The 72,089-nt window shown below is 39.6% G+C and overlaps 1 protein-coding gene across 4 annotated transcripts; it reads right to left on the bottom strand.

The window, feature by feature from the left end:
- Positions 1–40,769: 40,769 nt before the first annotated feature.
- On the bottom strand, positions 40,770–67,072 carry CNR1 (cannabinoid receptor 1). 4 transcript variants are annotated; one of them, XM_017506813.2, is made up of 2 exons: positions 65,355–65,558; positions 40,770–46,196 (listed from the first exon to the last, which is right to left on the bottom strand). In XM_017506813.2, exon 2 carries the CDS (start codon positions 46,131–46,133, stop codon positions 44,715–44,717), a length of 1,419 nt encoding a protein of 472 aa, XP_017362302.1. In that variant the 5' UTR covers positions 46,134–46,196; positions 65,355–65,558; the 3' UTR covers positions 40,770–44,714. The 4 variants fall into 4 exon arrangements, with proteins under 4 accessions (XP_017362302.1, XP_017362303.1, XP_037586719.1 ...); XM_017506814.2 differs by lacking the exon at positions 65,355–65,558 and adding an exon at positions 66,731–67,072 and having other exon boundaries at positions 43,681–46,196; XM_037730791.1 differs by lacking the exon at positions 65,355–65,558 and adding an exon at positions 63,820–65,331 and having other exon boundaries at positions 43,681–46,196.
- Between the last annotated feature and the right edge of the window lie 5,017 nt (positions 67,073–72,089).

Genomic DNA, 72,089 nt, shown 5'->3' with positions numbered 1-72,089 from the left:
TAGTTAGCATTTCATCTAACCTTTTTTCAAGGTTCTTAGCTTTCTTGCATTGGGTTAGAACATGCCCCTTTAGCTCAGAGTAGTTTCTTATTACCCACCTTTTGAAGCCTGCTTCTGTTAATTTGTCAAACTCATTCTCCATCCAGTTTTGTTCCCTTGCTGGTGAGGAGCTGTGATCCCTTAAAGGAGAAGAGGCATTCTGCTTTTTGAAGTTTTCAGCCTTTTTGCATTGGTTTCTTCCCATCTTTGCAGATTTATCTAGCTTTGTTCTTTGAGGTCAGTGACCTTTGGATGGGGTCTCTGAGTGGACATCCTTTTCATTGATGTTGAAATTACTTCTTTCTGTTTGTTAGTTTTCCTTCTAACAGTCAGGCACCTCTGCTGCAGGTCTGTTGGAGTTTGCTGGAGGTCCATTCCAGATACTACTTGCCTGGGAATCCCGAGTGGAGGCTGCAGAACAACAAAGACTGCTGTCTGTTCCTTCCTCTGGTAGCTTTGTCACAGAAGGGTACCCACCTGATGCCAGCCAGAGCTCTCCTGTATGAGGTGTCTGTCGGCCCCTACTTAGAGGTGTTTCCCAGTCAGGATACACATGGGTCAGTGAGCTGCTTGAGGAGGCAGTCTGTCCCTTATCAGAGCTTGAACGCTGTGTTGGAAAATCAGCGCCAGGCAGGGATATTTAGGTCTGCTGAAGCTGTACCCACTACCACCCCTTTTGCCAGGTGCTCTGTCTCAGGAAGGTGGAGGCTTTATTTATAAGTCCCTGATGGGTTGTTGCCTTTTTTCAGAGATGCCCTGTCCAGTGAGGACATCTAGTGAGACAGACTGCCTGCAGTTGCTGAGCTGTGTTGAGCTCTGCCCAGTTCAAACTTCCCAGCAGCTTTGCTTATACTGTGGGGTTGAAACCACCTACTTGAGCCTCAGCAATGGTGGATGCACCTTCCCTCACTGAACTCTAATGTCCCAGGTCAAGCTCAGACTGCTGTGCTGGCTGTGAGAATTTCAAGCCAGTGGGTCTTAGCTTGCTGGTCTCCATAGGGGTGGGACCCACCCAGCCAGACCACTTGGCTCCCTGGCTTCAGCCCCCTGTCAAGGGAAGTGAATGATTCTCTCTCTCTGGTGTTTCAGGCACCACTGGGGTATGAAAAAAAAAAAAACTGCTGTGGATAGCTCAGTTGCTACCGAAATGGCTGCCCAGTTTTGTGCTGGAAACCTACAAAACCTGGTGGTTGTGTAGGTACTGGAGGGAAATGCCTAGTCTCTGGGTTGTGAAGACCATGGGAAAAGTGCAGTTTCTGGGCCAGAGTGCTGGGAACAGTCCCTAATGGCTTCCCTTGGCTAGCAGAGGGAGTTCCCTGGTCCCTTGTACTTACTGGGGGAGACAATGCCTTACCCTGCTTCAGCTCGCTGTTCTTGGACTGCACCCATTATCCAACCCCTCCCAATGAGATGAACCAGGTACCTCAAATAGAAATGTCGAAATCACCCATCTTCTGCATCACTCTCACTGGGAGCTGCACACCAGAACTGTTCTTATTCGGCCGTCTTTCCCAGCTATCCCGGTCTTAATTTTGTATCTAACATTACAATCCTTGGTTTTTAATCAGAATATTTAGACCATTTACATCTAATGTAATTATTTTATGATGGGGTTTGAATCTATCATCATAGTATTTATGTTTTATTTGCCTCGTAAGTTTTTAAATATCCTGTCTTTTCTTGGATTAAGTAAACTATTTTATGATTTATATTTTCTCCTTTATTGCCTATTATCCATAACTTGTTTCAAAATTTTAGTTGTCACCATAGGCTTTACAATATATGTATTTAACTTACTGTAATCTATATTCAAATAATAAAATATCGCTTAGCATATAGTGTAAGAGCCTTATAACTATATACTTTCAGTTCTCCTCCCATCCTTTGTGCTTTTGTTGTCATATTTTACTTCTATATATTTTATAAACTTTACAACACATTGTTATCCTTTGTACTTTAAACAATCAAGAGCTGCATTTTTGGGGGGATGGAGGGGCAGGGTGTGGACAGAGTTTCACTCTTGTTACACAGGCTTGAATGCAATGGTGTGATCACAGCTCACTGCAACCTCTGACTGTTGGGTTCAAGTGACTCTCCTGTCTCAGCCTCCCAACTAGCTGGGATTACAGGCACCCACCACCATGTCTGGCTAAATTTTGTATTTTTAGTAGAGTTGGGGTTAGCCATGTTGGCCAGGCTGGTCTCAAACTCCTGACCTCAGGTGATCTGCCTGCCTTGGCCTCCCAAAGTGCTGGGATTATAGGCATGAGCCACTGCGCCTGGTCTCTGTGAGCTGCATATATTTTTTAAAAGTCTCATATTTACCCATTTATTTACCATTCCTTTGTATAGATTCACATTTTTAACTTGTGTCATTTTCCTTCTGACTAAAGAACTTCCTTTATCATTTTTTTGTAATACATATTTAGCTCCAATGAAATCTCTCAGATTTCGTCTGAAAAAGTCTTTATTTTACTTTCATTTTTGAAAGATACATTCAGTGGATTTATAATTGTCAGTTGATGGGTTTTGTTGTTGTTGTTGTTGTTTGTTTGTTTCAATACTTTAAAGATGTTGCTACATTTTCTTTTAATTTAAGTAGCTTCTGACAAGGCATCTATTGTTTTTCTTAACTTTGTTCCTCTGTACAGAATGTGTCTTTTTTATGGCTCTGGGTTTAAGTCTTTCTCTTTAATACTAATTTGATTATGATGCACCTTAGTGTGGTTTTCCATATGTTTCTTCTTGAGATTTATTGGCTTTTCAATCTTATGTTTACTGTGTTTAAGACATTTGAAAGATTTTCAGCCATTATTGCTTCAAATATTTTTTCTCTCCCTGTATCTGGCTCTTGCCTTTTTTGCAACTCCAATTGCATGTATATTTTACTTACTGATTTTACCTTATAGGTCATTGATACATTGTTCATGTTTTTAAAAATTTGTTTTTTTTTTCTGTGTGCTTTATGTTGGATAGTTTCCATTGTTATAGATATAATATTTATATATATGTACATATATGTCACTGATCTACTCTTTAGCAGTGTCTAATCTGTAGCATTTATCAAGTGTATTTTTTAAATTTCTAAGACTATATTTTCCATTTCTACAATTTCCATTTTTTTAAAAATCTTCCGTTTCTCCACTCATCAAATTTATTATTTGTGTAAAAACCTACTGTAAACCGAAGCTAAAATTCTAAGCACCCCCTCAACCATCTGAGTGGAGTTCCTCCTCAGCCAGGGAACTCTTGAAATTTAACTGAAAGACTGGTTTGGACGATGATGGGAAGTGGAGGTCAGACATGCCTCATTATACCTCTCTGGCATTAACATCAACACAGACCTTACATCTGATAAGAAACATTTACAGTCTAGTTTCTGCGGAGCCTGCAACCCAAAGGCTTCTGCACAATAAGAACTTTGGTCTCCATAATCCTTTATCGTAACCCAGACATTTTCCTTCTATTGATCCCAGGTCTTTAGATAAACTCAACTGTCAACCAGGAAATGTTTAAATCTACCTATAACCTGAAAGACCACACATCTTTGAGTCATTCCGCCTTTCTGGAGCAAACCAATGTATTTCTTAATTGTATTTGCTTGAAGTCTAATGTCTCCCTTAAATGTAAAAAACCAAAAAAGTTTTTCCTATTATCAGTCAGAGTCACATGAAAACCTTTTTAAGGTTTGAAGATAATTATAGTGGATCAACAGCTTTCTTGTCCTGAGGCTAAAAGATTATCCTCTCCTTATGTCCCTTTTCCTGAGCTCTTCTTCATCAGTTTTTTCTAGATACTCCTCTGGGGATCCCTTCAGGTTACTGGCAGTAAACTTAAAGTAAAGCCTGGATATTGAACTCAATGCTACATGTCTGTTCTGATATCCAAGCAGAGTAGGATTGTCTTCCTCCATATTCCAGATTCTAGTTAACATATAAATGTAATGTGGGATTTCATTACTTTTTGTTTGTTTTTGTTTGTTTTCCTCTTTTTTTGTTCCTTTTGTTTATTATTCTTTTTAAAGCTATCTTGTCATATCATGAATCACATCACAATTAAAATAAGCCAAAACCTTTTGCCCTTTCTCACACATGTAGTAATTTAGTAATTTCTCTTATATCTTATACTTATGTCTTTGAAGTTTGTTTATTCCTATTGAATTTCATTCTCTTCAGTAGATACCATAATTTCTGTTTCTGTAAAGACCGTAGCACTCTAGCTAAGGTTGGTTCCTATTATTTTTGAGCCTTCGGACAACAAAGACACTGACAGCTCAGCAAATTGGCATGTTCTTTTAGTATCTATTAACCCTTAATATTGCAGATTGTGCTTTCTCTCTCTCTCTCTTTTTAATACATCTACAGTGTCTGTGACTGTAGCAGACATACATTACGTGTTCAATAAATGTTAGTTGTTTGTATACAAGCCCCAAAAGTTGAGTCATTTGAGATAGGGCCTTAAATTCTTCCCTTCTTTGTGTCTGTTTGCTTATTTTGGGCTGCAATAGCTTCATCTTGTTACCCGTGGAGGGTGTCCAGGTTCTTAGTGTTTTGAACAAAGGATTGGAAAAAACAAAGCAAGTGTTTTAAACTAAGAATTGTACAAACAAAGCAAGGAAAGAATGAAGCAACAAAGGCAGAGATTTATTGAAAATGAAGGCACACTCCACAGGGTGAGAATGGGCCAGAGGAAGTGGCTCAAGGGTCTGGTTGCAGAATTTTCTGGGAATATATCTTCCAGAGGTTTCACATTGGTTACTTGGTGTATTTCCTATGTAAATGAAGAGGATTAAGTGAGATTACAAAGTTATTTACTTGCTGTACACCATATCCAAAAGAAGAGGATGTTTCCTGTCATACCTGAAGTAGAGTTACAAAGTTATTTACTTAGTCATAGAAAGTTGGGTTTTTTTTTTCCTTTTTAGTTTTAGGAAGTCATTAGGTTCTCTGCCCCCAGCCCCTATTCTCCTGCCTCAGTATCAATGTTAATTTTGCCCTTTCCCATTGGATTGGCATATCTCCTTTACAGAGAATATGGAAGCAAAATAGGAGTTGAGACATTTTATTTTCTTTCTGTTACTCATGCCACTAATCCACATCAGTGAAACAACGTCTTACTTCATTTTCTTGCTCCAAGTACAACTTTAAAATTTTTTGGTTGTCATGAACAATATCTGGAAGACTCAACTTGTTCCTGTATTTAGTCTTATTTGCACTTATGGTCGGTTAAAGATGGCTATAAATTCTTTGTCAATCTACTCACCAAGAAGTGGGCTCTTGTTCTCAAAGTCTTTAAACTGGGCTAGACTTGTAACTTCTTGGACCATTGGGATAGGGCCACCAAGGAGGTGATAGACTACAAACTGGAGACAGGTTGGGTCTCTGAAAATCTTATGGAGCAGATTCATATACCCTCCAATCTTCAGACTTTCAGTTTAGGGTGAGACTAACTTCAATTTTAAATTGAAGTGGGTTAAAACCACTGTCATACAGTTTTGAGTACCTGTTTCATGTAGCTAAACTTAATACTACCGAATAAAACTCTGTTCATTAATCTTAGATCCATAGTAGCAATGTCTTAAGTGAATTTCTTTTTTAAATGTTATTGTTGTTCTTTTATGTTTGTTATTTATGGGATGCACAGTTAACTTAAACCATAATCCAGCAGGTTTTTAAAATACAACACAAGTCTGAAACACAAGACTTAAGGTATACTGGAAGAGTTCTCAGGGTTGCTAATTTTCTTATCAGAGAATTGTTATTTTTATGTCTTATTTTCTTTTAATCTTTCTCTGGAAACCATCAAATCTTATGTAGATCCCTAGACCTAGTAATATAAGAATGCAGTGCTACATTTTTCTCAATTATTTCTTATGTGTCAGCCTTCTCTAACAATACAATAAATACTATGAAGAAAGAGAAGATATACTTTCTGTATTATTCATGGTATTGGAAACCATGAGAGGCACACAATAACACTGAATTATGTTCAAATGTCTGATACAGAGTCATTGAAAATAGTGTCATTAATTTGGCTTATGTATTTTCCTTTAAATATCTCTTTATAATGCATAATGACTTTTGTTTATGACCTATGCATCGTTTTTAAGAATCCTTTTCAAAAAGATTGGTCATTTTCCATTTGAATATTTATCTGTGATACATGTATCATTTTTCCTCTATGATTGTGAACATTGTAAATGGCTACATACATACAAGTCATAATAATATGTTGAATAAAAATCATATTGCTTTGAGAAGAATTACATTTATCTAAGAATTTTTTTAAATCTCATAAAAGTCATACACTTTTAAAGCTCTAAGCAACATTAATAATGTAATCTAACCTCTGGGTATTACAGACAATGAAATGAAAACTCAATATTTTTTCCTCCAGCCAAATAAAATATATGGTAATGAATATGTGGAAATCAGGCTGGGCACATTGGCTAATGCCTGTAATCTCAGCACTTTGGGAGGCCAAGGCAGGCAGATCATTTCAGGTCAGGAGTAAACCAGCCTGACCAACATGGTGAAAACCTGTCTCTACTAAAAATACAAAAATTAGCCAGGTGTGGTGGTGGGCTCCTGTAATCCCATATACTTAGGAGGCTGAGGGAGGAGAATCACTTGAGCCTGGGAGGCAGAGGTTGCAGTGAGCAGAGACCACACCACTGCACTCCAGCCTGGGAGACAGAGTGGGACTCTATCTAGAAACAAAACAAAATAATATGTGGAAATCACATCCCAACCAAAATTATGCATCATTTAAAAAACATTTATTTATGTAATTCTGACTTCTTTAAAATCTCAATAGAATGAAAAAAGAGAGTTTGAAAAATAAAATGATAAATGCTTTGTGTTGTTTCTGGGAAACACTAAATAATCAGATCCTGCCTTGTGATTAATATGTTAAAATGTACTGCAGTAATGTTCGTGTTATGGCAAAAATAAGCTTAACTCATTTTTCTGGTTATTATTCATTATTTTTTTAAATAGCCTCATGTCAACCATTGGTGGTGTGCTAGAAGGTATTGTAGAAGGATATATAGTCACTGTGTTTGAGGTCAGTTAAAATAAAATTGTTCTATAGATTTAAGACTAATAGATGTAAATGATAACAGTCAGTAGAAATATAAAAAGTAAAGAAGTTTAATGTCTGACACTTTCCCTTTTACATTAAAATGTTTTCTTTCATGAGAGAATATTAGAATTACTAGATTGCAGTTTGGAAACTCATTCAAACAAGAGATTGCAATTGGGGGCTGCAAGGATAAAAATTAGGTTACTCTTTTCCCCTCTCTCTCTTTGAGGCCACAAGGAATTTTAATTCAATTTCTCTCTGTGCCTCTGCTTTATTTCTACCATCCTGCTTCCCCACCCACATCTCTAGGGCCTTTCTCTGCTCCAATTGCATAAACTTTGTCCCAGCTGCTCCAAAACAGTGTTATCCTGACCCTTGTGTTAGTAATGTTGATAATAATTATAATTGATATTTACTAAACTTTTATTATGGCATCGAGGTAAGCACTATGTATTATCTTATTTAATCATGACACCTCCCCTGCTAAGTAAGTACTATTATTATCTTCACTTTGCAAATGAGGTAACTGAGGCTGAGAGATGTTTGATAACTTATGCAACATCACACAGCTGATAAACAGTAGTGTCAGAACTCAAATCCAAAGTCTGTTTGATTGCAAAGTCCATACTATACTGCTTCAAATTGCCACAGAAAAATGCATAAAATAGTGGGCTGCAAGTGAGTTCTGCCAGGATTGAAGAACAAGAGGCTAGTGACAAAAATGTTGGGGGTAGGATGGGATGTGTGGTTAAAAACTGTGGTCCAGCTGGGCAGTGGCTCACGCCTGTAATCCTAACACTCTGGAAGGCCAAAGTGGGCATATCACCTGAGGTCAGGAGTTCAAGATCAGCCTGAACAACATGGCAAAATCCTGCCTCTACTAAAAATACAAATATTAGCCGGGCGTGGTGGCACACTTCTTGGGAGGCTAAGGCAGGAGAATCAGTTGAGTCAGGGAGATACAAGTTGCAGTGAACCGAGATTGTGCCACTGCACCCCAGCCTGGGTGACAGAGTGGTACTCTGTTTCAAAATAAAACCCCCAAAATGAACAAACAAACAGAAAACTGTGGTCCAAGACTAGGTACTGCAATAAAGACAAAACTTAATTCTAAACTCCCTGGCAATGAAGTGAAAAAGGAATCATATTTTTTTTCCCCAAATTGTGTCTTTTATTGCCTTTGTTGTTGTTGTTTTTTTATTATACTTTAAGTTCTGGAGTACATGTGCAGAACGTGCAGGTTTGTTACATAGGTATACAAGTGCCGTGGTGGTTTGCTGCATCCATCACTCCATCATCTACATTAGGTATTTCTCCTAATGCTATCCCACCCCTATACCCCCACCCCTTGCTATCCCTCCCCAACACCCCACCTTCCAACAGGACCCAGTGTGTGATATTCCCCTCCCATTCATAAGTGGGTGTTGAACAATGGAATCATTTTTTTTTCTTTGAAGAGCAGCTCTGTTTATTTAGTTGAAAAAAAAGCATAATAAAATTTCATTTATTCAAACTTTCTATGTGAGCATGTACCACGCCTACTATTTTTGAGAGGCAGTGGGAATATAAATAATAAGACCAAGTGTCCTGCTTTCCAAGAACTTATAGATTAAGTGAAAGATAGTTCTGTAAACAGACAATATGGATATAGTGTGATAAGGCAAGCGTTGGTGTTTTGGGCATGTGAAAGAGGAGGCCATAGGCCATCCTATAGCAGTCAGAGAAGGTTTCAAGAAGAGGTGATTCCTGAGTTGAATTATAAATGATCAACTAAATGTTCTAGGCAAAGCATGAAGGGAAGGGCATTCCAAGCAGAAAAGCTTGGGTGGAAAGGCCTGGATTTAAGCATGTGGCTTATTCTAGAGCATGGCAAAAGCAAGATGTAAGATGAGAATGAGGAAGTCAGCAGGAAGCAGATTATAAAGAACTTTTCATGTAATCTGAAAAGCTTAAACTTCACCTGAAAACATGGGAGGAGCCATTGGAAAGTCACAAGGGAATGACATAATCAGGTCTTTGCCTTAGAAAGCTGATTTTGGAAATGGATTAAAAAGAGAAGTCTTGCAGGGACCATAAAAATCCAGTTAGAAGTCTTGCAGGGATCTAGGTAAGAAATAATGAGCTCAAATTCAGGAGATAGAAGGTTTAGAGAAAGGGGTGGATGTGAGAGACACCAAAGAGGCAAAACTTAGACACCAGATTGGTTGTGGGGGTGACAGTGTGGAAAGCGTTGACGGTTCCCAGGTAGTTGAGATGCCATTCACTGAATTAATCAAAAGGGGCAACAGATCCTGATGGAAGTGGGATCTTTAACACTGATTAACAGTGATCTCCCTTTGTACATGTCAGGCATGCAGTGCCTGTGGCACAACCACATAGAGGTGTGCCATAGGCTCAGGAGCCAGGCCTGAGGGAACATATGCATTTAAGGGGCACCAATATATAGGTGGTAGCTGAAGCCATGTGAGTGACTCCTGGTGAATCCAAACTGTCCTTTGTATAAGGAGTACTGAAAGACATGATAGATAATCTTGCCAAAAGTGGCTTTACGGGTGATTTAAACTGTTGGTCACAATTATATTCTTAAATTCACCTTTAATAAAAGATGGCAGTAGAACATTAAATCGTAGCTGTGTAAAGATGTTTCTCCAGGAGCAAAACTAATATAATTTACATATGCAGTTTTCTAGAGATATCTAAAAAGTATTTTAAAATACCTGACTTCCCATTAGAATCATTGCAAATGCTTCTGAAAAATTCCAAGCTGTGCTAATTCAGTTAGTCTAGAGAGGGTCCCATATATGTGTGTGTGTGTATATATTCGTGTGTGTGTCTGTGTGTATGTGTGTGTGTGTCTGTGTGTATGCCTGCGTGTGTGTGTGTGTATTCTTCAAGTAATTCCATTATGCAGCTAGGAATAAAGGATTGGCATGTCCCTAGACAATTCCTCCTGAATATCAGTTGTCTCAGCTGGGTTTTGAACAAGAGCTCTAAAGCAAACAATTCATGACTAGGTGAGTGAGTCATACACTTCAGATTCCAAGCATTTCGCTAGCAAAGGTGATATTTTTATATGAAAACTAAATAGCCTGCCATGAGTTTTTGCTTAACCAGATGGAAAATATCCTTCTTGTACATAAAAGTTCTGGAGTGCAGAGAAAAGGACCAAAACATCTTTTAAGAAGTAGCTTTAAACTTATTCAAATGCTCATATGGCAGAATTGATTCTTCAGGGTTGTGCCACATAAGACGAACGAGAGGTGACTTTGACAGAGATATTTGAAGGCAAATTCTCATATACACTATTTATAGATTAACTGTGAAATGGATTAAAACTCATTACATGTATTAAACACTAAAATTATTCTGATTTTAATTTAGCCTTTGATGATTCAGAAGACACATTAGGATCAGAATGTCATAAGGTTGGTATTAGGAACATTATTATATTGAAATTTTGTGGCAGTGCTGGTTAAAAATATCTCTTAACCAAGTTTGCTGCATGAAATACCAATGAGAGTTTTGCTCCTGGCCATAAGGAACTAGCTTACAGCAGATCAATTCTTCCACCAAGAACAAGTAGAAAAGCTGGATAAAACACACACACACACACGCACACACACACACACGCACACACACACAGACACTGAAGGTCACCAGAAAGTTACTAAGGTAGTCAGGACTCATGGTTACAGATTATGAAGAAAAGGGAATCTCAAGGTGAATTCAATGTTCTACATTTTTTTCTTCTTGAGAAATTTGCTGATTCATAAATGGTATTAGTGAAGGGAATGAAAATACAAGTAGAAAGGAGCTGTTAAGGCTGGGCGTAGTAGCTCACGCCTGTAATCTCAGCACTTTGAGAGGCCGAGGCGGGTGGATCACTTGAGGTCAGGAGTTTGAGACCAACCTGGCCAACACGGTGAAACCCCATCTCTACAAAAAAAAACACAAAAATTAGCCGGGCGTGGTGGCACATGCCTGGAGTCCCAGCTACTCAGGAGTCTGAGGCATGGGAATTGCTTGAACGGGAGGAGGAGTTTGCAGTGAACTGAGATCATGCCATTGCATTCCAGCCTGGGTGACAGAGTGAGATTCTGTCTAAAAAAAAAAAAATGTAGCTGTTAAGGACCAGAGAATATGAGTAGAGCTTTTAGCAGTTTAACAAGACTAAGAATATAACAATTAGAGTTCAAGGCTAGCTGGGTAAAGAAGCCCTAGAAAACACCCAGACTTTCACTGACCCTGAAGGAGTATGACCTATGAGTATGGTCAAATTGGAAATATACCAGACCTTATGAATTAGCTCAGTCCCTGATTGGATTTAGGTGATTGTCTCCTCTCCAATTGCCTGCCAGATGCTAAAGAAAATCCTTTTCAGATGTAGATATCATCGAGATTTGCAGCCTCGATACAAAATAAATACAAAGAAAACTACATTTAGGTACATCATAATCAGATTGCTGAAAACCAAGGACAGAGAACATCTTAAAAACATCTTAGACCCCATTTTATGAATAATAAAAAAAGACACATTACCTTGAAAAGTACAACCATGATACTTACCACTGACTTTCAATAGGAGAGATAAAATCCAGAAGATAATGGAAAAATATTGGTAATGTGCTGAAAGAAAATAACTATCAATCAGAATTCCTTAAGCTATAGGTGAGTACAGTGGAAGAAAGAATGACATCATAAGTGTTGCTGGGCCAATTGGATGCCTACCATGAAAAGAGTAAATTTTGACCCCTCCCTGCATACCATATATAAAATATCACTTCCAGGTTGGGTTACAGATCTAAATGTCAAAGGGAAATATTTTCATGACTTTAAGTAGGCATATCTTTCTTAAGCAGAAGACAGAATGCACTGTGAACAATTGATTTACTGCATAAATTAAAATTAAGAACTTCTGTTCATCAAAGTACCATTAAGAGAGTGAGAGGATAAGCCATGAAGTAGGTAAAGATATTTGCAATTAGTATGGATGAAAGGAACTCATATTCTGAAAATATAAAAAATTCTGTTGGATCAATAGGAATAGCCCGAAAGAAAAATGAGTAACTATACTTGATTGCAATTTTACAATTATGGATATCCAATGGCCTGTCCTCCTATGAAAACACTGGTCATCATCAGGAAAATACAAAATAAAGACACAATAATATATCAACAACCACTCACCAGAATATTTTTTAAAAAATTTTAAAGGGAGTAATATCAACGTTTAACAAAATTATGGAGCAATGGAACCTTTTACCCAGTTGGCGAAAATGTAGACTATTTGGTAGTATAGGTGACATTGTTGGTGCCTTGCTTGTATCTTCTCAGCATTCACCACTTTCATGCACTCTAGCCCAACAGTTTCCAATAGAGAAAACATGCATAACTTTGAAGACTTCCTTTAGGTGCCAGAACTAACTTGTCCCACACATGGGGCAGACCAAAAAGAGGTGGGGAGTTAATATACCCTAGGAGATGGCCTGATGGGTGTTAGCAGGTAAATATCCTAGCCCCTCACCCCTCAGCTGGGACAACACTGACGTATGTTCTGTATTGCCTTCCAGAGTTTCCTAGTGGGGTTGAGTGTCAGTTGCCTGCAGCAGGAATCTGTCTGATAATGATAGAGTGATTTCATACTTACTTCTGCCAGGAGTCCAAGGAGTTTCATCAATTTCTCATGATAATTTTTGGCTTAATATTTCTGTGCCATAGAGATGGTATTAGTTCAGGACCTATATCCACATGTGGTGCAGACCTGGAGACGTTAATTTCTCGTAGACAACTTGCCTCCCTCCTCAGCTAAAGCCCTGGACAAACAGTTTGTTTGTTTCTGATGGACAAAGTTTTTTAAACTCCATTTTATGAACAAGGCTTCACGCTCAAGATTTCACTCAAGAAATTCATTTACAACCTCACACAAGCCCAAGCTCATGTCTTTTGTTCTCAGCCCCTTACCTTTCAGAGCCCACATCTGACCTGAAAACTCATTTGGGCAGTGGTATCATCTCCTGATTACTGCTGAGTCTTAAACTTCTTTCTTTGTTTTTGCCCCAGGGGATTTTCCTTTTTTTTTTTTTTTTTTTTTTTTTTTTTTTTTTTTTTTTTTTTTTTTTTTTTTTTTTTTTTTTTTTTTTTTTTTTTTTTTTGAGCTCAGCTACTATAGTAGCTGCTGTCAGCCCTTGTCTTTGCAGTACTAGCTCTACCTGCTGAAGGCTACCTATAACCCTCACCTCTGGCTTTTGACCTGAGAGCTGTGTGTTGGTTGTGGAGCACATCATCCTGCAGGCAAACTAGAAATACTGAAGAATATACCCTCTCACCTTCCCAGTGCGTTTCCCAGACAACGACTGATGGGGATTTGGTAGAGGAATACCTTAGTTTCTTCACCTCTCCGCTGCAATAACTGAGGCACGTTCTATTCAGTTCCAGTTACTGACAGTGGTAACTTGTTAGATAACACATTGTTTAAGGGCTTTCTTTCATTTTCTGTGTCTCCATTTCCACTTCCAGTGCCTCCTGGAATCACTGCCTGAACAAACTATTGACATTCAAATCTTTGTCTTGAAAGCATAGACAGTATCAACTACAGCAAATCATATGAATAACCTGTGACCCAGAAATTCCTCTCCTGAGTACATTTACAATGGAAATACATACAAATGTATGCTAAATAACATAAAAAATATCTATAGGAGTATGTTCATAATGCTCCAAGCTAGAAACAACTCAAATGTCCATCAAACATAAAATGATAAATAGATGGTGGTATAGTTACATAATGGAATACTACACCTCAAAATGGATGAATAAACTGAACAGAACAACATAATAACAAACATAACAACATAATGCGGTTGAATCTTGCAATCATGTTGAGCAAAAGAAGTCAGACTCAAAAGCACACATTTGGATTCCTTGTATTGCAGTGGTGCTGTATCGTTATTGGGGCAATAAAATGCAACCCAGAGGATAAACTACTTAATAAGTGAAAAATGAAAGAACCCATAATAGGAAAAAATAAGAAAGAGTATTAGCTCTTTCTTCCAAATTATTGGGTTTTCTTCTGCTTAAACATGACCTGAATTGTTAAGTGATCATGTTTGTGAATATATTTATTGTTTTACAATACTAGCCTTAAAAATCCTTGATATTCACTTGTTTACTGATGTGCTTTATAATGCTAATATCTTCGTGGCCTTTTTTCTCAGTATCTGATTAATACAAGCATACAATGACATCCATGATATGTATGTGACTCTCATTTTAATTGATGCAATTAAAAAAGTATGGCACAGATTTTTCAAGTTTAACAAACAGAAATTAATAAATTGATGGTTCACAGTTTAAGTCATCAACATATCAAAAAGCAACCAGGGCAATTGCAGGTAACTTTTGGTTGAAATAATTGGTTTGCTGCTCCAAATTGAACCCTTTGGGGTAAACAATTTCTTCAGTAACCATATTAGCATATTTTAATACCTGTTGAATTTAGAGACTCACTGATATGCTTAGTAAATGGAATTGCTGTTTACAGTTATTAGCATATTCAATCTTCATCCTAGCTACAAGACACTGAAAGCATTATTAAAATCCCTTTGCAGTAACAGAATCTCTGTGAATGTCTAAGCTCATTTTATTATGGAGCAAGCTGGAAAACATACTCCCTTCTTTTGAAGAGAACATTTTCTCTTTCGGTGTGGGCTCCTAGGTAGGCTACTTGAGAGGTAGCTCACTGTGGGCTCTGGAATCACATTGCATGGGTTTGAATTCTGGGTCAATTACTAAGTAGTTGAGTAACCTTGGGGTAGTTAAGCTCTCTATGCCTCAGTTTCCTTGTCTGTAAAATCAGCATAATGCCAGTACAAGTTATAGTGAGGAAGGAAGTTATTGGCTCAAGGCAACACAAATACCAAGCTGATAGAGCAGAATTTGAATCTAGAGCTTCTGCTCCACAGCTCCTTTCCATTCCCTGCCTTGCCTTTTCTGCTAGATGGCACCTTATTGTCAGAATATCCTTTATCATATATCTATAGACTGCCTTCATTTGTTTTTTCTACATCTCTAGACTCAAATCTGCCAAAGAGTCTTCTAGCCTATCTCAGCCATATTTGTGAGTAGAATAAATACTTAAATGGCCCTACAGTTGCAACACCAATAAACTCCCCTCTAATGAAAATTCTAGTATATCTTGATATGGCCACATAGATAGTGTTTACTAGAGAGGGCACCTAGCTTAGTCACATCTCAAGAACTGGATCCTCTCCTTAATGTCAGATCAAGACTAGCTTTGTACTCCTGGGGGTGCAGGAGAAAGACAAGTCTTCCTTTATTTCCTAAGGCAGTGTCTTAGGACTTTAACAAGTGTAAATAAATACAATGCTCTTTGAACTGTGCCTGGCACTAATTAGGCACTTTCATTTATTCAACTAATAATTTATTAAGTACCTGCTATGTGCCAGGGTCTATCTAGGCATTTGAATACATCAGTAAATAAAACAAAGATTTCTGCCCTAATGGAGTTTATTTATCTTCTAGTTAAGCAGACAAACAATAAACATAGTATAAAAATGGCCAGGGTGGGCCTGAGAAGTGGTGGCTTCTGGCAGTGGTGGCAGATGTTGACTGAGTTTCTCATCCTAGAAGAATTTCTATATTGGTGTGAGTAGTCCAGTTGCCAGGGTCAGGCAGCAGCCCTATGCCTGGCAATAATTCATCGAGGAAGATCCTCTAGACACCTCCACACTTCACCAAGACACTCCCCTAAGTTACATGGGGGGAAGGATGAGAAGTCCACTTAAATGGTAAAGAAGAGATAGGAGGTAAAGGAAAAAAAAGAAAGTTCCTTGTTTCTCCTTTCCTGTGTATTCTAAATCCCTTCCCTATCTTTCCAAAATGTATTTCTAGCATAACTAGGGTATACATGCGTGTATGCCACCTGGTACGTGTTTGTGTGCCTGTGTATCTGTGTGAATTTGAAGCAGTGCCCACTGTTGGAGCTATGATGTATAGAGTCAGTTATAAATGAAATATATTAGCAATGGTTCAGCAAATTACAGGAATAAGTTAGCCAATGAGTTTGCAGCAGTCTCCAGAGGGCATAGAAAAATTTAATTGCCTCTCCTTGCCTGTGCCTGGCTTTTGGAGAATGATATCAGCTGCTTTTTGAATAAGAAGCATGCCTCACTTCATGATTCTCCAGGTAACTGGCCAGTTTCCACTACTGAATTGATTTTGTTCCAAGTTTTCTATGCATGTTAAATAGTTTGTGGTGACTAATTGTCTCCCAAGGTCTTTAAGGCTCACAATCAAGATAGATTCTTCAATGCAAGTCAATGTGACGCTATTCCCTGTCTTGCCATGGCTCATGATTACATTATCCTTTTGTGTCTTAGAAGCCACACATCTGGTAACTGTCTTCCTCTTTAGCCCTCCCTGCCTGCATCTGCCCTCCTTCAGGAGATTTTAGAAAGATTGCCAAATGCACATGAATGGAAGCACCAAAACACTTCTTTTGTCTGAGCCATTTGCGAATAATTTAACAACTACAAATTATTTAAAACCTATTTATCCAGAGTTCTTGGAACCTCCAATCATACATTAGTACTTGCTGCTATGTCAATCTTTGGACCTGTTTTTCCACTCCTCTGGGAACTTCACTGATGCTTTTCTATTATCATCTACATCAAATTCATGTTTACCCAACCTAAATTGTGTGGACATTATCTTTCTTTCCTCTGGTTTTCATGATTCAACCAGCAGAATTCCACTGAAGACAGCTTTCCTTCATTGCAGTTCTTTCCCCTTTTACTTGACTGCTCCCTTTTCTCCACAATAATTATTGAGCACCTACTATGTGCCAGATGTTCTTCCTTCCAAACCTCAGGCAACTCTTCAAGCATCATTAATCTTTTGATATCATTGAGGAAACTGAAGCATAAAGGATGCAAGTTATCGGCTCAAGGCAACACAAATATCAAGCTGAAAGAGCAGAATTTGAATCTAGAGCTTCTGCTCCACAGCTCCTTTCCATTCCCTGCCTTGCTTTTCTGCCAGAAGTCACCTTATTCTCAGAATATCCTTTATCATATATCCATAGACTGCCTTCATTTGTTTTTTCTTGATTTCTAGACTCAAATCTGCCAGAGTCTTCTAGCCTATCTCAGCCATATTTGTGAGTAGAATAAATACTTAAATGGCCCTACAGTTACAACACGAATAAACTCCCCTCTAATGAAAATTCTAGTATATCTTGATGTGGCCACATAGATAGTGTTTACTAGAGAGGGCACCTAGCTTAGTCACACCTCAAGAACTGGATCCTCTCCTTTATGTCAGGTTGAGACTAGCTTTACACTCCCTGGGGTGCAGGAAGGAGAAAGACAAGTCTTCCTTTATTTCCTAAGGCAGTGTCTTAGGACTTTAATTGTGCTGAAGGACAAGAGTGAAAGGAAGAAGGGGCATTAATACCAGTGGGAGGTTTTGACACCAATGTTTTTAGATGAAGGAAGCCCAGAGAACCAGAAATCTAATTTTCTGTATTCTACGGGTAGACCAAGTTCAACTTTTTTTTTTGAAATGGAGTCTCATTCTGTCGCCTAGGCTAGAGTGCAGTGGTGCAATCTCAGCTCACTACAGCCTCCGCCTCCCAGGTTCAAGCAATTTTCCTGCCTCAGTCTCCCAAGTAGCTGGGACTACAGGCGCATGCCACCACGCCCAGTTAATTTTTGTATTTTTAATAGAGATGGGATTTCACCATGTTGGCCAGGATAGTCTTGATCTCCTGACCTCATGATCCAGCCACCTTGGCCTCCCAAAGTGCTGGGATTACAGGTGTGAGCCACCATGCCTGGCCTGACAACACACAACTTTTATTTTCAAAGTTTTAGTGGGAGCAGGTCTCTTTGTGTGGTATATGTATATAGGGGTGTGTATATGTATATGTGTGTGTGAGAGAGAGAATGAATTAATGGATGTGTGTCTGTAGTAGAGGTTCTGTTTCCCAGAGAGTGTAGTTTGTGCAAGTCCAGTAAAAACTGGCCAGATCTGCAGTACCTGTCTTAACTTGCTCAGGCTGCTGTGACAAAAATGCCAAAGACTGGTTGGCTTAAACAACAGGAAATTATTTCTCACAGTTCTGGAGGCTGGGAAGTCTAAAATCAGGGGTCCAGAATGGTCAAGTTCTGCTGAAGGTCCTCTTTCTGGATTATAGATGGCCATCTTCTCATTGTATGCTCACGTGGTGGAAAGAGAGAGCAAGCAGGTTCTCTAGTGTCTCTTATTACAACAGCACTAATCCCATCATAAGGGCTCCACCTTTATGACCTAACTACCTCCCAAATGCTCTGTCTCTAAATATCATTACAGTGGGTATTAGGGTTTCAACATATCAACTTGGGGGAACACAAACATTCAGTCCACTATTTCTCTACACATGCTCTTTCCATATTCTGTTGATGCGGAGGATTGAAACCTTCATTTTCAAAGCCCCTTTTCTTCCTTTATGCTCTGGCTGACCACCTCCTACTTGAGTGATCCACCACCCTTTCTCTCCTAGCTCCATTTTCTTCCCAGGTTCAAGGAATTCTCCTGCCTCAGCCTCCCCAGTAGCTGGGACTACAGGCTGAACACCACGCCCAGCTAATTTTTGTATTTTTAGTAGAGATGGGATTTCACCATGTTGGCCAGGATAGTCTTGATCTCCTGTCCAAGAGATCATGTACAAATCCTCCCTATCTTGAAAATGTCTTTATAGATTGAGTTTTAGTCCTAACTGTGCATACAGGCCTTCAGGAAAGTCCCAACCCCCCTGAAGAAGGAACTTGTGCTTAACAGTTTCTAGGGTCTTTTGTTGCTGATTGCCTGAAAGTTAGGTAAGCTAAAGCTTCAGTAAGGGGCTTTTGTTTTTCTTCTCTAGATCAGATCTCAACAGGAAGCCAACCCGCCTGTCTCAGTGGGGTTATCAATAAAGACATTTGTGACTCTTCTTGTATTTTTTGCTTTTTAAACACTCTTGTATATTTTTCTCTCTATATTTCAGAAAATTATAGAATGATGAAACCTCAGAGTAGAAGAGATCTAGGGAGTAACCAGTTGTACAGCCCATAACCATCTTTTAGTTTTCTTTCCATCACTCTTTATTCATTGTTACCTGACTTCCCAATCTCAACTTCATTTTTTGTAGCTTCCTTCTTTACATTTTCAATTTGAGCATTAGATTGCAGTAGGGATACATTTATGTTTCTTGTTTTGACCCTTTCTTAATGCCTAGAGAACACCCCAAGGCTGGCCCACAAGGAGGTGCCCATCCTTGGGGAGTGGCCACCTGTGAGTGGTCAGCCTGCTCACTCAGCTGCCTGTTGTGGATAAAAGCCCCATCAGTGTCAACTGCTGTGCTCAGAGCCCTGCCAATGTTAATCCAAAATGAAACCATCCTTGATCACTGCAACCATTTTTCCTTATGCAAAACAGCAAGGGCTCAGGCCAGCCGAAAAGGAGCCCTTTCACCCAAATGCAAAGGAAAAGGGTTTTGGTGACAACCATGTGAGTCAATAATTTTATGTTGCCTTGTAATCCTGCAGCTACCGGCATACAATTGTTTGGGTTTTTAAAAGTCCTGATTAATGGTTCCTTATTTTGACTGCTGACAACTGCTGGACTCTGTGCTCTACAAATGCCTTGAGTTTACTTCCACCTACGTTCAACTTTATGCTTTCATTTATTGTTTCCCTTTTTCCCCCATGAAACCAATAGGCCAAATCTCCTCTCATGTTGTCCTTAGGCCTAGTTTACAAAGAAGGAAAGTTCTTTCCCTATAGCTCGTACTACACACACACACACACACACACACACACACACATGCACACACACACACACACACACACAGAGGGGGGAGAGAGAGCGAGAGCGAGAGCAAGAAAGCAAGAGAGAAAGAGCAAGAGAGCATGCACACTGGAGAGTGAAAGAGCACAATTCCAAAATCAGACCTTTCTTCAAAGGCAAAATTATCTTTGTGTCTACTTGCTCCTGGAAACCCTACCATCTGCCTACAACTTTTTTCTGCACCCCACTCATCCTGATTCTCTTTATTATTAGAGAGATACTTAAAACCCTTCCAGGGGGACTCCAGATTCTTTTCAGTGTCTTTCAAAGCATAGATTCTAGGAGTCTACAGTAGTTTCCCTTTCTGGCCTCCCCAAGTGACCAGCACCCCAGTGACACTAACCAGATTTCCTGTCCTCCAGGGGCATTTATCAGAATCCCTGTCAGTTTCATTTAGATGCTGACCAGGAGGTAACACTGTAAAGAATAGCTGTTAACCAGTTCTCTCTGACCCCCATTGGCCCCAACTGACCCCAGAACACAGTCCATAGAGATGCATTGTACAGAACTAGCATGTACATTTGTCATTCTCTCAGGGGAGACTTTCCTTTGAGCCAGGAAACAATTATCTTTATCACCTTTTTAAATGTACATGGTGGCTTTCCCATACACACATTCCTGTGTAGCATGTGTATTATTTTCATTTGCTATTGTTTTAACCACAATCAGAACTCTACAATATACAGTTGTAGAGCACTCTGCATCCAGGAGTCTCACTGCATTTTATAAACAGTAACTAATTGAGAGGAACTGCTGTGCACTTATTTAATAAAACAGTTGTATCCTCTGTTTTAACAAAATGTTCAGTTCTTAACTGTTTATTGTCAATGTAATTTCCTTCACATAATACAAATTAATGAGGAGAGAAAAAAGCAAATTTGTTTTTCATTAGTTACTAATTTAAGGATTTCCAAGCTGATTAATCAGAGTCTTTCCAGCCCCTCCTTCCCACATCCCCTGCTTCTATACACTCAACGGATCAAACATTTTTCTTGCTAATAATTTCATTTGCAGTTAAATTATTTGTTTTGATTCCTTAACCTATACTGATTTTATATTGTCTACAAAGCTGCAATTTTTATGATTCTCTTTTTTCTCGTTCCCTCTCTCACATGCATGTGATACCGAACATACACAGCCTTTCTTGCCCATTTCTCTAGCAACTCCTCTTTTTCATCTAATCTCTCAAAATTATGCTTGCCTTTTTTTTTTCTTTCTACCCTGGACTTTTACTCAATGTCCTCAAGGGAGATACCTTTCAATTTGGAGTTATCTCCAAATACACACACAGAGAGAGATGATAGCTTTCTGCTGCTAGGAAGATTATTAACTGCTCATACAACTTTATCACATGATTTTTTTTGTGTTCTGACAGTTGCTTGTAAAATTGATATTTTACCTCAAGTTCTTCAACAGAGTTTCTATCATCATCATGTGTATTCTCCCTTATTGGGTTCAAAGGCAAAACCCAATTATTAATGGTGAAATAAAAGACTTTTCAGCAGAGACAAGCCTTCTCTTTGCACAGGAACTTCCCAGCAAGACCTTCTTCATGGACCTGCAACCTGTGCAGTCTCACAGGGCCTGTGCTTAGAAGGGCCCCAAGCTTGATGTAATGCTCTGTTGTTGTGATCTTGAAATCCTTAACAATTTTTTAAAACAGGAATCCCTGCATTTTCATTTTGCACAAGACCTCACAATTTGTGTAGTCAGTCCTGCTTCTTTGGTGGTGTTTGCTACTTCCTTCCAAACTAAATACAGCACTGTAGGTCCTGGAACCCCATGTAGTCAAAGGGGTTGGACTAGCTCCTTGGTGTGTATTATCAAGGTGGAGAATGCAATAGGCTTCTCTCATTAGCAGAAACTTTCCACCACCCTGTTCATCTTCACTGAATCTCCTTTGAGTCTCTTAGGTCATCTGGTGACCTCCACTTCAACATACTTTTCTCCCCAATCTTAGACCTCTGTTTTTCTTCTCTCAGCATTCTTCATCTGAACTTTGTCTATCCCTCTTCCATTTCAAGTAACTTATGCTCAGGTGACTTGGGGGTGGCACAACCCAATAATCTAATGGTAGAGACACTAAAACTAATATCTAAGAATGTTTGGCCCTGAAAACTGAGCTCAAATGTTCAACACAGCCTGTAAAGGAATCTTCTGACAGTGACTAAAATGATGCCTAGAAGAAACAACCACAAAGAGGTGAGCTGAGGGAGAAATAAGAAAGCAGCTCTTTAAAAGAAAGGGATTCAATGATAGACAATCAACAGAGATACAAATTGACTGGGCATGGTGGTTAACACCTGTAATTCAAGCACTTTGGAAAACCAAGGCAGGTGGATCACTTTAGCTCAGGAGTTCGAGACCAGCCTGGGCAATGTGGCAAAACCCTGTCTCTAAAAAAAAAAAAAAAATTAGCAGTGCTTGTGGTGTATGCCTGTAGTTCCAGCTACTCAGCAGGCTGAGGTGGGAAGACAGCTTGAGCCCTGGCAGTCAAGGTTGAAGTGAGCTAAGATTGTGTCACTATACTCCAGTCTGGGTAATAGAGCAAGACCTTGTCTCATAAAAAGAAAATAATTAGGTCTAAGAAAAAGGCACAAATTCATTGCTTATGAAGATATATGCAAATAAGTATGCAAAATGAAGTGAAAGGAAAGAGGAAAGGTCTCCCAATGAGTATAAAACTAATTGAACGTCAGCTGTCATCTCTGCTACTTAAGAGTCCATTGTAAAGGAAAGCTGAGACTATAATGGAAAACAAATGTGACAAGAACAGATCCACATCTTCCTCTTTTAAACATACACATACACTACAACAGCAATGACAATATTATTTACCTGGCTTATTCTGTTGGTCAAGGGTCTTTATTGCTTTTCTTAGGTCCTATTATATGTTAATGTATCTAGTACTTGATGTGTATTTTCAGAATACTAGATTCATTCATGACCTTTCTTTTTAGCACCTCTGTGTTCCGTGTTGATGATGACATTCAATGCAGATGCAGTAAGATTTGAAGAGTAACAGCTTGGAGCAGACTGCTTGGCTTCAAATGCCCATTTTGTTGTTTCCAGCTCTGTAACCTTGGATGCATATCGGAACTTCTCTATGCCCCAGTTGCTCTATCTATAGAAAGGTTGTTGTGAGGATTAAACGTTAATCTGCTCAAAACACTAGCGTGCCTGGCACATCCTAAATACTCAATAAATGTCAGCTATTATATTGTTGTTGACTTCCCTGTCTGCCTTGTGAGAAAGCGGAGCTGGTGTGGTGTGGGTGAGGGACTGCTTTCTGGGGCTGGAGCCACATTTTCTGCTCAAGGCAAGGGCTGTGATTTTCCCAGGGCTCTGCAGCATCCTCATCTCCCATGGCAGGAACAAGGCTTGACCAGAACATACAGCTCAGGGCCCCCTTCCCAACGTCTCTCACCTTCAAGGCAAAGGTGATCTATTCCATGCTTATTTTCTGAACAGATTTGTCAGAAAGAATGTTTCTCACCATTTACATCCAGAGAAGACTACAGAAATATAACTGTACAGTGTGCATAATGTTATTTCCAGGTGTTGATAAAGCTGGTGCAGTGGTAAATGAGATAGTTAGATGAGGATGATATACCCAATGCATAAGTAAAAAGAAAACATATTACACTTGGGAAAAACCTCTCTGGGAAGTCAGTAAGATCAAATGGTGGAAATTCTAATGTAACTGATGAGACTACAGCACCTAAAGAAAGGTAGTCACCTTTCTCTCCACGTCTCTGCAGCCCCTACAAAGCAATCAAATCAAACCAATCATACAATAAAATATTTAGAACATATTATATTTTAGTTTAACCTGCTAACACAATGATAGACCTTGGCATTTTCCATTGCTTATAGTTTCTTTGTGAGAGGAATTCACCCCATTAGGTGACAGCTGTCGCTGTCCTTGGTACTAAAAACATTCAATCTCTCTTCTTTTTTTTCAAATGCAAACTAGGAACATTTGTGACTTGCTTTCATAGTGTCTAAAGCACTTGGGTTTTTAATTGATTATTTTTTAGAACAGCCATGCTTGCCATTGGAGAATTCATTGAATTTTCAAACAAAGCCCAATGCCACAGAAACCCTGCAGAGTCACAGAAAAAAAGCAATATGATATCACAATGAAAGCATTTGGTTTCAGGAGCAGCCATGCTAACATTCATCAACATCCTTCACTGGCCCCAGTAGATGCACTGAAGTGGACTCCTGCTGGATGAGATTGTCATGGTCTGTGACCTTCCACGTCCCTCCCCACACATGTTTCAGGTTCTCAGACTGCACTTACTGACCAAAGTCAGAGAGCCCCCAAAGAAGCCAAATTATGAGAAGGATAGGATAGGCCTGGATAGAAGCCAAAAGGAAAGAAAAACAACCTTTATGTTCCAAACTGGAGTCTTTAACAGCTTCCATCTAACGGGGCTATGTGAGAACATCAGGAAGATTATGACAGCGCAGTAGAATCCTCTAAGCCACCTCTGCTCCCTGAACACTGTGCATTGTCAACAGTTGAATTGCCAATTGCTTAATCTAAGCTTTTTGAGTGCTTTTTACTGGTCAAAAAATAATAACAGGTTAAAAGAATGGTTTCCAATCCTTACATTTACTCACATCACAGCTGGGTGACCCTTTCGTTCTTTTGGGTGCAGCAGCCCATGAGGATAAAGGGACAATAGAGATATGACAGGCTAGTAGTATATTTAACCAAATACACTGTGACACTAATGGGACACATCACAGACATGGTAATATTAAACTATTTGCATTAACTCTCCCTTGTTGCTGGCAATCATGCTGTGACAAGTGTCATATTCAATAAGAAGATAACCTTAAACATTCCATTTTGACCCAAACATCTTTTACTACTAACAAAAAAATCCCATAAAACAAGTGCTTCTACATAAATTTCTCTTGCATACACTGACCTCAGGTAAGGAGATGGCAAAGGATGCCTAATTAGCAAGATGTTTTGAAGCTAATACTCAGGAGTGCTTACACCTCTGATTTTTGCTTATAAATATTTTCATTTTTCCCTGATTGTAATGAAATCTGAAGATAGTCAGACTTTTGACTGGCTTTAGTGTTTGTGTTTGTTTTTTTAGCACAGGGTGCAGGAGTAGAATTTCCCTGTATCTAGTGTGAAGATAAAACCTTTGGTGAAGAAATTGTATATACCTTCACAATATCCATTCTGTCAGTATTTCATTGGTGTTAAAGGATTTAAAGGGTTTGCTCTCCCTTCATATAAGGAAGACTGAGGATGGGGCCCATTGGTGTCCAGATAACAGAATGCTTCTTCTTTTTTTTTTTTTTTTTTTTTTTTTGAGACGGAGTTTCGCTCTTGTTACCCAGGCTGGAGTGCAATGGTGCGATCTCGGCTCACCGCAACCTCCATCTCCTGGGTTCAGGCAATTCTCTTGCCTCAGCCTCCCGAGTAGCTGGGACTACAGGCGAGCGCCACCATGCCCAGCTAATTTTTGTATTTTTAGTAGAGACGCGGTTTCACCATGTTGACCAGGATGGTCTCGATCTCTTGATCTTGTGATCCACCCGCCTCGGCCTCCCATAGTGCTGGGATTACAGGCTTGAGCCACCGCGCCCGGCAACAGAATGCTTCTTATTCTCACTTGAGGGTTTCAAGGTCTTGAAAAATGTCTAGAACCTGTGCCCAAATGGATTATAGTCAGAATTAAGGAAAGCAGTTGGAGACAATTCGTTAAATTTTTTTAAAAGCCTAAATTTTTAAAAAGCCAATATGCAAAACCAAACATTTCAAGAACCAAAGGGATTCAATAAGAGAAAAGATTTCAAGCAGTAGAAAAAATGTGAGTAGTGAATTCTCTTACTTGGGATTCTGATTCTCACTCTTGCTCTGTTCGGATGCCCGTGGACCCTGGACTGGATATGTTGAGGGGCCCGTTCCATGTGGACAGCATGACTTCTTTCCATACATGGGCTTTGTTATTTTTAGGTGCACCCAGACATCTCAGAGCATGCTGCATTTGGACATGGTTTTACCCCATGGAAAACTTAGAGTATAAAAATACACATCAGTAAAGAACAGATGCTCAATTTCTATAATGGGCATAGAATTCTTTAGTAGACATTTAATCTTTTACCTATTGCTGTGGTCTGAATGTCTCCTCCACTGGTTTTACACTATTCAATGACTTGACATCCTCAGTGGAAACAATTCTGAAAGCACTAAGAAGTGGTTTTTTTCCTCTCCCACATCCAGAGCAATCAGGATCTCTAGGGGAAAATAAGCCTGCAGAAGATGAGTTCACAAATTAAAAAATTACAAACCGCACAAGGAAATGAATCACCATGAAGGAGAATCAAGACATAAAAACAAGTGAAAATTAGCTACCCAAATCTGAACATAATAAATTTGAGACTATGTAGATTTTGAAAAAAACTAAATAGAACCTCTGGAAATAAAAACAATAGAGATGAACATTTAAAATGCTAAAAGGGATAAGTTTTAGTGTGATAAGAGGTTACATATCAGAAAGTGGCATGTTTTTATTTTGTATAATAATAATAAATATTATGAGAATAAGGGAATCACATGCAATATTTATTAATGCCCACTAAGAAGATCTGTATTAAGTTCTGAAGATATAAAACTCAGTTAAGACCTACCCAGTCCCTGACTTTGTGGAGCAAGGTCTAGAGCAGACCAACAATAGTGCAATAAAAAGCAATAAAATGTGATAGATGAATAGGGCACAGTGCGGATGTAGACAAGGATGTGATCAAGCCTATCTAATGGGGTTGGGCAGAGGGCAGTCAGAGAAAGCTGTATAGAGTTTAAGATTGAACCTGCCTTTGCAAAAATTGTAACTGAGAAAATTAGGACATTGAAAGAGATCTGACATAACAAACTCTATCTTGCTTCTAACCTCCAAGCTGTCTTTGTTCATTCCTTGGCATAGGCCGAACTAACTTTGCGGGGAGCTAAGTTTATAGTTAAACTTTGAAATAAAGATGATAACGGCCCTTTTCTAAAACAAGCCCCCTTCTTGCCTGGGGACTAGACTGCCTTTGCAAGACTAACAAATTAGCCATGAGATTAGAAATTATGGTTTAGGAGTCATGCAGCCTAAAACCACAAAGTTCTGAATCTCCCCAATTGCTTCTGTGGATAATGTTCTTATTGTAAAGCCTAAGATTGATGCTCAAGATATTTTTCAGATCCTGCACTTCATGGATCAGCTGGTGCCACCCAGATTGATAAACTGGCTCATCTAGTCCTGCGGCCCTCACCCAGGAACTGACTCAGCGCAAGAGGACAGCTTCAACTCCCTATGATTTGATCTCTGACCCAACCAATCATCACTCCCCTATTCCTGACCTGCTACCCACGAAATTATCCTTAAAAACGTCAATGCCTAAATTTGAAGAGACTGATTTGAGTAATGATAAAACTTCGGACTCCCTTACAGCTGGCTCTGGGTGAATTAAACTCTTTCTTTGTCTTGAGAAATTGGCTGTGTCTAGGCAGTGGGCAAGAAGAACCTGTTAGGTCATTACAAAATGCTTGAGTCTTGAAAGATGAGTACATGTTTTCTAGACCAAAAATGAGGGGAAAGTCATTAAAAATAAAAGACACATGGTGAAGGACCGTGGTATGGCTGGGCCACTGGAGGTAAGTGTGAAGGAAAGAGTTGAGAAGTAAGCAGGAGCAGGTCATGGACAGCATATAGTAATTTTTACTAGGTTGTATAAAGAAAGCACAGTAGTACAGAACTTAAGAACCTGGAGGCAGGCTGCCTGGGTTAAATCTTGGATCTGTAACTTACCAGTAATGGGACCTGTCTCAAGTTATTTCATTTCCCTGGATCTCAGTGTCTTCAATTGTAAAATAGGGAACAATACTACAAAATCTTCAGAAGGCTGTTTTGATATTAAATGAGACTATGCCTGGCAAAACTTGCCAATTTCTAGCACTTAATCATTATTAGCTCTTGTTATTATAACTGCTATTCTTATTAAGAAAAAGATGATTTTGAGAGAGATGGAAGCTGACAGCTAAGTAATAAATATCAGCATTTATTCATTTAACAAATAAATATTTGAGACACCATAGAAGGAACTGGGGCTATTGTAGTGAACAAGATAGACTCAATTCCTGACCTCAAGAAACTTACATTCTGAAGAAGACAAATATTAAACGACTAATTATCATCTAATTATAATTGTGATAGATGTTACCTAAAATGGTAGAGAAGTACATTGTCTTGATCAGCAGCACTTAGGAATTTTGTTATAAACATTATAATTTTCAATTCCTATCCCAGAGCTACTGAACTGAAAACTCTGGGTTTGTGGATTCGCAATCTGTGCTTTAACAAATACTCAAGATGATTCTAATGCAGGAGAACATTTAAGAAGCACTCTGCAAAGCTTTTATTGTTCAGTTTAATGGAAAGAGCTCTTCATTGTAGTTGAAAATACCCTAACAGCACCTGAAATGGAACTACTGAGAATTACTTAGCTCCAGGTATTCTTACTGTGCCTTCAGATTTTCATGGGTTTTTCCGAGGACTAATTTAAGTTTAAAAAGACTTTGTTTCTTAAACTGACTCTTGATAAAATCTTAAGAAAGAAAGCAATAGCCAACAACTCCAAGATGGAGTTGTTCTGATTCAAATGCCACTGACAATACTACCAGTGGCTTTTCTCTTTGAGTCTCCTTCACAGTAATACTCAATTTTTATATTAAATGTGTCTTGAAAAAACATTCATGAAAATCCATTGCAAGGGATGCCAAATGATTCACCTGCCCAGGGCTGCCACAGGTCCAGTTGAGGCCAAAGCAAATGACAGCTCTGTGTCACAGCTTGTTGAGAGATAGCCTGTTGCGGTGTTCTTCACTCTTCCAAGACTGCCCATCTCAAACGAGAGGAAGGCTGCTGACCTCGCTAAGTTTAACAACTTTTACAGGTAAAGGCAGCAGCTTTGAGGATGAAGCTAGTCTAGAGGTAAATTTCATTCCCAAAGCTTTTCTCTAAGAAAGAAGTTGTTGTTTGGAAGAAGTTTTCCTACAGACATCTTTTTATTCATGGTTCTTAGATAACCAGATCAACCCACACACTGCCTGCAGAATAGTATTAATAGTGCTTTTAACTAGACATAATCACTATCTATAAAGAAAAAGGAGGAATGCATTTGGATGCAAAGAATACATCTCTTGGCCAGGCATGGTGGCTCATGCCTGTAATCCCGGCACTTTGGGTGGCTAAGGTGGGTGGATCATTTGAGGTCAGGAGTTGGAGACCAGCCTGGCCAACATGGTGAAACCCCATCTCTACTAAAAATACTAAAATTAGCCAGGTGTGGTGGCACATGCATGTAGTCCCAGCTACTCGGGAGGCTGCACCCAAGAAGTGGAGGTTGCTGTGAGCCGAGATCATGCCATTGCGCTCCAGCCCGGGTGTCACAGGAAGACTCCATCTCAAAAACAAAAAACAAACATAAAAAAAGAGTACATCTCTTTCTCTTAATGGCAGGGTTAACAGAAGCAGCATTTGGTGACACAGCATTGTACTGGGGGAAGGATGAAAGAAAAAGGAAGATGGATTCCTTTAATAAGGGTATAGTGCCCTTTTATACTTCTTTATGTGTGTAGTGAGAGAAAATGCTTGATATCAAATATAAGAAGGCATTTTGATTTGTGGGTGGACGTGGAGGGTTGGGTTGGATTCCTGATTATTTTAAGGCCCAGGGGTGGGCTGAGTGTTTGGTAGCATTTGAATGTGGTCCTAAAGCACATTCCCAATTGGAGGCATCCACCTTTATTTAAAGAACAAGGAAGTGATTGACAAATGAAAATCTTTTGTATGTGTGTCCAAAATATTGGAACCAGTATGAGATGCCAAATATAATGTAAATTCAGAAGCATTCCTGGAGATTTTTTAGAACCAAACCACAGTGAAAGTGCTCCTGATGAATCTTTGCCATGATGGGGAAAAATTCAGTTGGTCCAGTCCCCCAACCTTTGTATCTGCCCAAGGCAGATCACATGTGCAGGCAACTAGGTTGCCACAGAGCCCAGGAATCCCTGATGATACAGGTTGAAGTTATCAAAGTGGAAGGCACCTCCCTCAACATTTTTTACTCTAGAAAACAGGTGATTTGGAGAAAAGATGTTCATGATAATAAGGAAAGTTGAGAAGGATTAGTTTTTATCCTTCAAATGGTTGACTTACATTGTCATTTGTGTGTATTTCTTATGAACTCTCAAAGCTATACTGTAAGATAGGTATAAACAGAGAAAACTGGAGGTAGAGAGGAGCTCAATAACTTGCTCAAGGTCATGAAGTGGTGAAACTCTTTTTGTTTTGTGTTGGTTTTTTTGTTGTTGTTGTTTGTTTGTTTGTTTGTTTTGAGACGGAGTTTCACTTATGTTACCCAGGCTGGAGTGCAATGGCACGATCTCGGCTCACTGCAACCTCTGCCTTCTGGGTTCAGGCAATTCTCCTGCCTCAGCCTCCTGAGTAGCTGGGATTACAGGCACGCACCACCATGCCCAGCTAATTTTTTGTATTTTTAGTAGAGACGGGGTTTCACCATGTTGACCAGGATGGTCTCGATCTCTTGACCTCGTGATCCACCCGCCTCGGCCTCCCAAAGTGCTGGGATTACAGGCTTGAGCCACCGCGCCCGGCCTTTGTGTTGGTTTTGAGATGGAGTCTCACTCTGTCACCAGGCTGGAGTGTAGTGGCGCGATCTCAGCTAACGGCAACCTCCACCTCCTGGGTTTAAGTGATTCTCCTGCCGCAGACTCCATGGCACCACCATGCCCAGCTAATTTTTGTATTTTAGTAGATGAGATTCCACCATGTTGGCCAGGATGGTCTCGATCTCGACCTCGTGATCCGCCCGCCTCGCCCTCCCAAAGTGCTGGGATTAGAGTGTGAGCCACCGTGCCAGGTGAAACTGGATTTTGTACCCAGGCACTGAGACTCCAGAGCTTATGCTCTTAATTAGCCAAACCCCTGTCATCTTAACTGCCTCTTAGTCTCTTCTCTCTGGATTTGTGAACAAAAGAATGCAGTAGTTTTTTTGTAGCCTAACCTACCACAGGTGGGGGAGCCTTTGCACTTAACCTCACTTATTCTGCAAATTCAGATACCATGCAGAGAGACTGAGGAAATTTTCACTGCATTGATTTAATTTGGATATTTTCCATTGTTATTTCCCTCTCCATTGGTCTCCAGTCACTTTCCAAACCCATCATCACTGTGTTGCTTATGGAGGATATTACAGTGGCTAAAATGTTTTAATTCCCAGATTTGCTATGTATTTGTGCATGACATTAAATCTAAGGAATTCTCAGGTGATTCTAGTATGTACATTTGTAAATGGCAGTGTCTAGGCTGTAAAGGCAGGTAACGGCTATTGCCTGATGGGTTTTTACAAAGCAATTTGTTTGTAAATGACTTTTGGCTTCTTGGATCAAAGAATTACATCAATTAAATCAGAAATGAAAGGTTCTGACATGATAACAGTTATTACTAGGAAACATGCCTACAATAATGACCACGGAGATCAGAGAACAAATATACTCAATTGAGTGAAACGAATAAATTATTGGAAAACACTTTTCAAGTAGAACAAAATGACATGTATATGAAAAACAACATTATTATTAAATTTAAAAGAATATAGAACTTCTCCCATTGCAGCCCATCAAAATCACTTTTAATTATTTTTTGTTTGGAAAAATGACTTACTATAATATTTTATTTAGAAACTGAAATTCCTGGCTGGGCTTGGTGGTTCATGCCTGTAATCCCAGCACTTTGAGAGGCTGAAGCGGATGGATTACTTAAGTCCAGGAGTTCGAGACCAGTCTGGGAAACATGGCAAAACTCTGTCTCTCGTGTGATATGGAAAGAATATTTTCTATGCATATTGTGACTTTGTTTTTTTTTTAAAGTTAGAGAAGAACTTTAAATTGGGAAGAACTGTCCTGATGAAAGCAGGTAGACGCTCTGATTAATAGTACAAGATCAGCTCATATCAATTTAGGAAGTATTTGGAAGACTGTCCAGCACATGGTGAGTGAAGTCAAAGGGCTTGTTAAAAAATGCATGTAATTTGAAGCTATTTTTTCAAAGAATTACACTAAGGTATAAATGACTGATACATTAAATGTACCATGAGGGTGTTAGCTGACTAATAAAGGATCTTGTTAATCTGAATTAATTTCCAATTGCATAAATCCCAACTTCCCTTCTCCTAGCAACAACCCATTCTCCTCACTGTGTGATCAACGCTTGCAGCCTGTGCATCTTATGCCTTGCAAACTAGTCCTATGAGGCATAAAATGCACAGATCAATGCTGTATTACAGTAGAAAGCATCCTGCCGCCTACACTTCTCTATCCTAACACTCTTACAAGTGATGTCATATCTCATAGGATTTAGTAAAAATAATCATTATTGGAGCAAGAAGTGAAAGCTGGCAAGAACCATAATTGATATTTAAAATTGGGGAATTACACGTATAAATCAATAAATAGATTCTGGTTGATTAATGCCAAATATCACCAAAGAATAGAGTAAAACAATCTGGTCTTTGCACAGTGCTTTAGCCTGTCTAGAAGTCAGGGACAATGTAGCAATAAACAATTTTACCAAAATATCATAACACAGTATCTGAGAGTTGAAAATCATTGTACAATCCTATTAACTTGATTAGTCAAATGTATAAGTTAGATTTTTCAATACATGTTGGACTGATTCCCAAAATTAGATCTCAAATCAGGACTGAAACAGAGGTATCAGTAACATGGAGAAATTTCAAGTATATTTTTAAATCCACTAGGAGTCAACTATTGTTTTTTTTTATTTTCAGTGTCTTCAATTCTTTGCATATATGTAACCTTTGGGAAAAAATAATATCTATTGCAGGGTTTGACATTATGTATGACTGCTATGCATGTAGATTGACTGCTACTGAGTCTCCAGGAGGCTCTGGAGAGAGCAAGGTGGCACTGAATTTGATCATAGAAGACAGAATCATATTTTTAAAAGAATTCTCCCAGCAATTCAGCTATATAGCAAAGGTTTGTCACTTTTCCTCTCAAATCCTTCAGGCTGTCAGTGCTCTTGGAGGAAGGCAAGGAGGAATGCAAACGAACTCCTGGGGTGAAATCCAATAAAAGAGTTGGGCCCTATTGGAGGTTTCTGGGAGGACACAGCCCATCTAACATTACTTCCACTACTATCTCATTGTCCAAATCCTGCCATTAAAACCTTTCATTAATACTGTACCTTACAGAGTTAAGGTGTGATCAAAGAAGTGATCCTGTCTACTCACAATGCCAGCCTATTTTCCCTGGAAAGCAACCAGGAGAAAGATTTAGCGGGTCTTCATACATAGATTAGAGGAGAAGTACAGCTGACATCCAACTGAGCTACTAAGTCAGGCCTTCAACTCAGGCCTAGCATCCTTTCTGCTTCAGCACAGTAGCTTCACTTAGTCTCTGCAGCTTTAGGGAACCATTGCCTAAGGAAGTCGCTGGTGATGATGGCCATTCTGGAGAGCCTTGGGAGAGGATGCAACATATTAAAGGAGGCTGGGGTGCTTAGTCTTCGGGGCGTGCAACAGACATGGATAAAATCATTGTTGAATGGCAGCAAAATTTGCTCAGTGTTCTTTTCCTTGTTTATGATCTTCTCCTTGTTATTTAGGAGCTAATTACTCAGCCTGCAGAGTGTCTCTGCTCCCAGACCTTGTGCTGCCTGCTCTCTGACCATTTGCCTGCCTGTTATTTCTGTCTGTAGACAGAGGTCAGCAAGAGAAGCCAACAGAATTTAATCAACCTGTTCTCCCACTTGTTAGTATCAGTGATAAAATCTTTGATGAGGACAGAATGTTTCATACTTAGCTATCAAGGGTTTGGGGATCTAGGGATTATTTATGGATTTCATTACACATTTAATTCTCATCTACTCTTATTGTGAATAGCTGAGGTTTGCCTATATCCCTAACACAATTTCAAATCTATAGAGTGGCTCCTATGCTCGGCAGTGCTGAGCACATTCAGGTTGTTAATGCATTTCCAAGAATTCTGGGTGGCACAATACAAAAATATGCAAGAAGCACTTGTGTAGGATTACAGGGTGAGATAGGTGAACATGTTTTAAAGTGGAGGAACATCTCACTTTGAATGATAGAGCAGTTTCTGAAAAAGTTCTTGTAAAATGGATTTATGAATGTTTAGTTACACTTAATCGACCAGAGGAGTTGACAACTCAAGGCTCACTGTGCAATGAGCTCTTTTGCAGGTGCAAAGTATTTATGTGAAGAAATAACTCCCTCCTCATTTATCTTTTTTATGAATTTGAATTTCAATATATCAAGTTGTCTTAAAACACCTGTATAGTGAAATCTGCCAAGATGCTTTTCATTGAATATCTGGTAGATGAAGAGACTCATTCTCCCAGGGAAACATTATAAACAGCCTGGCTGTTTCCACTTTCAAAGCTGAGAAATGCTTACTGTAAATTGAACGTAAAGTTTTCAGTGGGCCACACCTAATTAGGTTTCTATGCTTCTTCAGCACTTACTCTCTACATATGAGAGAAAAGCAAGTAGACCAGTTCATACAGTCAAGTTTAGAAACTTTTGCTTTGTTTAATGTTAAATCTATTTGCTACTGTATTTATGTATATTTGGGTAAGAAAGGCCTATGTATTTGTTTTTATTTTCTATTTCTAAATCTGGTATCTTTGCAAATACTTTAATCACTTGCCTACAGAATTTTCATTTAGACCCAATGAATCAAAATAAGCTTATTTTCATTTATAAATTTCATCTTTTTCTGCTGTTTATGCCTCATCTTTTCTCTTCTCTTCCTAGACAAAAGCTTGTGTTTTTGGCTCCCATTTGCTAAAGGATTGCTCTGTCTTTGCTGTCATTTGTGTAGACAGCTTCAGAGTTCCAGTACAAGCATATAGTGCCATAAAAAATAAGCCAGATTTTTAAATAAATGTTTAAAACATAGTAAATCTGCTTTTCCCACTGTTTGACTTTCTCTTGGCTCACTGCCTGACATCCATTAGGTACACTTTGAATATTCTAGCCCTGGACTCGAAGGAAATAACTTGCTTTGAAGATTGCTTTGTGCTATTTCCAGTCAGGGATGATAGTAACCAGAACAATGGCATTGAGCCTTGTTGCCAAGTCTTTTGGTTTACAGCTCTTCCTCAGCTTTGGTATTTGCTCTCATCTTTGCATCTGAGATGAGAAGTCCTATTTTGGTTAATGCCGACTTCCCTCACGCGTGCCTAGTCATTCTTAGAAGCAGACCCGGAAGCTCTTTCGGTTGTTTAGACATATGCTCATTTATAAATAAAAATGAGTGTATTCTGATTCTTTTGGTCTAAATTGAAATTCTATAGGCAAGTGATCACGTTAGTAACCTATCCCACAAGGCAGGGGAGGAACAATTAGAAATGGAGAGCCATGGAAGTTTACTCCAGTGGTGGACGCCACATTTTAACCATAGTATTGTTTGGTTTTGGTTCCTAAGCACCAAGGGCAGTCTACTAACATGCACACAAAGCCTCAGGAAGCTTCATGTTCTACTTCAGGCAACTCCTTAGGCCACCTCGTTAAAGAATTTACTTTCATAATCAGTTTCTAAGAATCAGTGTTTCTTTTTCTGTTTCCCTCCACTTGGACATAATGTGATTAGAACAAAGAGTTCTCATGCTTTAGGACTGATCAGAATCATCACTAAAGAAAATACTACCAACAGTCCTACCTTTACGTAAGAACTCTGTTGTTTTCCCTCTACTTGCACCTAATAGTAATGGCTGTGAGAAATGAGGCTCTGGAGGAAGTCAATTCACATGGGGACCATCTTCTTGGAGGGCTCTCTGGGAGGGGCAACTGCACCAAGATCTTTGTTGAACCATATTTGCTGCAACGATGACATGTCCATCTTGAGCCCAGGGGGATTGAGAGGCCCCCTGGGAGATAGCGGCATTTTGCAGTGAATGTGGCCTATTCTGGGTCATTCCAAGGAATATTTGAATCTATCTAATTTGGGTAAATAATGATGAAACACATAGGAGTTTTCCCTCTCTTAAGAACTGGAGAATGTTTTCTAAGGCTTTTCTCCCAATCAGTGGGAGGGTACAAACACTTTAAAATATCCACACTGGATTACGGGGGAAGACAAATTTCTCATAGCCAGCCAGGTTAGAAAGATTGGGATTTAACATGACGAGCAATCAGGGGCTAAATTTAATGGTTAAAGGGTCTGTGTCCCTTTGTAGAATAATCAGATTGTTAATGAACAACTAGAAAAATTATTATTAGGTTTGTAGGTGCTAGTAATAAAATTGGTCCAAAAATATATGGCAAAGCTCCCTCTCACTTAAAAAGACACAAAATTTACACAAAAAATTGTGTGAAATGTTTATGGTAAAATCTTTGTAAAAGCTGTGAAATGTGCAGTTGATTTAGAAAAGGGTTAATGCCAGGATATTTTAAAGCTCTACTCCCCTCCTTGCAGTGTAATTCAAAGATGTGTTCAGTTTTTTCCTTCCTTTGTGAACTCAAACTCCTAATTGAAAAGCAGTCTGTGTTACTCAATATGAAGGAAATAAGTACAGTTGGGTCAGGTGAAGGGTTGGGTTGCTTTGGACAGTTTAAAAAGATTCTCCCTTCGGCCCTTATCTATTTGTTCCCTGAAGGATTTCTGTATCCCTTCAGGCAAACCAAGCAGTAGCAGCAGCAATAATCTTATTTGCAAAAGGGGCAGGAGGGCAGAGGGTTGGAAGTCCCAAGGGCTAGCGCTCAATACGGTCCCCGTCATCTTGAGATCAGAGGGTTTGCCCCAGCCCAGGTGAATAATGACCAAGAACACTTTGTGACTGATGACTCTGCTATGTGTGGGGAGTTAATTGATGTCCCTCTGTTCCAAGTGAATAATCCACTTTCTAGCAATGACAGTAATGCATCAAGAGGGAAAACATGCAGCCAGTTAATGTGGAAACAAGATATAGAGTCCCCACCCCCACCCCAGACGCTCTTCTGGGCAAGGAGGAAGTGATACTTTTACAGATATGTACAATGCTTTGAACTAGCAGAACTAGGAAAAAACTATCTAAAAGCTATTTTTGACCCTTTTGGCTAATATTATGAATCTGCCCAGACCTCTGTAAATCACAGTGCAGGTGCACCAAGAACAATTAATCACCTTAGTATCTATGGCCCTTGGTTATCTGCCACCACCCCCTCCTATCCTCATTACTCTCCTCCAGGTACCATGTTCCAGACACATGAGACTACGTGTCATTCACCGGATGTATCACACTCTCTTACATCTCTCCTCTCTCATCCCCAACTCACCATAATTTATCTCCTCATAGCATCGTTTATCCCCATTTTTCCCTTTCTTCTTTTCATAGCTAGCTCCTACTTGGTCTTCAGTGCTCTATTCAAGTATCACTTCTTCTTCCTAAGTCAGGTATTGGTACCCTTTCTACCTTCCCATAGTTTCCTCCATTTTAGCAGTGATTGCGTTGTGTTGCAATTATCTGTTTAAGTGCTTACCTACTTTCATTAGATCTTAAGTAATTTGATGGTTAAATGTTGCTTGAGTTGAACAGGATATATGCACAGCACAGTTCGATTATATGGAAATTGATTTATGGGTCTCACCTCAGTAATCTAATAGCTAAGAGTGAATCTGAGCTATACCACTTACTAGTTGTGTGATCTTCAGCAGGCTACTGTCTGTCAAGCTGGAATATTAATACCTCACAGAGTGGGTGAGAAGATTAAATGAGATGATTCATCTCATACTAAATGAGATAGATACTACCATTGTTATTAATGCCAAGTATGAGGTAGGTTCTCAGTAAATACTTGCTAAATTGTGTTTTACAATTTTCACAATTTACATTTGACTATCAGAGTATTATTTCCTAGATGACTTATCCTATGTACAAGTTAAAAATAAAAGACAAGTATTTATTTATTTATGTAAATAAGTGAGTTAAAATCAAAACAAGAAAGTGGCCAAAGGGCCGTAAAACTAGCTACTGTAGGTGGGATCAGGAATCATTTCCGTGCCTGGCTCTGTGGATAAAATAAATCCAACTTCCCCTCAGCCACTCTTTCAGCTATCCAAGGTGTGCGATGATTCATATGAGGCCAAGTAACAAAGAACACATATTTAATTTATTTTGACATCTAGAATATATTTGACAAAGTTTTTGAATTGCTGCTGTCTGGAAAGTGAAGGAAAGGAAATAGAAACATGTACCTCATCACACCCATGCTCCCTTTCAATGTGGTAGGATGGAAAGATCCAGAGTTTAGAGACAAAAGACCTGGGTTTGTATTCAAAAGCAACTTACTAACTAGCCATGTGAATTTGGATAAGATACTTGGCCTCTTTGACCCTACATATGTAGAAATATACTGTAAGATGTTAGAATTTTGGACATTATTATTACTAGGCATTCTGGTAGGTAGAGGTGGTGATTTTCATCTTTAAATTTGTTAGCATGTGGGAAATTTTCAATAAATACTTGTGGAATATATGGCTTTAACTGAATGACAAGTGAATAAAAGGAGGCACTGCTTAATAAAAATAATTTGGGCTTTGGAGTCAGGAAGTCCTGGGTTCTAACCATAGCTGTCTTGTCTTTACCTCACTAAGTTTTCCTTTTGCTTATAACATGATGTCAATAAAAGAGATCATAGGGATGCTGTGAGAGTTAAATAATGTATGTAAGATGCCGGCACAATGGCTGACATGCAGTAGAACCATAGCAGAAAATATAGTGTCTTTTGTCTTGATCATTAGCTAAAGAACTGTTGTAGACATTAACTGAATAACTAAGACAAAATGAAGTATTCCAACATAGATTAATTCTAATACTTTACATGGTTGTAGACTTTTGCAGGTTTCAAAGCTCTTCAAAACACTTTATACCATCTGATGTTACTGCTATTTTCAGAGCTGGCATTTTTATAGATGAGAAAATCAAATCAGAGGTAGTGGCTTGAGTCTAAACAGCCAGAAAGTGAGCACACACTTCTACAATTCCACTGTAATCAAGTCTACATCTACACACCTGATAATTCCTCCTCCAGCATTCCTTCCAACCCAGTGGCTGCCTGGGTCAAAGCTGGGTATCTTTGACATTTGTCACGATTCTGATATTAGCCAAAAAGATTGTGTACTCAGCAAGGAACATATAAACATTTTCAAATAGATCAGGCTTACCCAAAGATATATTCTATTATTATGAAAATAAACACGTGAAGTGCTGCATTAGTCATCTATTTCTTAGTGTTAAGAGAACAATTATTTGTTTCTCTACAAATATTTGAGCATGTTCAAAGTAATGAAGGAGGTGCTGCAGTTAATACTTGGGAGTCCTAGTGTCTGATATTTCTCTTAATCTAAGATTGCAACTGTAATATTTTAATCACTCTTCCCATTTGTCAACTTCTTTTGGTCATTCCCTTTTTTGGATATGTCACAGGAAACGATGTAGTCTATAAGCCCAGGTATTTGTTATTTACTATTACACAGAAACTTTTGAAATGGTTGACAGTACTTAATGACCAGCATTTCTGAGATGTTCAGAGACCCACCCATTCCATGTTCCATCTCCTAAGCTAACCAGATACATACCCTCCAAATTTCTCCTATCAGCATTCCAGGGGCAGGGAGCAAAGAAATGATGATGATCTGTATTGCTCATTTTCTAAAATCCAATATGGGGCCAAGAACTTTACATGTATTACCTTCAATCCAGGAAAAATTCTTACAGAATGTTCTGGAGATGAGCACAGGAACTTTCCAGTTGGAACCATCCCTGAGGCAATCTGGAGTTTCTGCATGTCTTAATTGATTTTATTTCTACATTATTCCAAATGTATATTTCAGTATAGATAGTAACACATATTGATTGTGGATTCATTTTTGAGTTTTAAGGTACTCTATGAAGACACTAAGTATCTTTCTCTCATCAAGTCCCAGTATGAAATTTAAGAGCTAAGAATACCTATCATTTGCTTTTTGTTAGGAAGCATTCAGCTTATGCACCTAGCCAGTGTTTACTAAAAGAGGCAGAACGATCAATTTTTGACCATAGTTATTAAAAAAAAGATAATCTACTCTCAATATTTCAATATAATCTATTTTCAAATATTTAATTCCTTGAAAATTTCTAAATCTTTCAAAATTGACTGCAAACATACTTTATTTCAGACAGTAATAATATTTAAGCTTCATTGTAATGCTTTCTTCATTATAAAATTTAAAGGTAGTTTCTCTTATTGTTCAAATAGAAATTATGAGTTTTTACAAACTGTGTTGAAAAGCACTTACCTCTTTTCAAAATATACAATGCTTATAAATTCTTTCAGTTTACGTTGTACTATGTTGTCTCAATTTAATTTACACATTATGAATAGTATGTTTGTTTTAATTTGCTGCAGTCAGTTAAAATCTTTAATGAAAGAATGCTTTTTAAATGTATGATTGCCTTTTCTGCTTTATTGTGTAAAAAATAGCTTTTTGTGTTTTTCCTATGTTAAAAATAAATAGATTATCCAATATGTCCTCACTTTTCAAGTAAAGTCGTAAGTGCTTTTTGAAAAACAAATTAGTTTGGCAATCTTTTAGAAATTAAATCCCAGTGTTTTACCATCAGACTGTGAAATAAGGCAGAGTTCAAAGGCATTTTGTGTTCTTCATGGCAATCTAGAATTTTTATTTGATTCCAGGTAACTTTGGACAATAGACATGATGAGATGTTTTATCTTTGAATAAGTAACAGTTTAATTACATCATTGAAATAAAATATACTGTGGGCTTAATACATTGTAAATATTACAGAAGTACTACTTTGCTATAGTAATTTAATGACTGAAGCTACATTTAATAACAATCTTACCAGTACTTGTATACAAAGTATTATACAGATTACTAACGAAGATATTGCAGCGGTTGCAACGATGTTACTGGCTCAACAAACATCTAACAATACAATATTCTTCTAAGAGGAAAAGTAATAATGTTAGATTTACAGACAATAAAGAGTCATGTTTTCCACTTGAAACACTGGAAATAAGAATCCAGATAATCTGGTATCTTGATTTGTATTATTAAAAGAAAAGGTTTCCTTTCTTGGGAACTCTGATCCCCAGTAGGCTTAGTACAGTCAATTTACATGAAGATAGCTTTTAAGATGCCACAGCAATGTAAAGAAACTCTCCCACCTGAAAATTACTGATTTGTAGGCCACTGCTTAAACATCTGCCTTTTTAGAAACCTATTTACACACATTCAGCCCAAATCAGTAGATAGAATGTTTTTTTCTATATTACAGTAGGCATTGTTAACATTTCATCAGGCCAGTGCAAGGCAATTAATTGTTAACAGCCATTGCCCAGCATTTAGGAGATTTTAAAATATTATACAAATATACAGTTGGAGTGTGAGAAATCTAATTGTGTGCATGATATTGGTGGTCTTTTTTATGGACATGAAATGGCAGAAATCAATCAACAGGACAGTAACTAGAGCGCTACTCATTCAGGGCCTAATTCTCATCTAGTGGTTGGGCTGATTTCCTGCAGAGTGGGTTTAGGCAGCAAAAGGTCCTTGGCATTTCATACCAGACAGACCGAACTCAAAAGTGCCAGAGAGCCTTGGGAATCATCTCAAGTGTAGGGCAGATGTCTACAGCATCTTCCAGATCCATATTCTTTCACATATATTTCATAAGAAATGATACATCAGAGGTTCTTCTTGGAGGCAGCCCTACTTGTCCAAATGAAACATTCTAGGACTTATTCATAATGAGTCAAAAAAAAAAAAAATGAGCAGGTTGGGAATTTGGCCCTTTCTGAGGATATGTGTGATAAGAAAATTCATGGTCAGGGCAAATACGTTATCCTCAGAGAAAAGTAAGATACCTCTGATGTCAGACGTTATAAAATTTACTTAAATTTAAATCATATTTAAATTAATGGATCTAATTATGGGGCTAATTAATGAGTGATACTAACGAATGGTAATTCTAATGAGTATATTCATTGGGGACAACATTTTCGTCACTTGGGTTAATAAATGATATGAAAAATGTCAAAGTGAATCCAACTAGTTTTAAATGTTTTTAAATGAAGATTGTGTAAGACATACGTGATGAGATTTCACAGATATTTTTTAGAATATCAATAAGCACCAAGTTTAGTGCTGTCAGCCCCATTGTCCCTTAATTGATTATATATGATTTAGATCTTGAAAGCACAACACACTATAAAATCTACATTGCATATGCACAAATGCAGTTTCAAAAGTGAATCCTAAAATTTTTATACCATAACAAGAATTTCACCTCTACTAGCTCTTCATAGCCGTGAAAAGAACATTGGTACTGCCTGGTGAGCTCTGAAACGTGTGGATTAATATTCCAGATGAGGCAGGACAAAAGACTGGCAATCTTAAATGGAAACTTGTAAATAATCTCTCCTTTGAAAGAGATCTTATTAATTCTCTAGCACCCTGAGCCCTCATCCGCACATCACAGAGAGGTAAAATAAGGGAACCAGCAGACAGATTCAAAGTGTTCAGACAGGCAATGCAAAGTAACTCACAGGCCACATCCTGCCTTAGAGAGTGAACTGCAAGAAGGGGAACTACCCCATCAGGCTGCTTGGGTATCTTGAGAGCTGGAAATCACCAGATAGATGCCAGCTCTCTACTTCACACTATGTAGACATTGGGGCCTTGCGGGAGTCATGCTTTATCTGTATAAGAAGAGATTATAAATAAAAGTTATCAGGGTTGAGTAGCTTCTTCAGCAGTATCATTCCTTACTAGAAAAAGGCCCAACAATGAGCACCCATTGCATCATTAAGGAGTATGAGACTGGGGTATAAGAAAGAAGCTGTGTTTATCTTCATGCTTTAGTATATCTTGCTGACCATGAGCAAAGGAGAGGTCTGTTCCTTAGCCCAAACATACCAAGACAAAGTTGGGTGCTCGGCTGTCACCAAAGGCATGTGGGCAAAGCACAGAAGAAGCATATCTAGACTCATCTACTGTCTGACTCAGCCTTTTTAGCCACATGGGCTGCGTGTGACAGTCCTACTTAAACATGATGTATATAGTGCACACTACCTACACACACAATTGAAAAATTTTACATTTTTTTTTTTGGAGAACTATCTTCCTTTTAGTGACTAACACCTTGCTCAATATCAGGCACTCAGAAACCAAAGTATTCTCTTTTCCTGATAATAACACTATAAATGCAGGCTTTACTTGGATATCTGTCATTATTTCTTGTTAAACACTGGTCTTATTTAATATCTAAAGGTCAATTTAGTAATACTTGATCCAATCTCTTAAGCAGGGATGGGGTGAATTTTTTGAATGGTTATAGTGAGTATTTTTATCAACAAGGTTCCAGGAAGAACTCCATTTTAGAACCGAATTCATGTGCAAGAGTGCAGCAAGTGGCAACAGTTTATACTGGGTCACAGTTTTCTCACTTTATAACATTACTGTAACAGTTACGGAAGAGAAACACACACACATTTATATTCACACTCACACACAGTATAATTTTACTGATCCAGACAATACTTCTTTTCAATTAAAAAAAAATGACTGTTGTTTGGCCACCCAGGCATGAAATCTACTTAAACCTGGAATATAGGAACACAATACTATTCAAGTAAACAGCAACTGCACAGTGATAACAATATACATTAACACATGCTGTCTTAAGAGATCCAGTAATAGCTAAAGACTAAAGAAAGTCAGAGATGTCACTCAAAAAAGTCAATATGTTTTCTCTCTTCCGTTCTGATTATAATCCATTAGAACAGCTATAGTCCAGAAGATAATAAGTATCTTCCTATGAAAATGCAGAACTAATAAATTTTTAAGTATGAGTGAATTCTGCTCAATACTTTGAAGTCTTCAAATTCTTCTTGTCGAGGTAACAGAAAAATAAATATTTATGGTTATTTCAGTGTCAAAATTAAATAGAGATATTTGAAGAAATATTAAGGTTTATTTCTAAAGTTGTATCACAGGGAATAATGTAGAAAAAAAAGTGTTCTCATTGGCATATATCCACTGCTTGTCCATTGTTCTCATAAAAGTCTACCTTTCAGTCTTGCTGAACTAAACAAATATTAATAACACGTAGTAAACACTGATACACATCTCACAGGACATAATACACTTTACAAAATATCTCTACTTTAGTATTATAATGGTTGTAAAAATGGACATCTCTGATACTATGGACAGTCACATTTCACATTATAATGAAAGTTGTGGTTACAAAGGCATTACTCATTTGATGGCATTTTTCAATGGGTACTTAGACTTCCAATTGTGTAGCCAAAGGTTTTCCCTCCTATTTCACTGAGACTTTGAAGGATCGTTCAGTCACTTAAGCAACAGGCTTTCTTCACTGCAAACCCCTGGAGAATGGAGTTTGAGTACCTAAACTACGGAAATATTAGCAAACTGATAAGTGATCATGGTGACAATCACCTTTTCACTCAGCATGGTAAAATTAAAAAAATATAACCGAGGAGACAACAGACTCTTCTAGATTTTGAGCTTAAAAAAAAAAAAATTCTTTTCCTGTGCTGCCAGAGAGGCATCAGTCTCACAGAGCCTCGGCAGACGTGTCTGTGGACACAGACATGGTTACCTTGGCAATCTTGACCGTGCTCTTGATGCAGCTCTCTGCAGCCCTGTGAACACTGGCTGCGTTGTTTGCGTGTTTGTGCAGGCAGTCTGAGTCCCCCATGCTGTTATCCAGAGGCTGTGCAGTGCCTTCACAAGAGGGAAACATGCTCCGGAAAGCATGTCGCAGGTCCTTACTCCTCAGAGCATAGATGATGGGGTTCACGGTGGAATTCAGCAGGCAGAGCATACTGCAGAATGCAAACACTGTCTTAATGAGCTTGTTCATCTTCCCAAAGACATCATACACCATGATCGCAAGCAGAGGGCCCCAGCAGATGATCAACACCACCAGGATCAGGACCAGGGTTTTGGCTAACCTAATGTCCATGCGGGCTTGGTCCGGCCGGGTCACCTGTACCTTGCCGTCCTCGGACGTGTGGATGATGATGCTCTTCTGGGTGCCACGCTGAATCATGCGGACTGCGTGGCTGTGAGCCTTCCAGAGGATATACATATATGCATACACGATGAACAGAAGCAGCACGCTGGTGACCCCGATCCAGAACATCAGGTAGGTTTCATCAATGTGTGGGAAAATGTCTGAGCAAACAGATTGCAGTTTCTCACAGTTCCAGCCCAGGAGAGGCAGCACGGCGATCACAATGGCTATGGTCCACATCAGGCAAAATGCCACCACGGCCTTGGGCCTGGTGACAATCCTCTTATACGCCAGGGGCCTGTGAATGGATATGTACCTATCGATGGCCGTGAGGAACAGGCTGCCCACGGAGGCAGTGAAGGAGGCTGTGACCCCACCCAGTTTGAACAGAAACACGTTGCGGCTATCTTTGCGGTGGAACACGTGGAAGTCAATGAAGCTGTAGACAAAAATGACGCTGCCCAGGAGGTCTGCCACCGCCAGGCTGCCGATGAAGTGGTAAGAGGGCCTACAGCGGAGGCTGCGGGAGTGGAGGATGACACACAGCACCAGGAGGTTCTCCAGGACCGTGAAGGTGCCCAGTGTGAGGGACAGGACTGCAATGGCCAGCTGCTGGCTGGGGTTCAGGACCATGAAGCACTCTATGTCCATGAAGTTCTCCCCACACTGGATGTTCTCCTCATTCTCCTTGAAGGACGACAGAGACTTGTTGTAAAATTCTGTAATGTTCACCTGGTCTGCTGGGACTAGCTGGGGGTTGTCTCCCGCAGTCATCTTCTCTTGGAAGGGACTTCCTCTAAAGGAAGTTAAAGGGAATTTCTGTGGGAAGTATCCTAACTTGGATGCCATGTCACCTTTGGTGTCTTCGTACTGAATGTCATTGGAGCCCACGTAGAGGAGGTCTGTGGTGATGGTGCGAAAGGTGGTATCTGCAAGGCCATCTAGGATCGACTTCATAACCTCAGTCTTTTATTAGGCTGAACTCAAAATGACTGAGAAAGTGACCCACAGGGGGCAATCCTAAGAGGAGGGAAAACAAATAAGCTGAATGGTGAGAAACAGGGAGAATAAAAACAAAGAGACACTGTAAACATGGCAAATGTCCTGTCATGGTAACTCATTCCTGTCTCTCAACAGTAGGAGGTCAAGCCCTCATCAGATTCAGTCAACAAAATGAGTCAGTCGCTCAGAGAAAAGCTCCCCAAAATTCGGGCATGGAGTGGCATATACCAGAAACATATGATCCTTTCATTATTTAAACTCTCTGTATTGAAGTCAGTGTGTAAGTCCAGGAAGGACCTCCAGGGCCAAAAAGGCTGAGCTAAATGAAATGTTTCTTGGGGGCAATGTCCATTTCATACTCGCGTTAGGAAGTGCTTACCACCTGGCTTCTCCTATCACATCACATGTTATCCTGGTGCTGGTGGGGGCCAGAGAGAGCACTGATGTGTCACATGACTCACCTTGTTAGACAAATGAGACTAAATATAAAAGACAACCAAAGAATAAGACTGTGTAGAATCAGGTGGTGAGTTGTGTGGCCTGTGTGTTACATGTTAAGTGGGGAGGAGGGAGCTAGCGAGAACTGAGGAAGCTTGAGGCCCTGTGAGGAGAGCTGCTCTTCAAGGCAAGTTTCTTCACCCAGAGGAGGGGAGGTCTGGACTAGCCATGACTGACATGAACTTCTAGGATGTCCACATCAACCAAGAAAAATGCCACAAAGACCAAACTTGCACTGAGGCTTATGGGGAGACTGAGATAATTTTAACAGCGGGAGGATGATGGAGGAGGCCTCCTGATAGCACCCCTCATGAGCAGACTGCTGACACAAGTGTGCCTGACGACAGAAGAGAGGCCGGAGAGTGTCCACGGATTTCCGTGTGAACAGTTAAGAGGAAGGGAACAAACTTTAAGGGCTTTTCAATTCTAAGCTCAGCAATTTGGTTTTGTTTCAAAACAAACAGTCAGAGAACTGACTTTACTATTTACAAATGTTTGTTTTAAATGTGTGCTATTTATTTTTTAGTTTATTTTAAAAATTAGAAGTATAGAGTGATATCTGTAAAAATTAAAGTAATCATTAAAATAGTATATTATTTGTTAATTGGCATTTGTTGTTCCTAAAACATATCACACTGTATGGGGCGGGGGGAGAGATAATCATTATTTTGCAACAAATTTTTAAAATGTTGAACTAACAATAAATGAATTATTAATTCAGAGACCCTACATATCTGAATTAATAATTCATTTATGCATGTATTAACAAATTATGGTGCATCCACTATGCACCTGTATTATGTCTACCTACTGTACTAGACACTAGTGTTGACAGCATCAAGAAAGAGTCCCTGCCCTTGGCTGGGCGTGGTGGCTTGTGCCTGTAATCCCAGCACTTTGGGAGGCCAAAGCAGGTGGATCATGAGGTCATGAAATTAAGACCATCCTGGCCAACATGGTGAAACCTCGTCTCTACTAAAAATATTAAAAAAAAAAAATAGCTGGGCTTGGTGGTGCGTGCCTATAGTCCCAGCTACTCAGGAGGCTGAGGCAGGAGAATCGCTTGAACCCAGGAGGTGGAGGTTGCAGTGAGCCGAGATTGCGACACTGTATTCCAGCCTGGTGACAGAGTGAGACTCTGTCTCAAAAAAAAAAAAAAGTCCTATGAAGGATATGGTCTAGGAGAGGAGGCAGACAGCTGACCCAGAAATAAAAGAAAGCATGGGGAGAGCTACAATTGGGGACATACAGGATGATCTGGGGACACCCAGTCTAGAGGGCTGAAGGAGGCATACCCAAGGAAAAGATATTCATGCTAAGAATAGGTAGCATTAATGTAGGGGGGGACAGGACACAGAGTCAATGGAAAAAAATTTATTTGACACCCTAAGTGTCATGATTCTTAATAAAAGTAACTTGGAACAGGCATAAAGTGGCACATGTGGCCCACCTTCCCACAGGCTGCCACCTCTACCTCCAGGATCTCACCACTGCTCACCTGAGTTGGGGCCCCTTCCTCCTGACCACTTTTCCTGTCCTTCTCTGGTCTTGTTCTCTTTCGATCACTTGCCACACAGCTGTGGGGGTGCTCTTCGTAAATGTTTCCTGTTTATGTGACTCCCCTCTTTCAACCTCTTTGCCCTAAACACCAAATATAAACATTCATGCAGTTTCTCTTTCAGGCCCAGGCCCTCCAGACACACACGCAGCTCTCCTCTGCCTTCCATGTTTCTGTCCAGCTAAGCTTCTTTCCCATTCTGACCCTCAGGCTCTTGTCCTTAATCCTCTCCACATCCTGTCTCCCTAAACAGGATGGCTTTCTATCTCCCACCTACAGGATGAAGTCCAGTAAAAAGCTTCCTGTGAGCTAGATGCTGCCCACCTCTCCAATCCTCTTGCCAGCCCCGGCCTGGCCACTTGGGCTATACCGGATGACTTTTAGTTCCATAAACATAGAACATGCCCTATATGTCCCACCATTCAGCTATTTCTCAGGCGTCAACTCTTGCTCTTTGCAAACGTATGTTTGCTAAGCAACTCCATTTACATATGAAAGTTTTCATCCATAATCCAAGGGACACAGAAGACAGCCACAATGTGTGAGAGCTGTTCTTTATATGGTCATGGCACATCCACAAACCTAGCTTTTGCCTCTTGACTTCCACCCATACTTAAACACTGGCTTACTGGCCCTGAGTGACTTACTGCTCTTTGAATATACCATCATACCTGCACACCTTCCTCCTTCACCTTGCCTCTTCTTCCATCTGGATAGTCACTTCCAAGCTCTCTGCTATTAAACTTATCTTTCCAGGTCTGTACCAATGCTACTTCCATGTCTGAAACCTTCTTGACCAGCCCTTCCCACTAGGCATAACTAGTTCCCCAGCTTATCCCTCTATTATAGGTCTTATCATGTCATGTAATCAGGAGTTTATATATTTATTTCCATAACTAGAATGAGATTTCCAAACACAGAAGGGCATCTTTTTTCTTAGGTGGTTTACCAGCCTGACAGCATGACAGCAGGAGAGCAGAGAGCTGAGTTCCCACAGAAATGTTCACCTGAACCTAATGGAATGGCAGTTGAATTTTTATTAGGTGGTATCTTGTATTTGCCTTTTTCTTAAAATTAGAGGACAGAAAAATAATTAATGCAATAGGCATTTAGCCTGAAAACCAGAGCTTGACCCTACATCTCCAAGTCGCTCCTGGGGGTCATTCCAGTCATCTTCCCATTCCTTATGTCATCTTCCCTCAGTTAACTCCCCCTTTACACTTACCAACTGGAAACTAGTTTATCAGAGATTTTGATTATCTGTAAGTATTAGATTCACAAGATTCAAAATTCAAAAGGTACAGAAAGACACACAGAAAAAAGTCAATCTCTCTCATCCCTATATCCCAGTCACCTACTTTTTTTCCTCAGAGGCAAGGAATAAGTTTCTTGTTACCCCTTCCGGAGATACTCCATGCATATTCAAACAAATATATGTATTTGCCCCCTTTGTTTTCTTTTTAGCAAATAGTAACTAACATATTATACATACCTTGATTTTCCACTTAGAAGTATACATTGTGGACAGTTCCATATTAGTATATAAAACCCCTCTCTTCATTCAGCTGCCTTAAGGATCTGTTAGATGAATGTGACCACCCTCCTACTGATGGAGGTTTAGGTTGTTTGTCGCCTTTTGGTATTGGAAATGATTCTGCAATAAACTGACTCCAACCACCTCATTTTTCTCATTTCTTATGGTATTGTGAGTCGTCCTTCTAGTCACCTAAGTTCATAACTTGGACTTACTAGACACCTCCTCTCTCTTGACCTCTACAGTGAGGTAAACCACTAAATCTTGCTGATTTTCCTCTTTTAAGCATATATAGAGGGCTTAAAATATTGACGGGTGACACTGAGCCTATTACAAATATCAATTCCCTTACCTCATAATGGCCCTATGAAGTAGGTGCTGTTATCCCATTTTCAGATGAAAGGCATAGAGGGTAAGTAACTTGCTATTCGCATAGTTAGTAAGCAGTAGAGCAAGGACTGCACCCAGATGAGAGCCACATTTCAAGTCCTTAATAGTTCCATGTGGTTAGTAGCTACCATACTGGACAGTGCAGGTCTAGGGCCCTGGCTTGTGATTTTTTTGATACACCGTCTCTCTAAGCTCAGACAGAGATATTACCATCTTCCTTGTTTTCTTCACTGATTCCAACTAGTCAAAGCACCTAGTCAATGGAATCAGGAGTTAGCAGACCAAGATTAGCGTTAGATGGTACTTAGGCAATTAGTCTAAGCCTCAGCATTTCAGCTGTAAGACGGGGATGATTATGATGACAATAATGCCTAAATCACAGGACTGATATGAAAATTAAATGAAAATAAATGCATGTAAGACATAGTGCCTGACACAAAAGTAAGTCTTCAATGAGTATTATTATTATCATTGCTTAGTATTATGGCTCTTTGCTATATATTATATACTAATTATATTGTAAGAATATATTATAATAATATAATATGTACTAATTACATCTCAAGAATGTTTATTGCCTTAATTAGAGCATATTTTGCTTATTCAATTTCATTTATGCCTCAGCACTGAAAACATGAAGCAAATAGTAGATATGCAGACATGGGTGAGGGATGGGGAAACTTTATTGAATGTTTATTATATTCAGCCATTTGAGAAATATGTTACATCATTAAATCGTCAAGGCAACTCTATCAGGTGCTTATTTATAATCCCCATTTCACAGATGAGAAACTAGAGGCCATTAGATGTTAAGTAAATTGCCTAGAATATGATGGATTTGCAGATGAATCAAAATTTCCCATAATCCACAGTTGGTTTTTAGATTTTCTGTGATGACTTCAGAATTAACAGTAACTAGATTAAAGCCATTTTGAAACTTATATTTAAGTCTTCTGGACTCTTAGAAATGTAAATTAAGGCATTTTGCCAATAGTAATTAAGACTACCTGCTACTAAATCCCTATTTCTTATCAAAGTTCATCAGGTAAGTCTGTTTACTTGCATGGCCCCAGGGATTAAAACTGTAGTCACTATTTGGAAGAGCTATAAAACTTCTCAGTGAAGGCAAAGGATCACACACCTTATTCCAGTAATGCAAAAAACGTGTTTCTGTGACTTACTTTAGATTAAGATCATCACAAGTGTGATCACAATTTCCTATTTTAATACAATCAAGCACTTCCATGAAAACAAACTAGCTTGTTAAAATCTAAGCTAGGACATGGTGTGGTTATACGATAATAGAGTAATTTCTGTCCAATATAAGCCAATTTAATTAAGGAATACAGTTAAAAATACATGGATTTTATGTAGTTCAAAGATCTTAGTAATGTCAAAGTACTACTGTGCACAGGCTATGTTAACAGTTAATGGGATCGTGGCAGGAAAACTGCTCTCTGCATTTTGATAATTCTTTACTTATTTCTACATTTGGATTATTACGGTAATTTCCACCCTATTATTTTTTGCATCAACAGCTTTCTTTGAGAGTTCATTACTAATACGGCTTAGGCTTTGGGGGATGTAGCTGCCATTAATTTTGTTTTTGTTTGCTACTGGGAAAATCATAATTGGAAATTTCTAGCAAGATGCGTAGATGCACCTATTAAAGAAGCAGTTTGTTTTTATTACAGTTATAGTAAAAGAATGATTCAATGACATATAAGGGAATTTTCCTAGAATTCTGCTTTAAAAAATATAGCCAACATTCTAACAGTATAAGCTATATAAATCATGACTTCATAGTAAAGATAAAAACATTTTAATGTGTTAAATTCATTATTTTTAAAGAATCACTTCAATTGTTAAACTATTACCTATTCTTTTTGTCTACTTCTCTACATGCAAACCTGCCTCTCCACTGCCTCCCTCCAAGAAAACCATATCTATCAGCTAGCAAGCTATGGTATCATCAAAGGAATTTTGCGGGTATGGCTGCTGCATGAAGTTTTTTTTAAAAAAATGTTTATCCAGAGTCTTTATGTGTATTTCTATAACCACAAAGGGTTTTAAATGTCCATGTTTTTTTTTTCCCCATTTATTTTATTGCATTTTAGGTTTTGGGGTACATGTGAAGAACATGCAAAATTGTTGCATAGGAACACACGTGGCAGTGTGATTTGCTGCCTTCCTCCCCATCACCTACATCTGGCATTTCTCCCCTTGCTATCTCTCCCTAGCTTCCCACCCCCCACCGTCCCTCCCCTATTTCCCCCCAACTGACCCCAGTGTGTAGTGCTCCCCTCCCTGTGTCCATGTGTTCTCATTGTTCAACACCCGCCTATGAGTGAGAACATGCGGTGTTTGATCTTCTGCTCTTCTGTCAGTTTGCTGAGAATGATGGTTTCCAGGTTCATCCATGTCCCTACAAAGGTAAATGTCCATGTTTTCTAGGCTGCAAACACTATAGAAGTATTGGAAGGACTGGTGCTCCCTAATGGATTATAGGCTGCTTTAACCCACCATACTCCTTCTCTGATACTCTAAGTGCTTTAAAGAGAGAATGCCTAACACAGTGTCTACATTGACAGGAGTCCAGGATCCTTGCTTAACCTGTTGTTTTCCCTACTTTGTTGGTTCTGTATTCTGCTTGGCTGGCCTCATAAAAGAGCCTTGTGATGAGTTCAAGAGAATGCAGGTTCCAGTGGATATATTTGTTGCTTATTTTCCATCCATTTCTGGGAACAAGTCTGTTTTCCACTAATTTGATCAAGAAAGTACTGTGCTAATGTATTTCTCTAAAGTTAGTAGGAAAAATTTTAGTTGACTCTTATAACTGCATTATGTCCAAGTCATGTTCTCAATATACATGGCAGATACCACAGGCCAACATCATAACTTGATGAATGATGTTTCCACTCCAGCTGAATGGGCAACGAGTCTTTTCTAACTCCTACCTAATCGTTAGTGTTTCTGAATTATTAAAGAAGCCTGGTCACTTTTCCCTCATATTCTACAGCAAAGTGAAATAATTGATTGACTTAATTACCCTGATAATTCAGGCAAAAATACATAATCTTTCTTCCTTATATTAATGTCAGCTCCTTTTCCTATATATGAAAGAAAATTCCATTATATTGGTAATGCTCAATTGGCTCTCATACCTTCAGTTCTTCGTATATTTTGTAACATAAGATAGAAGTTATTTAATGCACCATTTTCTCTGATCTATTCTTTACTAACAATGTAAGTGAGTGTTACATTTTTCATAAAAATATATCAATTGATATGAACTGAAGACATTAAGAGACTTATAAGACTGTATTAGACTGTATTTCTGTTCAAATTTAATGTGAAATATGCCAAAGTATGTAACATTTAAAAGTTTGTTAAAACAATTTCAGGGCTCAAGAAAATGATGCCTTGAAATTTAATTAAGTTAAGCATCATTCGGTGATGATGCTAAAAAAAAAAAAACTTGTTGAATTAATGATACAAATAAAATCATTTGTTGATCTGTACAACAAATTCCATATTTAATTTTGCTCTTCTGTTTAGCTGTTTCCTCCAATTAAGAGTGCCTTGGCATTTTTCTGGGAGAGAGAGAGAGATCTTTTCCACATACTGGGTAAAGAAAGCAATTATTATTATATTTTATTTTTTGAGACAAAGTCTCGCTCTGTCACCCCAGCTGGAGTGCAGTAGTGTGATCTTAGCTCACTGCAACCTCCACCTCCTAAGTTCAAGTGATTCTCCTGCCTCAGCCTCCCGAGTAGCTGGGATTACAGGCACATACCACCACACCTAGCTAATTTCATATTTTTAGTAGTGACAGGGTTTCACCACGTTGGCCAGCTCATCTTGAACTCTTGATTTCAAGTGGTGCACCCACCTCGGCCTCCCAAAGTGCTGGGATTACAGGCGTGAGCCACTGTGCCCGGCCAGAGAGCAATTATTAAAGCAGCCTTTCCACTAACAAAGAACACGCAAAGTTTTCAATTAAGTAAGAGCCATGGCCATATTCCATCAAATTGTCCATCAAAATTGTCTTTATCTTGCATAAGAGATCTGGTCATTAAAAGTAGAAGGTGATATATTATTCTTCCACAAAATATGTAAAAGCCAGTAAACAGGCTCTTACTTTTGCAGTTTGTTATCAAGGAGTCCATAGCAAGATTGAAAAGTATGCTACATGATATCCAATTGTGCAGCACAGCTTTCACAGTTTCTTCTCTCCGCATCTATCAATGAAGGCATATTTTCTCTTTGAATCCATAAGCATACAAATTAAGTTCAACTAAAAGCCAAGTCTTATTTCTCCAGATTCAAATCTGACAGAATTTGGGTAAATGCACAGTAGAGAAAGTCCTAATTTCCAAATATTTTCATCTAAGATACATTTGAACTTTTATTATATGCCAGTCATGGAAAAACTATGTTATTTTTCCTTAATATTTACATAAAGTGGATGCTATTACAATCTCTATTCCACACACAGAGAGAAAAAAAATGCTCTACCCAAGGTCTCTAACTAGAGGGGGCAGAGCTGGAACTTCAATCCAGGTCTGCGTAACTCAAAGTCCCTGCTCTTAACACAGAATTCCAAGAACCATTTAATAATACACTCTTTCATTCATTTATAGGGAAGGAGAAGAGTTGGTCTGGGGGAAGGTACACATTATCTAATGTGTACATGATAATTTTACACTGTCAACACTAAAATCTGAAGGAATGATCTGTTGACAGCAACGATGCTGCCCAAAGCACTTGCAAGTCATCCTTGCTCCACGGTCTTCAGGAGCAAACTATGGCAATTAACTATAAGCTATAAACCCTAACTCTGCATTAGCACCTTGTTTGCAGTCACTGGTGCTAATGGCAATAACTGGCAAATAAAACCTAAGTCATTTATTTATTTATTTAGCCATTATTTTATTTATTTATTTATTTTGAGACAGTCTCATTCTGTCGCCAGGTTGGAGTACAGCGGCACGATCTCGGTTCACTGCAACCTGTGCCTCCCTGTTTCAAGCAATTCTCCTGCCTCAGCCTCCTGAGTAGCTGGGATTACAGGCACGTGCCACCATACCCATGCCCAGCTAATTTTTGTATTTTTAAGAGAGGTGGGTTTCACCATGTTGGCCAGGATGGTCTCAATCTCTTGACCTCGTGATCTGCCTGCCTCAGCCTCCCAAAGTGCTGGGATTACAGGCGTGAGCCACTGTGCCTGGACTGCCACTAGTTTTCTAAGTAAGGGAAGGTGTGTTTTTGCTTCATGAGTCAATTGTCAGGAACATAGTTGTTAATGACACTTTCCACAACCCTAGTGAGATATGAAGAGGACACCTTCTTTAGGTCTGAATGAGGTATGCTTATTAGCAAACAAAAAAGCTTCAGACATCCATTCCCTACATGGAGAAACTCAAACACTCAAAATCACCCAACTTCCCACCATGACCCATGTGGCTTTCTTAGACCAGGAAGAAGACTCTCTGTGGCCCATTCCTAGATTTCTGGCTGGAATCAAGGTAGACAAATTATATAAACCTTAGTGGGGTTCCAACAAATGAGTGACTGTTACCGTTGCCTGGTGCCCAATAAATGTAAAACTCCATTAGTACAGCAATGTGGCTGATTGATATGAAGTTATAGGCCTTCAAATGCTTGATTTAACACATTTTTATTGGGCATGTACTCTGTGCCTATGATTGTAGACATTATATTCCGAGATAAAACATTTTTCTGTGATAGATGACCCCTGAAATATAGCCATGCTTCACCCCATGTAAGGAACATGGATGAGGTCAAGAAAGCAAAGGAAATGGTTCTCTACTCCACCCCTCCACATCTAATACAGCCCACTCTTCTGTCTTCCTTTCCCTAACTGAAAGAGTAAAACAGGTTATAAAAACATAAAGGAATTATGTTTAATCATTGGATAGTATTGGGATGTGTAAATTCTCTCTATATGCTCTGAGATTTTCTCCCAGGAGAGGTGATGGGCATTGCTGAAGCATTCCATAGCAGTCTTTATTGTGTCTCAACCCTTCAGACCATGAACATCTTGAAAGCTGGGACCTATCTTATAGGTCCTCTGCCTGGCACAGTGCCTGGCACAGAGAAGATATTCAATACCTGTTTGCTAAGTAAATGTTGGCATGCATCAGCAACACGGAAGATCCAATTTAACAGAATGGCTTTTAACCACGGACAGTGTTTTCTGGCATAAAGCTAGTTGATCATGAGGGCATTGAACCTGAATCTTGGTCTCATATAAACATCCATCTGAAAAAGTGCCCAAATGGGAAAATTACATCAAATTCATCAATTATTTACCCCAGGACCTCTTATTTCAGCATCACATAGAAATTATATTGATGGCAAGTGGAAGTTATGGGCAAAGATCAGGTATTTACTTTTTATCCCAATCCTTGTTTGGCCTCAGTATATATCATGAACTGCAAAGTTCAGCCACATAACAATGATATATCAAGAGGTCGTTTATGAAATGCATAACCTTGAATGAGTCTTAATTATATGCTGTAGATAGACCTTTAAAGAAAACATTTGAAATTATTATTAAAATGGACTCTTTTTTCTTCTTCTAAATGCACATTATTATGCATTGATGTTTCCCAAATGGCTTTCTCCATTTGCAAGCGTTTCTAAAACAACTTATCAAGAGAAGTCATGTGAAAATTCAACCACTAGGTGGAGTGGCTTTTATAAGCCCTCAGGAATCAATTTGTTATTCTATTCAGTGGACAGAGTTCTTGCTTTGGTTGAACAACTTCTCCTCCTGCTACAACATTTTATGTATTTTACAACTGAACTAATTATAATACAAATAGGAAAGTATGTCATGGAGAGTTAAAATGGGTTATTACTACTGCCTATGAAAACTAAATTTCTAATTACTTTTCTGAGGCAAAAGGGCATTGAGAAAATTTAATATATTGATAAAAATTAATTTTGAATATTTGGAATTCTGCCTCAAGAAAGTAATTAAGAATGATTAAAGGACAGCAGTTCTACTTAAAACAAGTATGTTGATGCCAAAAGACATTAAAAATAAGAGGGGTGGTCTCAGGAACCCACAATCAATATTAATAAGCAACTCGTTCTATTTTATAAAATATTCAGCTTTCCAATTTCCAAATATGAAATCATCACCACCGATCCTAACTCTGTGATGAAAAATAATGGAAAATTAATCTCTATTATTGTAGGGACTAAAATGGAATATTTAACAAGAGAAATGAATCTTGATTCAAATATTCATACAAATTGAGGACATAGTGATTTTCTAAATAATTCAATTTCCTTCCTATCATTCTCTCACTAAAATAATTTTAAATAAGTTTTTATTATTGTGTAAATCCAGGGTTTCCTTCAGACATTATTTTAAAAACTAGGTACTTATGTATCACCTACTTTAGTCAAAATGTTTAGAAAGTTTTCAGTGTGTGCTAACAATGCAAGACATAAACAGAAAAATATGCTTTCAAGATGTAAACAATTATATACAAACAGAACTGGAATAACGAGGTTTTGGTAGCAATACAAAATACGCTTTGGAAATGTAATTGTGATTAAGAAGTATGTATGCAAATTGGATGCAAGTGCAGAATTTTTATGCCATTGAAACTATGAGGCTGTTCTATTGTATTCATTCACGATCAAGCCCTTCTTAGGGCTTATGTGATACAATTAAGAATTAAGAGATTCCAAGGAACTGAAAGTGTTCAGAAAAAGTGATGTGAACATAGTGAATTAGTAAATAAGACAGGCACCAATGGACTGGAAATTATAGTGTACGTCTTACAGAACAGTCTGAGAAGTTACACGATGGTTTGTAAGTGCATGCAGGGTTAGTCTATAGGTCAGTGGCTCTCAAAGGGTGGTCTCCCAACCAGAAGCATCAGCAAAATCTGGAAATGTATGAGAAATGCAAATTATCAGGATCCAACTCAGATCCACTGAATCAAAAACCCTAGGGTTGGAGTCCATCTCCATTCTTAGCAAGGCCTTTAGGAGATTCTAGCACATTCTGACGTTTAAGAACCACTGTTAAAGATTATGGAGACATGAAAAGGACTAAATGAGAAGGGGAAGTAGATTTAACCTTTAAGAAGAACTAAGGTTAGATAAGAAAAAAGAATATTTCATAAGTATAGGTTTTTAGATCATTGAAACAGATTGCCATGGGAGCCAGCTCACATAAAATAACCTCCCACAGAAGATCTTTATAACCAAGGTATTCCTATTTGGAATAGAATAATGTCATTTAGCCAGAAAATAAGAACAAAGAGTGGAGAACCTCTCAAGGTTTTTTAGTCTACAATTCAGGGCTTCTCTGGACTTTTTCAGGAAACTTTTTGTTATGTATTTTGGCCAGCAAGGGAAAGTGGCTTCAAAATGTAATGTGTACTCTGACATAGTATGCAGATATATATTAAGAACTCCACACCATTTTCTCCTAATTCTATTTACAAAGACTATGCAGAGCTTTATAGGATTGCTTAGCGATTTCCTTCACCACCACTGTGGAGGAACCCATGATTATTGAGTATCAGGAAAAACTAAAATTAATTAACATGTCAGCTTGCTTCTTTTAAGGTGGAAATATTTGTTTCTGTTCTTCTTTTCCCCCAAACCATAACATACTATATCATAAGAGATGAACCCAGGAAAGAACAAACTAAAATGGAAATTTTGCTATAGGCCGAAGCAATACATATCTACTGCAAATTATTTTACAGAATTACTCTGGTAATTATGCAATTTACACTTCTTATAGTGGACATGTTTCAAAAATGCCTAAAAGTTATAAATATTTAGAAATGTATCCCAAGGCACTTAAATGTATAACTCTGGGCAACTGTTCTCTCTCGAATTATTTTGTCAATAAAAATGGATCACAGATTACTCACAATTAGTTACTTTAGCTGAGGACTAAAATAATTCAAAGATTTCTCCCTTTTTGTTTACAAGACATTAGATGTCATTTCCAAAAGTGGCTGTGTATCTTCCAAAGTCAAATTCCCACATATGTAAAGACACAAAATTCTTTGACCAATCTTGCACTTATTTTAGTTATATGTTAAATTGTCTAGCTTTCCGTTTTCCCTACATGCATACTGCCTGCTCACCACAACTTGTACAAAAGCTAAAGAAAACATTTAGCAAATTCTGGTAGCAATGCATTTAAATGAGTTGAAAATTGGATCCATTTAACCAAACACTATGGCATAAACCAAAATACTCAGATTATAGTGGCATTTGGTCCCTCGTATAAAGAATAAATAAATTTGATTTATTTTAAAATATAGCTGAGTTAAAAGCAAACACAAGTGACAACAGTACAGTACCTAAATGATCTTTTTTTTAAAAGATCAACAATTATATTGATTAGCTTTCTGTATTAAAAACATCATTTTTAGGCCAAGCATAGTAGCTCATGGCTATAATCCCAGTACTTTGGGAGGCTGAGACAGGCGGATAGCTTGAGGACAAGAGTTCAAGACCCGCCTGGCCAACATAGTGAAACCCTGTCTCTACAAAACATACAAAAATTAGCCGGCGTGGTGGCATGAGAATCATTTGAACCCAGGAAGCAAAAGCTGCAATGAGCCGAGATTGCACCACTGCATTCCAGCCTGGGTCAACAGAGTAAGACTGCTTCAAAATAAATAAATAAAAACATCATTTTTAGCTTCTTGACCCAAAGAAATCAATGTTACAAATACCAAGTACAAGTGTCCATATAAGTAGAAATTTAAAACGAACTTTAAAAATTTGTTTCTTCTTTTCTTTCTTTCTTCTTTTTTTTTTTTTTTTTTTGAGACAGAGTCTCACTCTGTCACCCAGGCTGGGGTGCAGTGGCGTAATCTCGGCTCACTGCAACCTTTTCCCCCTGGGTTCAAACAATTCTCCCACTTCAGCCTCCTGGTAGCTGGGATTACAGGTGTGTGCCACCATACCCAGCTAATTTTTGTATTTTTAGTAGAGACAGGGTTTCACCATGTTGGCCATGCTGGTCTCGAATTCCTGACCTCAAGTGATCCACCCTCCTCCGCCTCTCAAAGGGCTGAGATTACAGGCGTGAGCTACCTCACCTGGACTAAAATTTGTTTTTTCAAAAGTATGTTAGAATTTATCGCCAGCTTGAACGTAATACTCCTTAAAACTTCACTCAATTTTCAGGACTCATATTAGCTCCAATTTTCTTCACTGAAGTTACGATCTAAAAGAATGAATAAAGAAATGGTGAAGAAAAGAGGGAGACCCTCTCATTTAAAATAAATTTTGAAAAACATAATTTCCTTAAGAATCCAAATAAGAGTGGAAAAATAAGACATTAAATAGTAAAATATTGTACTTTAGGGAAAAATTATTTGCCATTAGTGTTGAGAGAAAAGGCAAATTAAATTCCTTCTTGCAGTCAAAAAAATGCAAAATGTACTTTTGGAAGCATTCAAAAAATAGAATATTATGCAATAGCACAATGGGTTAAAGTAGAGTTTGCTCAAAAACAATGATTTCCATCTAACCAGCCTCTACATATTCAAGAACAAAAGAAAACAAAGCAAGGAAAGCAAAACTTTGAAAGCTTTCCTAAAGTGCAGGTGTGAACGTTTCTCTTGCTGGGGCTAAAATGAATTCAGAGTATTCCCTGAACAACTGCGAAGACTCTGCCATGCCCATTTGCTCAGGTTTTGGGAGTAAACAATTCTTCCCTCAAAAACCCATATAAACTATGAACCTCAAGAATTCCATGATGATTAAGTTATTAGCTTTACCTGTCCAAATCAAACTTTTAACTTAGAGGTTATCCATTATTAATTGATCTATATGAAAAATTCTTCAAATAGATGGAAAATATAAATGAAAACTAGTCACGAATATACTTATACGTGCAACTAACTGTCCTCTAAACTATTATACAAATGTACTTTGTTTCACCATGAGGCACCCCGTTTAGTCAAGAAATACAACACAGGAAAGCTTTTAGTAAATATTTTGATAAGAACTAAAGGTAATCACACTACTTTATGTAATGACTTTGACCTATGATTACCAATATGTATTAAACTTACCTCTTATCCATGTGAGCAAGTTTGAGATGGAAGTTTCTCTAACATAAAGTAATTTCAAAAGTAGCAAGAGAGGTGACAGGGTCCACCTTACAAACCTTCCTCCCTAACACAATTTCCTATAGTTTTAACTCACTTGTAGTAACATTTTAATGTGTTATATATAAAAAATATACTATCTCAATATGCATTCTAATATATGGTAATAACCTTCTGTATTTTCCTAAAACTTGTATAGCCCTAATTTCCCAAAAAACAATAAACAACTAAAAGGATTGGTTAAAAAAAACAAAAACCAAAAAAAACCTATCTTAAACCCATCAGTGTTTATAATAAAATTATAATCAAATGTGGTGATGCTCCTCCTGGCATATTTGCAAGATTCTTAGAACACATGAGACTGCCAAGGATTTCCACCTATCTTGGAAAACAAGAAAGGCCTTGTTTTGATTCAAGGTGGATATTTCCTTTTGCTTTGTCTTCAGTGTCCATCTGCACAGCTGCTTTGAATGTGGACGTTTCCCCAAATTTGTAGTATTTATTTAAAATCAGAATTATATGTTCAAATGTATAAAGGCAAGATATCTAAATTTTTATTTCAGTCATGATTTACTTCTATCAAAAAGTTTGTTTATACATGTAAATAAAAGTGTGTTTACATGTCCAGTTGTCCAAAATTATGCAATATATACTTTCGTATTATATACATATTCTGGGTGAAGTTATTGTTTCTTTTAATCCAGGAAACATTTTGGACAAATCTGAATTAATCTATGTTATAAAGTTATTCCACTCTAATCTAAGAATATACATCGAATTAGATGCTTATCAAAGCAGTAAACAGCAATTCAGTGGCGAAGAGTTGTGTGCCCTAGGTCCCTAAAAACAGCAATCATGTAGCTATAATATTGAGTCACCATTTCTCTGAGGACAGGATTAGGAAAGAACTAGAGATTCAGGGAAGAAAACATGAAGTTAAAATTTTGGCAACACAAACTATATAAACAGATTTGGATTTCCTCTTATTCTTTGAGTTATTTACCAATCTTCAATACATAACAGAAAAATCAGCAAAGCTGGCTGTCTCTCAAAACACAGATATGCAGTATGTAAACCTGGGCCTAGCACAGTCTTTCAAACAATGTTGGGTCCAAGTTGTTTTAGAGGAAATAGCAGAATTATAAATAATTTAAACCCAAAGCCTAGTTTCACTCTAACTATTTGTCAGTTCAATTAGAAAATGATGACTGCAAAAATAGAAGAAACAGACACACTGGTGGAGACATGGTATCCTTTTTAGTAGGGAGTGAAAGCTCTCATCTGTGTTCTTTAGGCAACTGAGCTAACATGGAATTTGGTTAGTAAGATGAAGTCTGTCCTTTAGGTTACTGCCTGTTATAATGCTTTAATTGCTTTAATAAGCATTTAATTCACTGAATAATCTTAGATTAGACTGGATTAACTTTATAACATAGATCAATTCAGATTTCTCCAAAATATTTCCTGGAATAAAAGAAACAATAACGGTCATCTAGAATTCTTACAAATTCAAGAAGCTATAACCAAATCTCATTTTGCTAATTATGTGTCATTAGGTATTTTCAAATTTAATTTGTTACTCTTGTTTCTGCAGCATTCCTGGACAGCTAGTTATGGGAAATAATCCCTTATTAGGCCAACTGTTTTCTGGAAGAAACATTTGGTAAGCGTGGTGAACTATAAACTGCTATTATAAGTTCCATCTCATAATAGTTTTTCTTACACAGCAGAATATTTGAATTCCAATTCCAAACACTAATATACAAGACAACCATGGAGCCTGTCTAAATTTTCCAGTGGTTAATGTTAATTTTTAGTCAAAGCAAAGAACAGTGTTATACGACTGTTTTGAAACAGTTTCTGAGGCTTTGCCTTAGTAATTAATAAGCTGACACTGCATACTAAACACTTATCAACACAATCAATGGGGCTGCTTCCTTCTTGGGAAGATAAGTAAATCGAATCAGAGTTTTTTTTTTTTTTGGAAGAGACTGAAATATGCCACAAATATAGTGGTTCTTTTGGATAATTTCATTCCCAGCAGTATCATCTCGGTAACATTTAACAATTTCACTATTTTACCATTTTGAAATGCCAAAAAGAACACACTGATCCTGCAGCTAGGCTTATTAGAGAAGAGCAATCTCACAGGCAAGACAGAGAGGAACATGGTCCACTGGGAAAAGGGTAACAGAAAAAGAAAACAGTGGATAACAAACAAAGCCAAGCACTACTTCAATGTGAGATCTGATTTCCATCAGAATTTAAAACTTTACCCACTAAACAATAATCACCTATGGCTTAAGATTCTAGTCATAACATTCTTTTTACATACACATATATTAATGTTGTTAAAATGCAAGGACATGAATATCTAATTTGCTTTCCTAACAACGAGTATGCAAGCACAGTAATTTTATTTTTGAAAGGCCATAATTGAGTATTTCCACCTTGTGGCATCATTTTACCCCCATGGATACTTAGAAACACAATGAGACCTTTCCCCAGCAGATACTTGATACATACCTCAGCCAAGTGCACGCCTAGCCTGGAGTGGGAGACATCTTTGAAACAAAAAGAGTCGGTTTACAGTAAGTTCTCCTGATAACCGCAAATGGATTAGTTTTTTAAAACCATGTCCAATATCAAGACTCTTGCCCAACTATGGTAACTGCCATTGTGCCTACAAATAAATGCCTGTAGAATGCAATGATTAAAATTCTGAAGGTGCATGTCTTCTGTTCATATATGGAGATAATCAGAAAATAATCTGTCTCACTTAAAAACGATACAGGCCTTTTATTTTTATAAAATTGCTCTTAAGTGAGTTAGACAGTGAGGGAGGGGGAGGAGTACCAGGGAAAAAAGGGACAGAGAAAAATCAATCAGTATATCTTCCCTTGCAAACTGTCAGTAGTGTAGGATTAGAAAAGCAACACTTTAAATCAGATAAAGTCCTATGGGAACCTTAAAGGTTGGTTGCTCTGAGCTTCTCAATATTCTGCAAAATAGATTGATGTCAATGGTGACCCCACTAATACTCAGTGTCCACTGAGTTACTTCTAAGAAATTGCATTTCCCCCATTGTTCAAAAGATATTAGCTCGGTAATAAAAATGAGGAGAAGTTATGGGACCCATACAGATATCTTTTAACACTGTTAAAACCAGTAAATCTGTTCTAATCTTATTGGATTACATGCCCAAGGAGGCTTAATATATCAAGAAATCAACAACAAAGGCAAGAATAGCACTTACTTGGAGGAAAATAAAAAAAGATGGGAGGCAAAATGATTAACATGTTACTAAACATTTTTTTTTTTGTTTTTCTCATCTGTTCAATTTTACATCTGAGAGACAATCTATTAAAATTAGAAACATGCATGTTGCTTTTAAACTTTCAAATGGCCAAATGACAGTTTCTCACATCTATTGCAGCAAACGTATTTGTATCTGGGAGGTGATTCGTTTATGATTTGTAAGCCTTAACAAGAAATGTCTTTTAAAAATGCAACATTAATTTTAGTCATCTAATGGCTATTTCTGAGTTAAATGACTCCATCAACACTCAATTTTAGGTATCAGTTACATGGACATTTGTTTTTCCTCAGAGAGAAGTGGTTCCTGTAGCTTTTTCTATATCAAAAGTTTATTACTTGACATTCATCTCTTTATATGACATTTACTATTTTACATTAGTCAGTGTCTAGGTTTGCAGCAGAGATCGATGTATTTCCCTGGGAAGACCACTTGCTAGGCATTCAGCACCAACTCAAGCGCCCGTTTTTCAAACATGCACAATTACACATTTTCTACAAACAGACATCAGTGCATACAGAGCCAGGTGCACAGACATTCAATAACTAGTAAATGGTAGAAATCTCCAGAAGTAGCACAGATCATAGTTAACAGGCTGGGGCCATACAGCTAAGTAAACACCGACGCACGATTCGCTCACACGGAATAAGAACTCCACGAAGGACACTTGGGGACCACACTGGTCATACCCGAGGGGGCGGGAGGCAGCAAAAGTATTTCCAAACGCAACTCTGCCAGGTCTTACCCTTCGCATCCCCCGGTCCTCGGGACAGAAGCTCCCTTGGCACCTCTCGCCCAGCTCAGGGGCTGCTTGTCCGACAGAACGAAATGTCCCCCACTGACACGGAGAGCTCTGCAGGGAGCCGAGGTCCCCGCCTGGGCCAGGGGAAGGCGCTGGCGCCGCGGGAGCCAAGAAGAGGCGGAGGCGGAAAAGAAGTGGAGAAGGAAGGGGTGGCAGAGGGAGTAGCGTGCAGGAGGCGGCGTCGGCGCCGGGCTGCGGGCGAGGCGGGGTGGGGTGGAGCGGGGTGTGCCTCCCGCGGGCGGTCACCGAGTCAGTCCGTCCGCGCGCCGGCGTCCCGGTCTCCAGCGCCCGCCCGCGACAGCGACCGAGACTGGCGTCCCGCTGCTCCGACCGCAGGCGAGCCTCGCCCCTTCCCCGGCTCTTCACTGGGCCCTCCCGCGAGCCCCGCCTGGCCCCGCATGGGGCCGTCAGTCTCCGCCAGCCCGGGCGCCCGTCGCCTCGTCCCGCTCGCGCGGTCCCTGCCTCTCCCTCCGCTCGCGCTGTCTCTGGCTCCCTCTCGCTCCAGTCCCATTTATGAAGCGCGGTCCCATCACGTGTTAATGAGCCTTTGTCCTGCCCTGGCAGCGGCGGCGGCGGCACAGACCCCGCCGAGAGAACTGAGCGGGGAGGGACCTGCGCGCGGCGCCCGCGGCTCCAAACTTTGCTTGGCGTGGGGGACCCGCCGCGGCGCCAGCGCTGGGGCCAGAGGGGACAAGCCTCTTCAGCCCGCGTCATCTGCTTTTCCTCTTCCTCCTCCTCCGCCGCCGCGCTCCCGGAGGCCCCCGCTGCCATGACCCCGCAGTGCTCTTGGGTACCCTCACACTCAGGCCAGGCCAACAAGGGGCTCGAGCTTGCGCCGCCCCCGACCTCGGGGCCATTAATCACGCGCGCCCCGGCAGCGCGCAGCCAACGCGGGGGTCACGTCTCGGGCGGTCGGCTGAGCCGGAAGGGGAAGGGGAGCGGGAGCCCTGAGGCCGAGGCGCGCGGGGCACGGGGGTGCGGTCTCGCGCCCCCTCCCTCCAACCCAGGCCACCCCCGCGGCGGGTGGCAGCGCGCCGGGCCCCGGGCCAGGCTGAGTTTGGCGCCGCGCTGCGCAGCCCCTGGGCCGTTTGCTACCTGGCTGCGGTCGCACTGCCACCTGTCCTCTGCCCTCGGGGCGCCACCCCGCTTCTCACTGGGCGCCTTCTCCAGCCCCCGCCGCCCCTGCCCGGCGCTACCACTGGGTCGCGCCCCGCCCGCCGGTCCCGGATGCAAACAGTTGGGCTCAGTAGGCGGCTGGCTCCCCTCCTCCCGGCCTGGCGCGCCCCCTCCCCGGCCACCCGGGGACCCGCTCCTAGCACCTTCTCGCTGGAGAAGGGGTCCCCGTTCCTCGCACCTTCTCGCTGGAGAAGGACGCCCGACTCCAGGGCCGGGCTGGGGGCTCTGGGACTCCGGGGCAGCCGCGGCGGGTGCCTGGGGAGCCGCGCGGTTTGCTCGGCGGCCGCGACAGGAATTAGGGGACATGCTCGTTAATTGGTTCCACTATCAGCCGCCGTCTGCCTCCAGTGTGCACGGATCAAACCTTAATTGGTCTTTACATTTATCATGGTGAATTGCGAACCTCCAAACAAGCCCCGGCCGCCGCTTCTGCCGTGGAGGCGCTCCCCTCCCCCCGCCCCCGGGGCCCCGCTGGGTGTGCGGCGGCGGTCGTGGTTTTTTAGACATCTTTATCTCTTGTGAGTTGGGTCGGGAGAGGATCGCACGGTTTCCACCTGACGGAGCCACGTCACGTCGGCCACAAGGGCCCGGCGATAGGCTCTGGGTTCGGTTCTCGGCCCTCCTCTTGTGGCCGCCTTGGCGTTCATTTTATGACACCTTGCTGGTGTTCCCAGACACCATCCCGCACCGACCTGTTTTACCGGCCTCCACTGTCTTCCCGTCCCTGGTCAGACCCCAACAGCAACCGTAATATATCTGGACCCCATATTTGAACTACGTGTCAAGAATCCGGGAAAGCGAACTTCTCAGGGAAAGAAGGAAGATTGGTTGTGTTCAAGGTCCTGGAGGACGGAAGGCTGTAAATCCATTTTGGAAACGTCAGGCCAAATCGTACAAAGGCTTCCCACAGAGCACTAGAGCAGTTTTTGAAAATCCCCCTAGACTACTTTAGACGAGAATTATTTCCGTCAAGCAAGCGACCATTTGACTCCATCGAGAGTCCACCACCGCTGAAATGATTTAAGTCCTACTGGGTAGGTGATCGGAAAAGGTTATCAATAAAGGTCTGAAGGGCCCATCAACAGATGGAAGAAATGACTGAACGATAGATAGATAGTAGATGTGGAATTAGTGTTGAGCCTTAACCCTGCTGCTTGGGGCAGGCTCTACTCACAGGCATTTTCAGCCCACCTCCAAGGTAGAGACAGCTCTAGCGCGAGATTCAAAGGGAAGGGGAGGGGAGGAGGCTTCAACATCTGTTGCTTTTTTCTTTCAGGAGTTGTGGTTGTGTTAGATATTCCCTTCACCTCACACCTCTGGCAGGAGGAAATATTTGCAAAAATTTTCTCTCTTTATGACCTCCCGGAATCTGATTTCCCAGGTGGCCAGATGACAGTAAATAACTTCAGTCTCTCCTCCACCTAGGAGTTCAAATGATTGCTAGTAATTAAAAGAAAGGATCGAGGCAGCACTTCCTCTGACTGTGATAAGGACATCTTTAGTCACAAGAAACCTGGGAGAGCTGGACTCCTAAAGTGCTCTCAGGGCACAGGATTTCACCTGGGTGCCGCCACCCTCCCCTGTAGCTGGGGGTCATGTGCTGTTGGAGTGGCAGAGCTGTCCAACGTCGCTCAGCTAGACGACACTGACACACCCTGGTGGTGCCCCCTCTATAAGGAGCACTCTCCCACATGTTGATCTATAGCTTCGTCATGGTCAGCATCAACCCGTGAAAGGTCCTCCATGAAAATCTTATATCTCAACTCAGGCACACCAGCTTTTGCCTTTTCATAAAGTGGAACAATCTGATTATCGTGTCTCTAAGTCATCCCAGATATCTTTTGATTGATGGTGGATATCTTCACTGGATTCTGTGAAATTCCAAGCAGAAACCTAAGATCGTTGATGGGCCAATGTGACCTGTGGCCAGAGCCAATAATTCAGAATCTCATTCAGTCATGACTCCAGCCGAGACAACTGTTTAGTTTGCTATTCTGTTGTTGTTAACGGTGTGGTGGGGGGGGGGGGGGGGGGGGGGGGGGGGGGGGGGNGGGGGGGGGGGGGGGGGGGGGGGGGGGGGGGGGGGCTGGGGAGTGGAGGAGCCTGATAGCTGAATTGTACTGACTTTCTATTTAGAGCTCAAGGATAATACTCAGTAATGGAGTCAAAATTTGACTTACTACCTGGCATTTTATCACCACAAGTGAATGCTTTGTCAAAAACGAGAGTTATGTTGCTTGGCAAATACTGTTCTTGTAGGCATGCATGTGCATCTTTAAATTTTCATGAAGGTATTAGACTGACAGTCAGAGAGCTGCTGCACTTTTCCCTTGGATTGGGGCGGCTGGAAGAGGGGCAGAGATCAGACAGCAGATGGCGTGAAGGCAAGATGCTCTTCAGTACCTTGGAGTTCACATTTTGCAAGGAACACCTTTATGTGGGAGGAAATGATTTAGTTTCCACATGTGGTTGGCCATCCACTGTACTCCTGAGACAGTCAGCAGGATGACAAATGCAAGCTGTCAGCCTCCTTATTAGGAACATTATGTTGAGGGCACACATAAATTTAACATGAAATGTTGAATGGCTCTTGGCCATCACAAACCCAGGTTGAATTTGAATCCATGACCTTCTGAGGAAAGTCTCTGGCAGCCCCTTAAAAGGCTTCACTAGTCCCTTCAGTGCTAGGCTGTCTGGTTTTTCAGATCCTTATCCTTTTAAAATTAGAACAGGGCTATGATGAGCCAATTTACTGCCGTTCTGTGTAATTTAGGTTATTCACTCAGTGAAATGTAGAGGATGAGAGCACAGTTAAGGCTGTATATTTCAACGTCAAAGAAAGATCTCAATTTATGCCTGCCAAAGTGTTAAGAGTTCTACTGGCCATAGAGCATCAAGGAAGCATGTCTGCTTTGATGAGATAGCTGTGGATCCAAAAGGAGCTCTACTTCAAGATGTTTTGGGTTTTATTTTATTTTTTTAACTTGTCATGGTTTGTCGTGCTTCTCTCCCACTCCCCAAATGGGTGGTCTCTTGGGGCTGATGAGTCATGATTTCCTGGTTTGGAAAGCAACGTCACTCTCTTTTAGAGTTTTAGGGGTTCGGTCCAAGTTTGGCCCTCACGTTTTCTTTGGTATTTTCAGTGTGATACTCACACTACAGGGCTGGAACGCTCACTGATTAAGGACATTTTAGGAATGAAATTATGACTACACGATTTCATTCTAATTCGGAGCTTTGCTTTAGAGTTTCGACAGCTGTTATTGGCTCTCCTTTGAAGCATTAAAGTGTGCTGTTTTTTAGTGGCTCTGTATCACTAGATGGGAACCTGCTTCTTCACTCCCGGTCTAAAGGGTAAGTGTCAGTAAGCTCGCAGACAGACGGGCTGGGCTGTGCCATCCACAGCGTGAGGTCTGAAATGCCTGCTACTGAGATGCTCCACCAGCAGTGCAAGCAACTGAAAGAAACTCCTGCATTACTTCCGTGTGCTTCTCAAGAACTACAAGGCGGTGTTAGAAAAGATTCTTTTTCACTCCACCATCTGAAATTAAACTTTGCGAAACCTGCTCTAGGTGAAGAAGTGAGCTGCCAGGGTAGGGAATGAAAGGGTAAGGAAGGAAGGGCTGTGGTCTTCTTTGACCTTGGGAGATACTGCGTTGTATTAGGTACAAAGAAAATTACTGCCTCTTCTCAGTGATCTTTCCATATAACTAAACATACGCTCATTCGGGTTTTGTTGTTGTTCTTCACCTTCTCACCTTCTTTCATTAAATCCAGATCTTTAACATCCCAGCTGAGCCGCGCAGGGAAGGCTGAGAAATGACAGGAAGGCATTTTCCTTTGTTCATATGTTTTGTTTTGTTTTTCATCACCAAGCAGAGGATCGGTAATGAGGAGATGGATCATCCTCTCATTTCAAACCATATGACGAGTATGTTCCAACAGATAATAAACAAGCACATTGTGCAAAGACGGGGGGAGGGGGGATGCGGTGAGAAAGCAGGTTAATAAAGCTTTTGTTCCCTTCTATTAAACTCTTACACACGAGTCATCACAACTTTCTAATTAAAAGGCTATAAACATTTTATGTCTAAATATCTCACTTTAAAAAAAAATAGGGCAAGCAGCAGTATTATAATGCTAAAATATGGCAAAGAATAGAAATATACTACTAAAATATATGTCATCTTAATCTCTTGGCCTTCCGAGTAAACCCTCTTCTTGGTGTTCTTCATGGTTTATTTCAGCTTCAGGTAGAAATTGAAAAAGAAAAAGAAATGACCATCTGTCTTGCTCTATGAGGGTTAAATGAAACAATATACAGAAAACCACCAGCCTGGTACCTGAAAGTAGACTCTCAATAAATGATTGCTGTTTTTATTTCTCCCACAACTTCTGCTACACTGTAGCTGTGTCTGTGTAAAGCCTATGGAGAGGACCACAGCATGGCTGAGGCTCTTTAATTCTCAGGCCATAGAGCAGGCAGCTGATTCATAAAGTGCTCACATTTTGAGGCTTTCTTGGGGCTCAGCTGTGACTTCTTCACTGTCTCTCCCATTCTAAATAGATGCCATAGATTATCTGCTTTGCACAGTGGTCTGGATGTACTGATACCTTGAGAAGCCCCCATTATCTACTTCCTGCAGTTCACCAGCTTTTCCTTGAAATGCAGCTGCTGGGAAAAATGAGAACTGGCAAAAGCCAGTGGGGTGTGTGGTTGGTCTTTGGGTTCCTTGCCTGGTTTGTTGTATCTAAAACATTGTTAAAGAAACAGGCACAGCTTAGGCCTTATTGAAGAATTGAAAATATCAGATTGTTTTTGAATTTTTTGTTTAAAGAATCATTAATTTAGACAGGCTGTAATTGAGATTTGGAACATTTTGGGATATAGATTTTACCCCCAACTCAGGTGCTGATGGCCCAGGCTATCATGTACCATTTCTAGACCCCACTTCTCTATTCAGTGAGATGAGAATACAACTCATCTCTCTAACCTCCTTTATACAGTCTTTGTGAATGTCGAATGAGATAATAAAGGTAGAAATACATTGGTAGAGCTTCAAGAAAATTCAAATAAAAGATTTTATTATCATCAACTGATTTAATGGTCCACTGATTTCTTAGTTGTGTCAAATTACACAGAATATTTTAATTATTCTTCTCATCTCAAGAAAGAACAATAAATAAATTGTGAATCTTAGAGCTTTGACAGCATTGATTTTTGTACTGAAAGCCCAGAGAAGAGGATGTGTTAATAACCAAGTTAAAGACTCTTAAGCCAGAATACTGGATGAATGTAAAGGGTGATTATGTATATTGAAAGAAATTTTAGTTTGTGGCACCATAGCATATCTCTTTAAGCTGAGAATTGACTGATTGCTGTAGCCTAAATGTTGGTGTCCTTCCAAAATTCATATGTTGAAACTTAACACCTAGTGTGATAGTACTAAGAGGTAGGAACTTTTGGGGGCGTGATTAGGTCATGAGGGCTCTACTCTCATG

Source organism: Cebus imitator, unplaced genomic scaffold (assembly GCF_001604975.1).
Source record: "Cebus imitator isolate Cc_AM_T3 unplaced genomic scaffold, Cebus_imitator-1.0 Scaffold359, whole genome shotgun sequence".
NCBI lineage: Eukaryota > Metazoa > Chordata > Mammalia > Primates > Cebidae > Cebus > Cebus imitator.
Note: the sequence above shows the minus strand (reverse complement) of the source record. Positions and strands in the feature narration are given on the sequence as shown.

What these genes read in the sequence shown, in the direction of transcription:
- CNR1 (XM_017506814.2), bottom strand. Translation starts at nt 46,133, where the DNA reads ATGAAGTCGATCCTAGATGGCCTTGCAGATACCACCTTTCGCACCATC.